The sequence below is a fragment of the Ailuropoda melanoleuca genome, chromosome 13 (assembly GCF_002007445.2).
Source record: "Ailuropoda melanoleuca isolate Jingjing chromosome 13, ASM200744v2, whole genome shotgun sequence".
NCBI classification, from domain to species: domain Eukaryota; kingdom Metazoa; phylum Chordata; class Mammalia; order Carnivora; family Ursidae; genus Ailuropoda; species Ailuropoda melanoleuca.
This window is the reverse complement of record NC_048230.1, coordinates 71,702,635-71,765,221: the sequence shown is the minus strand read 5'-3', so window position 1 is coordinate 71,765,221 and position 62,587 is coordinate 71,702,635. Positions and strand designations below refer to the sequence as shown.

General features: G+C 36.6%; 1 protein-coding gene across 2 annotated transcripts; it reads right to left on the bottom strand.

Moving 5' to 3' along the window:
* Nucleotides 1-25,737: 25,737 nt before the first annotated feature.
* SPDL1 (spindle apparatus coiled-coil protein 1) lies at nt 25,738-46,077 on the bottom strand. Of its 2 annotated transcripts, XM_011223746.3 has the most exons (12): nt 45,904-46,075; nt 41,102-41,285; nt 38,876-39,052; nt 36,492-36,686; nt 35,751-35,900; nt 35,553-35,651; nt 35,364-35,474; nt 33,029-33,169; nt 32,500-32,603; nt 31,711-31,898; nt 29,234-29,573; nt 25,738-26,655 (listed from the first exon to the last, which is right to left on the bottom strand). In XM_011223746.3, the coding sequence occupies exons 2-12, from the start codon at nt 41,258-41,260 to the stop codon at nt 26,508-26,510; spliced, it is 1,812 nt and encodes a 603-aa protein (XP_011222048.1). In that variant the 5' UTR covers nt 41,261-41,285; nt 45,904-46,075; the 3' UTR covers nt 25,738-26,507. The 2 variants fall into 2 exon arrangements, with proteins under 2 accessions (XP_011222048.1, XP_019654200.2); XM_019798641.2 differs by lacking the exon at nt 25,738-26,655 and having other exon boundaries at nt 28,616-29,573; nt 45,904-46,077.
* Between the last annotated feature and the right edge of the window lie 16,510 nt (nt 46,078-62,587).

Below are 62,587 nucleotides of genomic sequence, written 5' to 3'. Positions count from 1 at the left end.
TCCTAGTTCTTATGTTCCATAGATGAGAGAAATCATATGATAATTGTCTTTCTCTGCTTGACTTATTTCACTTAGCATTATCTCCTCCAGTGCCGTCCATGTTGCAGCAAATGTTGAGAATTCGTTCTTTCTGATAGCTGAGTAATATTCCATTGTATATATGGACCACAGCTTCTTAATCCAGTCATCTGTTGAAGGGCATCTCGGCTCCTTCCATGATTTGGCTATTGTGGACAATGCAGCTATGAACATTGGGGTGCATATGGCCCTTCTCTTTACTACGTCTGTATCTTTGGGGTAAACACCCAGTAGTGCAATGGCTGGGTCATAGGGTAGTTCAATTTTTAACTTTTTAAGGGACCTCCACACTGTTTTCCAGAGTGGCTGTACCAACTTGCATTCCCACCAACAATGTAGGAGGGATCCCCTTTCTCCACATCTTCTCCAGCAATTGTTGTTTCTTGCCTTGTCAATTTTTGCCATTCTAACTAGCATAAGGTGGTATCTTAGTGTGGTTTTGATTTGAATTTCCCTGATGGCTAATGATTTTGAACATTTTCTCATGTGTCTGTTAGCCATTTGTATGTCATCATTGGAAAAGTGTTTGTTCATATATTCTGCCCATTTTATTATTTGTTTATTTGTTTCTCGCGTATTGAGTTTGAGAAGTTCTTTGTAGATCTTGGATACCAGTCTTTTATCTGTAGCATCATTTGCAAATATATTCTCCCATTCTGTGGGCTGCCTCTTAGTTTTTTTGACTGTTTCCTTGGCTGTTCAGAAGCTTTTTATCTTGATGAAGTCCCACAAGTTCACTTTTTCTTTTGTTTCTCTTGCCTTTAGAGATGTGTCATGAAAAAGGTTCCTTTGGCCGATGTCGTAGAGGTTGCTACCTATGTTCTCCTCTAGGATTTTGATGGATTCCTGTCTCACATCGAGGTCTTTCATCCATTTGGAGTTTATCTTTGTGTATGGTGTGAGGGAGTGGTTAAGTTTCATTTTTTTGCATGTAGGTTCTTTCATTTCAGAAGTATAAATGGTAGATGTTCTTAAGGAAAGCAAATATTGCTAGAGCCAAGAGTATCTCCTAAACACCTCAATCTTGGAGAACTCGAGACCAGATTAAGGATATTCCTTAGTAGGAGAAAAGAGATTCCTCATAAACTTTTGTGTTCTGGCAATAAGCCTCCAACAATTTGGGTGTGACTCTTCCTTAAGAAGTCCAATATATATCTGTATACCATGTTGTAATTGTTGACCTACCTGTCTTCCACTCATCCTACAGGCTGAGAGCTCCTTTACTCCACAAGCATCTATTAAGAGCCCATAATGTGAGAAGTGCTATGACAGGCACTGAGGATATACCTTGGTGAACAACAAAGACGTAATTCCTGCTCTTCCAGATCTTGTAACCTAGCAGGGAAGGCAGAAAATCAGCAAATACACCATAAGGTTTAATAACAAAAATAAAATACAGAAAGGATACAAAGAATGTCTTGTGGGCTGGAAAAGGAGAAAGTCAGGGAAAAGCTCCCTGAGGAAGTAATATTTAAGGAGTGACACCTGGGAAGAGAGTGTTCCAGGGAGAAGTAACCACAAACATAAAAGTCTTAAAGGGAAACAAGCTTGGAGCAGTCAAAAAATTTAAAAAGGGCCAGAGTTATGGGACTGTAGTGACTGTGTGGTAGGAGATGAGTTTGAAAATTAGGAACGAACCAGATTATGGAGGACCTTGAAAGCCATGGTAAGAAGTTTGAAGTTTACTCTAAGTACACTGAAAATGAGAAAGAAATAAGCAGCCCCACATAGTCAGGAGTTGGACTGGCAATCACAGATAGACTATGCTGTTCTCCCCACTGAAGATGAGCAATTTCTTAGAATATTAACATAAGACAATCTATGGCCATGATGGATGAAAACAAAAATGATACTACTCTGTAATCGTGACTAAACACAGAAAAAATATGAATACTGTATAAACCACAAAATGACCGAACATTTCCCTAACACAGCTAATATGAGTGACTGATGCTTTCTTCTTTTTAACCAATTTCAGCTTTAGTTTTATTCTAATGTTCCATCCTTCTAGATGAGATTTATTAATATATCTAATAATAGAATTAATATTCCTTCCTTAAACACTACCCAACCTAAAATCACCAACACAAGCCCAAGCATTGCCAAATGTCACTGGAGGATTTTAACTAGGAGGTGATGTAACATTTTTTTATTATTATTATTCTCATTGGAAAAAAACAAACAAACAAAAACAAACAACAACTTCTATAGGTCAAGAATAGAAGCAACAAAATGAGTGTGAGGCTGTTTAAGCATTTAGGGGATAATGATGGTAGATTGGACCAAAGTGATACAACAAAACAGTCAAACTCAAGATATATTTCAGAGATGCTATCAGCAGAACTTGCCTATGAAGTGGATGGATATATAGATAAAACAGAAAGCTAAAGTTAGAGACCCAAAATAAAATTGGCTTAAATAAGATAAAAGCCTATTTCTTTTTCACATAAAATCCTGGTTGGCATTACAGCTCTATGAAATCATCAGGGGGACAGGCTCCTTCTTTTTTGCTGTTCCACAATCCTTCAGGTTTACAAACACTAAATGCAGGATCCAAGATGTTTCACCACTACATTCCCATTCCAGCCAACAGGAAGAGAGACGGTGAAGAAGAGGAAGGGATGGTTGAGAAGTAGCACTCATCACTTCTGCTCATATTCCTTTGGCCAGGACTTGGTCTTATGGCCATACCTAACTCAAGGAAGTTTGGAAAATATAGCCTTTATTCTGTGTGACCATATGTTCAACTAAATGGTCTGTTACTGTGCGAGAATAAGAAAACAGTCATTGAAACAGTGGAGAGGAAAGACAAACTCTGGTTGGAGTTAGTCAAGGAAAGAATATAAGATAAGAGGATAGAAGCAGTGAATATAAGCAACTTTTTTTTAAAGACTTTATTTAGAGAGAGAGAGAGAGTGCATGCATGAGTGGGGAGACGTGCTGTGGGAAAGGCAGAGAGAGCAGGAGAGAATTTCAAGCAGACTCTGTGCTGAGCACAGAGCCCAATGTGGGGCTCGGTCTCACAGCCCTGAGATCATTACCTGAGCTAAAATCAAGAGATGGATGCTTAACGGACTGAGCCATTCAGGCGCCCCTATAAGCAACTCTTTTAAAGAGTTTTATTAGAAATGAGAGCCAGATAAATGGGGTGGCAGCTGGAGAAGACCAAAGAATCAAGAAGTTAAGAGAGATGTGGTAACAATGGATACATGTCTTTCAAATCTCCTCCAGCGAAGAACATAATTGCCTATGGTCCCAGGTGCTATGTTCTGAAATTCTTTCTTCACTCATAATAAGATTATATATCCCATGGTCTGCTCACAGCCAGTGACTAGGGGTGGCAGGAAGACCAGGGTAGGCATGTTCCTGCATGACATAGAACTTCTCTGACCAGCAACTTTGGCCTGAGGACTCATCTTTGGCATTGCCAAAATTTTCTTGGAATTACAATGCAACCTTAGACCTTCATCTGTCTCTTCCCTCCTTCCTTCCTTCTTTCCCTCTCCTTCAGATCTCAAATCTGCATCACAATCTGATGATTCTCCCAATCTTTTTCCCATTTTCTCTCACCAGTGTCTGTGAGTGAAATATCCCAATACATTTTTTGTGCATCTAATTCTGTCTTGGAATCTGCTTCTTGGAAGACCTGAATTGATGCAAGAAGAGATACTGGAGCATACTTGTAGCCTGATGGGAATGATCCAGGGATGAGGGGGGAAAGGGAACATGCTTAAGGAAGAGGGAATCATTACAGATGACAAATCCCTGAGTATATGGGATGGGATGCAAGTTTTTAGATGGAGGTACCCAAAGTCACCCATTCTAAAAGGAAGGCAGGCAAAGCCAAGATGGTAGAAGAGTAGGGAACTTCATTTCATCTGGTCCCTTGAATTTAGCTAGATAACTATCAAATCATTATGAACACCTATGAATTCAATCTGAGATGTAGGGAAATAATTGCTGGAATTCTACAAATAGAAAAGTGACCACTTTTTGCAAGGTAGTAGGGACAGAGAAGTGAATCTGAGGGAATATATTGGAAGATAAATGGTGGGGGAAGGGAGCCTCCTTAAGCCAGCTATAGGGAGGTGATAGGAGTGCAAAATCAGAACTTTGAGAAGTCTGCTCCAGTGAGAAACATCCCTGCCTGAAAGGTGCTCAGGTGGCGAAGCAGGGCAAAATCCTAGGTGGGACACTGTGGTCTTAGGGGTTACAGAAAGACTGAGGGGGCCTGAGCTAGCAGAATTGCCAAGCAATGGAGCAGGGTAACTGGCTATGTGAGGGGGCTCTCAGCTTGGTTTGCCATAAACCCTGAACCTCAGCTGAACCTCCCTGCCATCAGTGACCTCTCTAGCAGGGGCCCTGAAAAGGGCAGAAACCTGGTGACCCTCCACCTTCCCCTGGAGGATTATCACAGGCATGCACTGCAGGAGTCCACAGAGTTTGGCACATGCAAAAATGAAAACTGCTTTTCTCTGAGAGTTTACTGAAGAGAGGGGGCGGCGATCTTTCAGCTCTGGGGCTGGAAATCAGGGCATGGCCATTTTTATTTTCATCCTCTGAAGACCCATGGAAAGCCTTCAGGGAACAAAAGCCACATGGAGCAACCAGAAGCAGGCTTACACTAAGCCCAGCCCCCTGGCAAGGCATGGTGCAACTCCGCCCAGGCAAAGACACCTGAGAATCAGTGCAGCTGGTCCCTCCCCCAGAAGACCAGCTTGAACAGCAGGCAAATCCCAAGTTTACACATCACACAGAACTACAAACTCCAGCATGAGAGGAAAATAGTATACAGAATTTGAGGTTTTTTCTCATGATTCTTTTACCTTTCAGCTTAAAATTTTCCTCTTCTTTTTTTCCTTTTCAACTAGTTTCTAATTTTATCAACTCTTTGTTTTTAAGTATTTTTTTAACTTCCATTTTTAAATTTACATTTTATAGACATATTCTTCATTTTTGGCTTCCTTTCACAGTATTCAATTTTATTTTTGTGTATATATAAATTTTGCTCCCTTTACAATTTTGGGATTTAGTGTCCTCTAACAAGCAGACCAATCTCTCACTGGGAGATTATATTGTCTCCCCCCACCCCCATTTTCTTTATCTTTTATTTTTTGGTTTCTGACCTCTTCGAATTTGTCTAATGAGTATTTCGTTTGGGTCGTGATTGATATTTTTATTTCATTCTCTCATTCATCATTATTCTCTGGGCAAAATGATTAGAAGCAGGAATTTATAACAAAAGAAAGAATCAGAGGTAATACTCTCTGCCACAGATTTAACTGATATGGATAGGAGTAAAATGTCGGAGCTGGAACTCAGGATAACAATTATAAAGTTACTAGCTGGGCTTGTAAAAAGGATAAAAGACACTAGAGAATCTCTTAGTGCAGAAATAAAATCTAATCAAGCCAAAATTAAAAATGCTTTAACTGTGATGCAGTCTAAAATAAATGCTCTAATAGCTAGGGTAAATGAGGCAAAAGAGAGAGTCAGTGACAGAGAAAACAAGATGCTGGAAAGGAAGGAAGCTGAGGAAAAGAAAGAAAAACAACTAATGAACCATGAGGGAAGGCTTCAAGAAATCAGCAATATCATAATGCAAAAACAATATTAGAATTATTGGGGTCCCAGAAGAAGAAAGAGATAGGAGGACAGAAGGTATCTTTGAACAAATCATAGCTGAGAACTTCCCTAATCTGGGGAAGGAAACAGGCATTCAAGTCCAAGAGGTAGAGAGAACCCCCATCAAAATCAATAAAATTAGATCAACACACTGATATATAAAAACGAAGCTTGCAAATTTCAGAGATAAAGAGAAAATCCTGAAAGAATCTCGAGACAAGAGGTTCTTAACTTACAAGGGTAGGAACATTAGACTGGTAGCAGACCTAGCCACAGAAACCTGGCAGGCCAGAAAGGACTGGCATGATATATTCGGGATACTAAATGAGAAATACATGCAGCCAAGAATACTTTATTCAGCAAGGCTGCCATTCAGAATGGAAGGAGAGATAAAGAGTGTTCAGGACAAACAGAAAATAAAATAATTTGTGATCACTAAACTAGCTGCGTTAGAAATATCAAAGGGGATCCTGTAAACAAAGAGACAGCCCACAAGTAACATAGACCAGAAAGAACCAGAGATAATCTATAGAAACAGGGACTTTACAGGTAATACAATCAATGGCACTAAATTCTTATCTTTCAATAGTTACTCTGAATGTAAAAGGGCTAAATGCGCCAATCAAAAGACACAGGGTATCAGACTGGATAAAAAAGCAAGACCCATCTATATGCTGTCTACAAGAGACTCCTTTTAGACCTAAAGACACCCCCAGATTGAAAGTGAGAGGATGAAGAACTATTTATTATGCTAGTGGATATCAAAAGAAAGCTGGGGTAGCAATCCTCATATCAGACAAATTAGATTTTAAACCAAAGACTGTAGTAAGGGATGAAGAGAGACACTATATCATACTTAAAGGGTCTACCCAACAAGTAGATCTAACAATTATAAATATTTATGCTCCTAATTTGGGAGCAGCCAATTATATACACCAATTAGTAACAAAATTAAGGAAACACATTGATATAATACAATAATAGTAAGGATCTTCAACACCCACAGCAAAGGAGAGCTCATCAAAGCAGATCAATAAAGAAACAAGGGCTTTGAATGACACGCTGGACCAGATGGACTTCACAGATATACACAGAGCATTCCATCCCAAAGCAACAGAATACATGTTCTTCTCGAGTGCACATGAAACATTCTCTAGAATAGATCACATACAGGGTCACAAATCAGGTTTCAAACAGCACGAAAAGATTGGGATTATTCCTGCCTATTTTCAGGCCACAACACATTGAAACTTGAACTCAATCACAAGAGGAAAGTTGGAAGGAACGCAAACACCTGGACGTTAAAAAGCATCCTACTGAAAGAAGGAATGGGTCAACCAGGAAATTAAAGAAGAATTAAAAAAAAATAGAATTATTTTTCTATTCAAGAAATGAGCAGAAGACATGAACAGATATTTCTCCAAAGAAGACATACAAATGGCCAACAGACACATGAAAAAATGCTCCACATCACTTGGCATCAGAGAAATACAAATCAAAACCAAAATGAGATGCCACCTTACACCAGTTAGAATGGCTAAAATTAACAAGACAGGAAACAGCAAATGTTGGCGAGGATGTGGAGAAAGGTACATTGTTGGTGAGAATGCAAGCTGGTACAGCCACTCTAGAAAACAGTATGGAGGGTCCTCAAGAAGTTAAAAATAGAGCTACCCTACAACCCAGCAATTGTGCTACTATTTACCCCAAAGGTACAAATGTAGTGTCCAAAGGGACACCTGCACCCCAATGTTTATAGCAGCAATGTCCACAATAGCAAGACGGTGGAAAGAGTCAAGATGTCTATCATCAGATGAATAGATAAAGAAGATGTGGTAATATATATAAAGGATGAATACCGACCATCTACATTGAGGTGGATGGAACTGGAGGACATTATGCTGAGCAAAGTAAGTCAGTCAGAGAAGGACAATTATCATGGTTTCACTCATATGTGGAATGTAAGAAACAGTTCAGAAGATCATAGGGTAAGGGAGGGAAAATTTGGAAGTCATCAGAGAGGGAGAAAAACCATGAGAGACTCTTAACTATAGGAAACAAACTGAGGGCTGCTGGAGGAGTTGGGTGGGAGGATGTGGTAATTGAGTGATGGGCACTAAGGAGGACACATGATGAGATGAGCACTGGTTGTTTACTCAGAGTAACTGATGGATTCTTGAACACTGCATTTGAAACCAATGATGTACTATATGTTAGCTAATTGAATTTAAATTAAAAAAAATAAAAAGGAGGACAGCAGAAGACATGGTGCAGATGTAGACTGATAAGTAAAGGTGACAGAAGGAAACAAAGGTTTTTCTTTTCTGAGAAGCATTTGTTTCAACATATGAGGAGAGGTGGGTGAGAGCTGAATTCTAGAGTCAGCCTAACTAGGTTCAAAGGAAAACTCCTTCCAGTACGAGCTGTGTTACTTTGTTCCTCAGTTCCCTCATCTCTAATATGGAGATATTTTGCAGCATCAACTTCAGAAAGGTGAGGGGACTAAATGAGTTCATACTTGAGAGCATGTAGAGCATTAATATTTATCACATAAACATGCAACAAACGTTACCTGTTATTTTCCCAGCAAAATATGAAGGTCATCAGCTGAGATTAAGGAAGGAAAGAAGGTACAGAAAGAGAAGTGAAAGTCATCTTGCAGAATTGGTATATGAGTGCTTACTGGTCATAAGATTAAAGTGATAGAGTCAAGATGACTGCATTTCTTCTGCCACATTTAGCTATTTGGGCACAGACATAAATTAAGCTTGTGATTCTCTACTCTGGGTGCTGTGAGAATCACCTGGAGAGCTTTTAAAATTTACTATGTCTCAGGTCCTCCTCTTCCCCCCCGATTCTGATTAAACTGGCCTGGGATGGGAGTCCAATAGACTTTCAAAGATTCTTATGTGCAGTCAGAGCAGAGAAGCACTGGAGTAAGGGAAGAGCTAACTCAGTTTTACTGAGTTGGGTTTAACTGAGGTTTAGGGGTCTGTCCAGAGGAATTCAGAGGAGGAGAGATCAAGGGAAGGATTAATTATGAATAATAGAATGTAAGTTAGTTAAGGGAAAAATTGAAGGCTTCCATGATGGACTAGAAAATTGGTAGAGCCAGGGCTTGCAGTTCCCACTGGAGTAGAATTGTTGATGTGGAAGGTACTCTAGAACAGAAATAGCTCATGATCATATATCTTTATCCCAAGTGCCAAATACATTGTAAGCCCTCAGATGTTTTACATAACACCACAAAAATTTAAGTAATTGAAGTACACCATGAGAATTATTCTTGTTCTTGTTCCTAAGAAGTTATGACTTGAATCCAATTGACATAAAAGGGTTTTGTTCTAAAAGGAGCTCAGTTAGAGAGAACAGAATCTACTATATCTAATTTAAGTAGGAAATAATGTATTACAGTGTAGTAAGTGGGTCACAGAATTGATGAGGGGGCTAAAGCAACAGACACTGCTTTTCCAGGAAAAACTAACAAAGCTACACAATGAAACTGGACTTAGTAATTTTTGCAACTGCCATGGTTGATATTCTCCTTTTATAGTAATTCAGCAGGATAAACGACAGGAAAACCATCATATAAGAGAGGTACCAAATATACACCAATGCAATCTGAAGTCATTTTACATGCCACTACTTAGGAGAAATAGAAAAGTACTAAGTATTGAAAACTATGTCCACAAAGTCAAGAAACATGAAATAAATCTATTTTTAAGGAGTTATTTGTAACTTTGTCAAATAATATGCTCAATTTATCTTTTTTTCCATCATCCTGATATCTTTTTAGGTGAAGGACCTCTAAATTTAAGACAAAGGGTTCCATTGTTAATCTTAAAAAATGTCCAATAAATATGACTTTCCCTGTTATTATACTTTTTTCCAGATTAGCAATTAAACCTATTGCTTTAAATTTAGAGTATTTCATTTGAAACTTTTTGAACATTATTATTTGAAAATGTAAGTAATATATAGTTTAAACAGGAGTTTAAACTATGTTTCCCAACTTTGTGGACAGCTTGCACAGTAAAAACAGCTCAAGCCAATTATCTTCTCTTTACTTTTTTTTTTTTTTTAAGATTTTATTTTATTTGAGAGAGAGCAAGAGAGCACGTGCGAGAGAGAGCATCAGCGCATGAGCAGGGGGATGTGCAGAAGGAGAACCTGGGATCATGATCTGAGCAGAAGGCAGACACTTAACTGACTGAGACACCCAGGTGCCCTCTTTACTTCTAATGCACAACTCCAAAATGAAGTTTGCTTGCTTGCTTTCTCTCTTGCTCTCTTCTCCTTCCTTCCTTCCTTCCTTCCTCCCTCCCTCCCTCCCTCCCTTTTCTTCCTTTCCTTCTTTCTAAAAAAAGAGAGGTTTTCACTAGAATCTAGAGGAAATGCAAATAACAGATTAGTCAGGGTTAAAGAAATTCATTGTAACAGGATAGGAAAAACATTGTTTCAAAGAGCCATCCCTTCATTTAGGAGAAATCACTTCTTTAGGTTTTAAATTTCACTGTTCTTCTTCTGTTTTGAATTATTCTTTGCCTGTGCTTCTTTCATAATTTCTTTTTTTCTTTGCCCTCTTTTTCCAAATAAGATCTCTCAAGGCTCATTAGAAATACCATTATTGAAAAAGCACATGAGATGTGGGGTAGAAATTTCTGGAGTTAAGGCTGGGGTCTAAAGAAAAATTACCTCGCCTTAACATTTACATCTGCATTCTTAAACACAATGGCACAATATGATCTCTGGAAGCATCAACAAGTACTTATAGAAAAAAGTAATTGATACACAAGGCTAGTATCGATTTCACAAGTCCCGATGTTCCTAATAGGTCAAAGTAAGTTAAAAACATTTCAGGTTTTCTCATCTGTATCTTGCATCTCATAAACTTCTTGTAGATTTTATTTTAATTAGCTGTATATTATTGTCTTAAAAATAACATGTAAATTTTAATATCCTATCTGGAAACAGAATAATGTATTTACAAAGATAAAAAAAATGTTATTTCTGTTAGGTGGAGATGGGGATCAAGATTTAATTTTTCTTCATACATTTTACAAATTGACCCAGGATTATTCTTCAAAAAGACTACCTTTTCCGCACTGCATCTGTAGTGTCATTTTTTTGGTCACAAATCAGGTGAGCAAATGTGTTTGGCTCTGTTTATGGATTCTCTATTCTCTTTCTTTGATCTGTTTTCTATGTTTGCATTTATATCACACTAAATTAATTATCATCTTGTAACAGATCTCCATATCTGTTAATGTAAGTCCTCCACTTGTTCTTTAAGATTTCCTTGGATATTCTTGGCCTTTTGCATTTCCATGTAATTTTTTTTTAATTAAAGATTTTATTTATTTGAGAGAGAGAGAGAGAGCACTGAAAGAGAGGGAGAGGGAGAAGTAGACTCCCCGCTGAGCAGGCAGCCCAATGTGATGTGGAGCTCAATCCCAAGACCCTGAGATCATGACCTGAGCCGAAGGCAGATACTCAACATCCTGAACCACCCAAGCACCCCAGCATTTCCATGTAATTTTAAAATCAACTTTAGAATTAACTTGTCATATTCCAGCAAAAACTAACAAACAAACCCCAAAAGCTTGCTGGGAATTTTATTGGAACTGCTTTGAATCTTTAGATCAATTTGGAGAGAAGTGATATTTTTACTTTGGTATATTCTACCACTTATTTAGCTCTTCATGCCTGTGATATTTTGTAATCTTCCGCGTAGTGGTCTCATACGTCTTTTGCTTACTTTATACCTAGGCATACTATATGTTTAATGCTCCTGTAAACAGCATAAAATTTAAAATTTCATTTCTATTTGTTTGTAGCTGGTATTTTTTTAAATTATTACTGTATTCGATAGATATCCTTAGTAAATACAGTTCTTAATTTTGTTTTATCTACAAAATGTGTTAGCTTTTCCACATATCCTGTCATATCATTTGTGAATAATGAAATTTAAGAACTTCTAATTTTGACACAATTTCAGACTTATAGAAAAGTTACGAGAATAGTAAAAAAAAAAATCTGTATTCTCTTTACCCAGATTCTCCAAATGTTACCATTTTACCACATTTGCTGAACTATGCCTCTTTCAATATATATACATATGTTTTTTCTGAGTCATTTGAGAATAAGGTGTGACATGATACCCCTTAACCCCCAAACACTTCACTGTGGATTTCTTAAAAACAAGGGCAGTACAATGATCAGATTTAGGAAATTAACATCGACACAATACCATCACCTAATCAAAGTCCTCATTCAAATTTTGCCAGTTGTCCCATGTTGTCCCAGAAAATTCCATATCATAAGTTGCAGTCATGAGTTATATGTCTCTTTAGTCTCCTTTATTCAGGATCAGTCCCACCACCTTTACTTGTCTTTCCTAATCTCTACATTTTGAAGACCACAGACCACTATTGAATGCCCCTCAGTTCAGTGTTCAGGATGTTTCCTCATGATTATATTCAAGTTATGCATTTTATTGGCGGGAATGCCAAAGACGTGATGTTATGTTTTCCTCACTACTTTGTATCAGGAGACACATGTTATCAATTTGTCCTGTTACTGGTGATGTTAACTTTGATCATTAATTATGGTCATGTCTGCCAGGTTTCCCCATGTGAATGTTAGGAGTTTTCCCATTGTAATTAATATGTATTTGTGGAGATTATGAGTCTATATAAATATTCTATAACTCATCATACTTTCAGCCCACTTGTTTTAGTATCTATAAAAATGATTCTTTCCTGAATCATAGACAAAAAAAATTAATTCTATCATTTTTTCTGCATTAAATGGAATTTTACTGTGACAAAGAGCTAATCTTTCATTGTTTATTCATTCATGTATTTACTTATTTATTTAAATGAATATGGGCTCATGGTTTGTGATTCTCCTCAATGACTTATAATCAATTACTATCATTTATTTAGATGCTCAAACTATCCTAGATTTGGCCAGTGGGAGCCATTCAAGTTGGGTTCCATGCCATTTTAACATACCCCCATCATTCTTTAAGTACTTTTTAATTTTCTGGGACAAGATATTCAGGGCTCATCTCATTCATTCTCAGCCTTAAACCAGAAAGTAGTCATTTCTCAAAGAAACGGTTCATTAAGTGGAGGATCATTTTAGCAGAGAATTGTATTAAGAAACAAAGATCTGGGTGCTAGATATACTGGATGTGCTCATTGTTATTGAGATGCTATTGTTTCTAAGGCTTCTCAGTAGATAGAAACACATATATATGTATTGTTTACATGTGTCTGTGTATGTACATATGTACATGATAAAAGTGTGTGTACACATACATGTGTATCTAAGCTTTTTTTTGTTACTGATACTTCCAATTCCGAGTCAACACCAAAGAGTTTGTTTTTAGCTTTCTTCTTCATTAATTTTTAGTCTTCCCACCAACAAGTGAGAAATCTGGCTCCCATTATTCACAATACATTTAGTTATTTGGTCAATCTTTCAGTCTTTTTGCAAGTTTCCCCAGTCATTTTTTGTCAGAATGATTACCCTTAGGAGATTCCTCAAGAAGGGTCAATGGGCACAAAAACTCATGAAATCTTACCATGTTTAAACGTTTTCCTAAAGCCCTGGCATCAAAAAAATAGCTCTAATACAAATAAAATCCTTGGTTCACACTTTTCCTTAAGGTTTTTTTTTTGTCTTGTTTTAAAGGTTGCATCATTATTGCCTTTCTCTGAATGTTGTTTTAGAGAAGTCTGATGTCAGACTAATTCTCTTGCCTCTGTAAGTTATTTGATTTTTTTTTTTCTGAAGTCAACAAGGATTTTTCTTTGTTTAAAAAAAATCTAATAGTTTTGAGTGTTCTGAACCAATTTTCCCAGTTTGGAGTGTGGTGGTATCATTTGCTTCTACTTCATAGAGCTCTTATTTGCGGGGGGCGGGAGGTCATGGGGGCTCATTAGTTCATAAAGTGGTCTTGTTTTCTGTTTCCTTCATATAATAGCTTTATATAGTTTTAGTCTGTTTTTGCCTATTTATGTCATGGAAATTCAGGGTGATTTTTACAAGGTTCCTAGTCAAAGGGTGCCCCCTCCTGTCAGTGGAGAGTTTTTAATAAGCAGTTTTTGCTGTCAGTGATGGAGAGTTGGGAGAGTTCTGTCTGAGTCCTGTTATTATGATTCCTCTGTCTTATAAGACCCCACATTCTCCCTTTTGCTTCTTTTCCCCGTATTTTCCAATGTACAAAGGAATCCTCAATAAGAAATTACTTAAAGGTTTCAATTTTTGAAATTAATAAAGTTGGGTGTTTTTTTTTTTAAATATTAGGTTTACATAAAAATAGAGCAGAAAATACAGAGGGTTCCCATAAACTTTTTCTCCCCCAACAGCAGTTCCCCCATTATTAAAACATTGCGTTAGTGTGGTACATTTCTTATAACTGATGAACCAATACTGATACACTATCATTAAGTAAAGTCTGTAGTTTATACTAGATTGTTATTTGCGTTATACAATTTTAAGAGTTTTGAGAAATGCATAATGTCATGTATCTGCCAGTACAATAGCATGTAAAATAGTTTCACTCTCCTAAAAATCCTTTGCTCTGCCTAGTCATCCTTCTCTCCATTCCCAATCTCCGCTTAAAACCCTGGCAATTACTGATCCTTTTCTTATATCTATAGTTTTACCTTTCCCAAAGTATCATGTAGTTGGAATCATACAGATACCTTCTCTGCCCTCTCCCTCTAGCTCACTCTGTCACCAGTATCTCCCTGGAAGGAGCTTGAACATGTTTTTGTCTTTTGTGGTTGCCACCCAAGAGCTGGGCTCCTGGAATGCCGGACTCTGATAGCCAAAGGGGCTTGCATTCATGAGTCCCACAGGACCGTGGCAAACAGAAGCACTTGTTAACAGGCACAGGAGTACTTGCCTGTGGCTTTATGCCTGGTTTCAGTGCAGAGGGAGCAAGCAAAAAACCCATCTACTTTTCCTATGGAAGGGCTCTAACTTACATGCCTTCTCAGCTGCTGCCTGAGGGTCTAGGTACTGGCTGCAATCCTCCCCTTTGGAACACTGACAGGTCTTGGCAAACCCTCAACTACTAGGAGCCACATGAAAAAAAGAAGGTAGCTTGGACAATTACAAAGGATTGAGAGACAACCAAGAGCTCAAACTGAGCTAATCAATAAGGTTAATCTCCTACATGAGATTAACCACTCCATAAAGACTAGAAATGGTGGCTATTTTATCTAATGCATGGAAACCAACACAGAGTCTGGGAACATATTCCAAACAAACAAGCAAAAGATAAAACTCTAGAAACATAGTTTAATGAAGAAGAGACAAGTGGATTACCTGATAAACAGTTCAAAACAACAGTCATAAAGATGGTCACAAAGGTGAGGAGAACGATGTATGAACAAGTGAAAATTTCAACAGAGATAGAAAATATGAGAAAGTGACAAACAGAAGTCACAGAACAGAAGACTATGACAAAAATTTTAGTAGAGGGGTTCAATAGTAAACTAGATCAAATGAAAGAAATGATCACCAAACTCAAAGACAGGGCACTGAAATTCATCCAATTAGAGGAGCAAAAGGAAAAAAAAAAAAAGAATGAAAAGAGTGAAGATAAATTAAGGAACTTATGGGACACCATTAAATAGACCAATATTCACTCAATAGGGGCCCCAGAAAGGTTGAGAGAAAGGGACAGGAAGCTTATTCAAAGAAATAATGGCTGAAAACTTCTTCAACATGGAAAAAGAAACAGAGATCCAGATCTAGGATGTAAAGACAATTCCAAAAATATAAATCCAAGGAGGCCCATGCCAACACACGTTATAATTTAATTGCCTCAAGTTAAAGACAAGGAGAGAATCTTAAAAGCTGCCACAGAAAAACAATTTGTTATATACAAAAGAAACCCCATAAGACTATCAGCAGATTTTTCAGCAGAAACTTTGCAGACCACAAGACGGTGGTATGATATATTGAAAGGGCTGAAAAAAACCAAAATGACAACCAAGAATACACTGCCCAGCTAACGGGACCTTCAGAATTGAAAGAAAGATAAAGAGGTTTCAATACAAGAAAAAGCTGAAGGAGTTCATCACCTCTAGACTGGCCTTACAAGAAATGTTAAAGGGAGTTTTTCAAGCTCAACCAAAAGGATGCTAATTAGTAATAGGAAAATATATGCAGGTATAAATCTCATTGGTAAAGATAAATACATAGCTTAATTCAGAATATTCTAATGTTATAATGGTGATGGGTAAATCACTTATAACTCTACCATGAAGATTAAAAGATAAAATTACATATCAAAAAACCATAAAACTACAATAATTTGTCAATGGATATACAAGGTAAAAAATGTAAATTGTGGCTTCAAATACATAAAATTCAGGGAGGAAAAGCGTAAAAATGTAGAGCATTAGAAGTTAAGTTATCAGCTTAAAATAGATTGTTATAAAACGTTGTATATAAGCCTAGTAACACATAAGAGAGAAAGAGAAAGGAATCTACACATACCACTACAGAAAATCATCAAATTACAAAGAAAGACATCAGAGAGGAACAAAACACCAAAGAAATTAGTCAGGAAACAATGAATAAAATGGAAATGATAAATCTACAGCTATCAATACTTATTTTAAATATAAATGGACTAAAATATCCAATCAAAAGACATGAAAGGATTTAAAAAAAAACAAGCAAGACCCACTATCTGCTGCCTACAAGAGACTTACTTTAAGTATACACATAGACTGAAAGTGAAGCAATAGGGGGGAAAAGGTCCAAGCAAATGGAAACCAAAAGAAAGCAGGATAGCTATACTTCTATCTGACAAAACAGACTTTTAGCCAAAGACTGAAATAAGAGACAATGAAGGTTATTATATCATAACAAAGGGATTAATCCAACAAGAGGATAAAACATTTATAAATATTTATGCACTCAACATGGGAGAACCTAGATATAGAAAGCAAATATTAACACACCCAAAAGGAGAAATAGACAGCAACATACAGTAACAGTAAAGAATTTTATCAACCCACTTAAAACAACAGATACATCATCCAGACAGAAAATGTAACTTAAGACCAGAGGGACTTAACAGACATTTAAAGAATATTCCATAAAACAGAAAAATATACATTCTTCTGAAGTACACATGGAATATTTTCCAGGAAGATTATAAGTTACATCACAAAACAAGTCTTAATAGATTGAAGAAGACTGAATCATATCAAGCATCTTTTCAAATGATATGATTCACAATGATATGGGATAAAAAATTAGTTGACAAAAAGAAAACTAGAAAATTCATAAATGTATGGAGATTAAACTATATGTTACTGAACAGCCAAAGGGTCCAGGAAGAAATCAAAAGAGACCTAAAAAAGTATCTTGAAAGAAATGAAAATGTAAATACAACATACAAAACATAAGTTTCAGCAAAATCAGTTCTAAGGGAACTTCATAGCAATAAATTAACATTAAGAAAAAGGAAAGATCACAGAAAAACATCCTTACACTGCAAGGAACTAGAAAAAAAAACAAAACACTAAACCTGAAGTTAGTAGAAAGAAGGAAATAACAAAAAATCATAGTAGAAATAAAGAAAAATAAAAAAGATCACTAAAACTATAAGCTGTTTTTTTTAAAAGATAAAATAGACAAAACTTTAGCTACTCTTACCAAGACAAAAGAGAGGATTCAAATAAATAAAACTAGAAATGAAATGGGGGCTCTTGTTTTAAAGGTTGCATCATTATTGTCTTTCTCTGAATATTGTTTTAGAGAAGTCTGATGGGTACAATTGATACCAGATAAATCCAAATAATCATCGAAAAATACTACGAAAAATATATACCAACAAACTGGAAAACGTAGATGAAATGAAAAAATTCCTGAAACATACAACCTATCAAGACTGAATCACAAAAAAAATATAAAATCTGAACAGATTACTAGGAAGGAGATAGAATCAGCAATGAAAAGCCTTCCAACAAAGAAAGTCTAAGACTAGACTGTTTCACTGCTGAATTCCATTAAATATTTAAAGAAAGATTAATACCAATCCCTCTCAAAACACTTCCAAAAACAAAGAAGAGGAGTAAACACTTTCAAACTCCTTTTATGAGGACAGTATTACCATGATAACAAAATTAGGGTCACTACAAGAAAAGGAAATTATAGGTCAATATCCTGGATGAATATAAATGCACAAATCCTCAATAAAATATTAACAAACTAAATTCAACAATGCATCAGAAAGATCATTACACCGTGATCTAGTAGGATTTATTGCAGGGATGTAAGGATGACTCAAAATATGTAAATCAATCAATGTGATATACCACATTAACAAAATGAAGGATAAAAGCCATATGATAATCCTAATAGATGCAGAAAAAGCATTTGACAAAATTTGACATCCATTCATGATAAAAACTCAGCAGATGGATGTAGAGAGAATATATCTTAGCATAATAAAGACCATATATGACAAGTCCACAGCTAACATCATACTGAACAGTTAAAGGCTAAAAGCTTTTCTTCTAAGATCAGGAACAAGACAAGGATGCCCAGTCTCACAATTTTTATTCAGTGTAGTACTGGAAGTCCTCGCCAGAGCAATTAGGCAAGAAAATAAAAATAAAGGCATTCAAATTGGAAAGAAAGAAGTAAAATTGTCTCTATTTGCAGACATGATATAAAGAAAAACCTAAGGACTCCACTAAAAGTTTGTTAGAACTAATCAGCAATTTCAGTAAAGTTGCAGGATACAAAATCAATATACAAAAGTCTGTTATGTTCCTATATGCTAATAAAGAACTACCAGAAAACTAAATTAAGAAAACAACTCCATTTACAATTGTATAGAAAAGAATAAAACACCTAGGAATAAATTTAATCAAGGGGTGAAAGAACTGCACACTGAAAACTGTAAGACATTGCGGAACACAAAGAAATAAAACGATATTCCATCTTCATGGAATAGAGGAATTAATAGTTAAAATGTCCACACTACCCAAAGCATTCTACAGATTCAACACAATCCCTATAAAAATTCCAGTGGTATTTTTCACAGAAATAGAACAATCTCAAAATTTGTATGGAACCACAAAAGAACCCAAATAGCCAAAACAATCTTATGAAAGAAGAACAAAGCTAGAGGCATGGTGCTCTGATTGCAAATTGCATTACAAAGCTACAGTAAACAAACCAGTATCATATTGACATAAAAACAGACACATAAATCAACAGAACAGAAAAGAGAAGCCAGAAATAAACCCACACATTTATGGTCAATTAATTTACAGAAAAGGGGCCAAGAATATACAATGCGGAAAGAATCATCTCTTCATAAATGACTTTATTTCTGTTGATCTATTTCTGGGCTTTCTATGCTGTTCCATTGATCTATTTTGTCTACTTGTTTACCAATATCACATTGTTTTGATTATTTTTGCTTTATATTAAGTCTTGAAGCTAGGTAGTATCAGCCATCCAACTTTGTTCTTTTTCTTCAATACTTTGTTGACTATTCTTGGTCTTGTGCATTTTCACCTAAAACTTATAACCAGTTTATCCATATTCAGAAGAAAACTGGCTGGCATTTTTTTCCTCCCTGTGGGAAAATTTTATTTATTTTTAAAAACAAAGCTGGGGGCATCACGTTGCCAGATTTCAAGCTATACTACAAAGCTGTGATCACAAAGACAGCATGGTACTGGCTTACAAAAACAGACACATAGACCAACAGAACAGAATAGAGAACCCAGAAATGGACCCTCGGCTCTTTGGGCAACTAATGTTTGACAAAGCAGGAAAAAACATCTGGTGGAAGAAAGACAGTCTCTTCAATAAATGGTGCTGGGAAAATTGGACAGCTACATGCAAAAGAATGAAACTTGACCACTCTCTCACACCACACACAAAGATAAACTCCAAATGGATGAAAGACCTCGATGTGAGATAGGAATCCATCAAAATCCTAGAGAAGAACATAGGCTGCAACCTCTTTGACATCGGCCACAGCAACTTTTTACATGACACATCTCCAAAGGCAAGAGAAACAAAAGAAAAAATGAACTTGTGGGACTTCATCAAGATAAAAAGCTTCTTCACAGTCAAGGAAAGGGTCAAAAACACTAAGAGGCAGCCTACGGAATGGGAGAAAATATTTGCAAATGACACTACAGATAAAAGATTAGTATCTAAGATCTACAAAGAACTTCTCAAACTCAATACACAGGAAACAATAATCAAATCAAAAAATGGGCAGAAGGTATGAACAGACACTTTTTCAATGAAGACATACAAATGGCTAATAGACACATGAAAAAATTTTCAAAATCATTAGCCATCAGGGAAATTCAAATCAAAACCACACTGAGATACCACCTTATGCCAGTTAGAATGGCAAAAATTGACAAGGCAGGAAACAACAAATGTTGGAGAGGATGTGGAGAAAGGGGAACCCTCTTACACTGTTGGTGGGAATGCAAGTTGGTACAGCCACTTTGGAAAACAGTGTGGAGGTCCCTTAAAAAGTTAAAAATTGAGCTACCCTATGACCCAGCCGTTGCACTACTGGGTATTTACCCCAAAGATACAGACGTAGTGAAGAGAAGGGCCATACGCACCCCAATGTTCATAGCAGCATTGTCCGCAATAGCTAAATTGTAGCAGGAGCCAAGATGCCCTTCAGCAGATGACTGGATTAAGAAGATGTGGTCCATATATACAATGGAACATTACTCAGCCATCAAAAAGAAGGATTTCACAACATTTGCAGCAACATGGACGGGACTGGAGGACATAATGCCTAAGTGAAATAAGTCAAGCAGAGAAAGACAATTATCATATGGCTTCACTCATTTATGGAACATAAGAAATAGGAAGATTGGTAGAAGAAAGGGAAGAATGAAGGGGGGTAAACAGAAGGGGGGATGAACCATGAGAGACTATGGACTCTGGGAAACAAACCAAGGGCTTCAGAGGAGAGGGGGGTGGGGGATTGGGATAGGCCGGTGATGGGTATTAAGGAGGGCAAGTATTGCATGGTGCACTGGGTGTTATACGCAAGTAATGAATCATGGAACTTTACATCAAAAACTAGGGATGTACCATATGGTGACTAACATAACATAATAAAAAATTATTATTGAGGCTAAAAAAATTTTTTAAATTTTTTGTTATGTTCAGTTAGCCAACATATTGTACATCATAAGCTTTTGTTGTAGTGTTCAACGATTCGTTAGTTCTGTATAACACCCAGTGCTCATCCCAACAGATAACCTGCTGGCATTTTGATTTGGATTACATTAAATCTGTATATCAAGTTGGAAAGAACTGATACGTTAATACTGAATTTTCCTACCAATGAACATAGATATCTATTTAATCTTTTTTATTCCTCTCATCAAAGTTTTATAGCTTTCCTTACATAGATCTTGTAAATATTGTTTGATTTATGACTAAATATTTCATTTTGGGGGGTCATAATGTAAATGGCATCATTTTAAATTTTAAACTCCCATTCTTTTTTTAATAATTTTTTATTAGGGGAGGAGCAGAGGGAGAGGGAGAAGCAGACTCCCTGCTGAGCAGGGAGCCCAATGCGGGGCTCAATCCCAGGACCCTGGGATCAGGACCTGAGCTGAAGCAGACCCTTAACCGACTGAGCCACCCAGGCACCCCTAAACTCCAATTCTTCATTGCTGGTGTATAGGACAGCAATTGACTTCTGTATATTAACTTGTATTTTACAATCTTGCTGTGATCATTTATTAGTTCCAACAGGATTTTTATTGTTGTGGATCATTTAGGATTTTCTAGATATGCAATAATGTCATCTGAGAACAAAAAAAAATATTTTATTTTTTCCTTCCAAAGCCATATACTTTTTATTTCCTTTTGTTGTCTTATTACATTAGCTAGAACTTCCAGAACATGTTGACTAGGAATGGTGAGAGGGGACATTCTGTATTATCCCTCATTTTAGAGGGAAAACATCTAGTTTCTCATCATTAAGTGTGATGTTAGCTGTAGGGTTTTTTGTAAATCTTGTTCATCAAGTTGAAAGTTCCACTCTATTGCTAGTTTGCTGAGAGTTTTGGATTTGGTCAAATGCTTTTTGTGTATCTACTGATATGATCATATGATTTTTCTTCTTTAGTCTGTTGATATAACTGACAGATTAGTTGAACCATCCTTCCATACCTGGAATAAATATCATTTGCATGGCACATAATTATTTTTGTACATTGCTGGATTCAATTTCCTTATATTTTGCTGAGAATTTTGCACTTATGTTATAAGAAATATGGGTCTGTAATATTCCTTTTTGGTAATTTCTTTGCCTGGTTTTTGTATTGGGGGGTAACGCTGACCTCATAGAATGAGTTGGGAAGTAATCCCTCTGCTTCTTTTTTGTATAAGAGATTGAAGAGAGTTAGTATAACACAAGCTCTAAATGCTTAAGAATCTGCTTATTTGTGCTATTTTTAAAATAATTGGATGTGTAAACATTTGAGGTTTGCACTGGTGGGGCTTTTGAGCTAATAGGTCTCATCCTATAGTAAAGAAATAAACAAACTAGGACCCAATTTGCACAGGCCATCTTTGGCTCATTCATATACTAATGTCTTTCATATTTTGGAAATTTGGGGGCCGTTATTTCATCAAATATCCTTTTGCACCTTTCTCTCTTTTCTCTCTTTCTAGGCTTCCTCTCACATAAATGTTGCTATACTTGATAGTGTCCTACAGGTCTCTTAGGCCCTGTTCGTTGCTCTTCATACTCTTCTCTTTCCGCTCTTCAGCCTGAATCATCTCAATTAGCCAATCTTCAAGTAAACTGATTCTTCTACTTGTCCAAATCTGCTGCTGAACCTCTCCAGTGAGTTTCTCATTTATTATTGTACTCTTCAACTCCAGCGTTTCTATCTAGTTCCTTTTTACAATTTTTTGACAGTTTCTCTTTGGCATTATTCTTAGAGTTTCCATTAGCAATTTAAGCATATTTAAAAATACTGATTAAAAATTTTTGTCTAATAAGTCCAATTTCTGGACTTCCTTACAGTTTATTATTTCCTCCCCATATATGGGCCATACTTCCTTGTTTCTTGCATGCCCTGAAATTTTTTGTCAAAAATTGGGCATTTCTAGTACTACAATGTGACAACTCTGGAAATTACGTATTCCCCCTCCCCAGAGTTTGTTGTAACTGCTTTAGTTGTTTCTGTGATTTTAAAATGACTTTTCTGCACCAATTTTGTAAAGTCTTGTGGTCTTTGTTGTGCGTGGCCACTGAAGTCTCTGCTCCATTAGCTTAGTGGTCAGCAAGTCATTCATCAGAAATTTCCTAAAATGTCAAAACTCAGCTGATTTTTCTTAATTGTTCACCTGATTGTTTTAAGCCCTTGATTAGTTTCCAGAGTCCAGTAAAGTTAATTCAATAATCCCTGTCAGTTTATTGGCTGATTTTGTGGACGGATTGGTTTTTGGTGCTTCCTATACACAATTTTTCTCTGGCATTACTCAGCATTCTACTTTTATCTAAGAAAGAAGGCGAAGATTCTACCAACCTACCTAACTATATCTCTTATGTTAAGGAAAAAAAAAAAGGAAATACAAATCATAAAATATAAGTGGCTCCTGGTGGGAATAGGAGGAAAGAGGAACAGAAGCTAGATTTCTTTACATACACCTTGTTTTGTAGATTTTACTTTGGATCCACATATTTACATAATTATTAAAAAATTAAAATATTACAAAAATGTTACCTAAACAAACTATTCCCAGAGTCATACACTTGCCCATGTCTAATTAACATTTATGTGGAGAAGCTGAGATTTCAATTCAGACAGTCTAACTACAAAAGCAACAACATTAACTATTATGCTAAACTATGTGGTATTAAGAGACATAACATAGGTAAAACACCTGGCAAATCAATAAAAAATTAGCTCCAAAGGGTCTATTAGAATAGAGTTATAAGTAAGTCTTACATTTTCCTTACAAAAAGTTTGACAAACAGACTTATTATTTTTGATTACATAAAGAAATGAATACAACCCTTATCCCATATATGGACACGCCATGGGTACTTCAATAAAATACTCAAAACTGAAATATCACCCACTCCTATTTTCTTTAACACCACCACTTACCCACTTACATCAGATGTATTCTTTACCCCAGAGTCTCACATCCTATTTTGCCAACACCTGTTGACAGCTTTGCTTCTCTAAACAGTATCTTGAATCCAACCACCAAACTTCATTCCCACTGCCACTGCCTCAGTTTGCACCTGTATTTCCTCCTGGAGTAATCAGTTTGCACCTGTATTTCCTACCTGGGGTAATCAAATGGTCAAACGTCTTTTCTGCCTCCATTCTTATCTTTTTCTACATCTAATTTTCCATTATGCTTCTAGAGTGTTTTTACTAAAAATAATCTCAACAATTTATTCAACCTTTTCGATTTATTCAGTAATTGCTTTGTTCTATCAATTATTCATTGGCTTCCTATCATCTACAGTGGTTTTCAAAATATATTCTTAAAACACTCAAGACAACAGGATTGCCTCAGTTTCTACGGATGATAAAGCAGAAGGTATGTAGATAAGTTTCTCTTGTCATCCCTATTCTTCAACCTGCAATCACAGTTGCTCAATTTATCTATAGGATTAGAGATGTTGTTTAATGACTTTATTCTTTGAACAGCTATTTCTTCTCCCTATAGTGCTATTCTCTCCATGCCTTAGGAAACCTCTGAAGACAATCTAAAAGATGACAAAAATATAAGAAGCCTACAGGCAGTTTCTTGTTTCCTTCTCTGTTCCTATAGTACTTTGTATACTCTGCTATTAACAACCTCTACCACATGTTTTTCATTACCTACTAACACCGGTGCCCTTGAACAAGTAACTTCTCTGACCTTGGTTTCCTCATCTGTAAAATGAGGATAACTAAGTATAATATCTAACTCACAGAGATGTTGGAGGGTTAAATGTGGTATTTTGTGAAAGGGCTTAGAAGAATACCTGGACATTGGATTTATTCGAATGTTAGATACAAGTGTTACTACTAGTAATAATAGCATTACCACTACTCATCTATGTAGGTCTATTAACCTGTGAACACTAAAGGGTTATCTTTATGTCCCAAGCACACAGCTCATAGTAAAAACTCAATATTAGAAGGAACTGATCTACGTTCTATAATATGCAACGAATACAGTCAATTATTTGTTATTATCCTCAGGTTAAAATTTTTATTTGCTGGTGCCTTCAGCTACTACTTTTTGCAAGAGATATTATTTAATGCGAAATTTCTAAATTCCTGAGAGTATGATTTTGCATAAAATTAAAAGTTTATTTAATTTCTTACAAGTGGGAGGCAATTTCCTTTTACCTATTTCAATAAACTTATCTAAACCACTACGATGGGCATTAAAGAGGGCATGTGATATGATGAGCACTGGGTGTTATACTCAACTAATGAATCATTGAACATTATATCAAAAACTAATGATGTACTATACCTTTGCTAACTGAATTTTTAAAAAAAAAATTTTATGTGTCAACTTGGTAGGGCCACAGAGCCTAGATATGTGGTCAAACATTATTTTGGGTATTTCTATGAGGCTGTTTTTGGATGAGATTAACATTTAAATCTGTGGACTTTGAGTAGTTCACACTCCATAATGTGAGTGGGTCTATGCGTGCAATTAGTGCAAGTCCTGTTTAGAACAAAAGACTAAGCTCCCCAGAGCAAGAGATAATTCTGCAGCAAACAGCCTTTGGACCTGAACTATATGTAACTCTGGCTCTTCCTTGGGTCTCCAGGCTGCCAGCCCACCTTGATGACTTTGAACTTGCCAGCCTCCATATTCACATAGCCAAGTTCTTAACCCAACTCTCTTTCCCTCCCTCTACCATCAACCCCTCTCTCTATATAAATACATCCACTTACAGTATATATGAAATTAAGTTGTAGACCAGGCTATAATCATTTAAAAGAAAAGTCTTTATTTGGAAAGTTTGGAATTAAAAATATATATTATATATGTATATGATTATATAAACTATATATGTATATATATAAAAATTATATGTGCCAGGGAATTAAGATTCTGTGAAGTTTCGCTTTATTTCTTTTATCCCCTTTTGATAACAATGTGTTATCTATACAGAGTAAAAAAAAATAGGAAGGGGATAAATTATTCCAGTTTTATTTTAAATTTCAAAATTATATTTTTCATATGCTTGAGACACAAAATTTAAATCATGTACATGGATACAAAGATGGACATGTCTACTTAAAACACTGACAAAACCCAGTTACAATTATAATATATATTTTTAAACCAAGTTTTCTGTTTTTATAATATAGTGAAAAACTAAGTTCATTTAAAGTACATAGGAAAATATAAGTTAATAGTTAATTTTGTGTTTTCAAATATGTGACTTTGAAGATATGTGTTAATAACACTTTAAAAAGTCCATATACAATGCAACAAATAGATTTATAACACTTTTCTTCAGTTATAAGTTTATTCACTGTAATTCATAGAAGCTCCAAGAAGAGTCATCATTTAAGGAACTCTCCTGGTTAGAATCACAACCAAATTTTGAACATTTGGTCAAAGGAACATGAAAATGCCAGGTCTTGGCAGAACAGGTAGAAAGAAATAATTTACAATGTTGTATATTTCAGATAAAGACAATCTTAACTAAGATCCAAATCAACTTTTTGGGCAAATGGTACCTTACTCTCATTAAAGAAAAGTCCTTACTGCTGAGGGCACTGGGTCTCTGGAGTTGATTTGGAAGACACATATAAAATAGGGTGTGATTTCTTACAAGTTTCCTTTTCCAATTTGCTTGCAGTTTCTTTCCCTTCTTTAACTTCTGTTTGAAGCCTTGATTCAGCAGCTAACCTACAGGCATTAAAGCATCCACTCTGAATTCAAATGCGGTTAAAAAAAATTAAAGAAGAAACAAACCTCTCATGTAATGGGCCTCTAATGGGATACGATCAATTTTTTTTTAAGTATATAAGGAAAAAATTATAGTTGACTCCAATACCATTAAGAACTAAGTCACTGCCTCTCTAAAAGAAACATTTTTATATCAACAGACTTAATTTTTTAAATGCCTAAAAAGATATTTTTAAGGTTGATAAAAGTCATGGCAAGGCCTAAATTAAAGAATTAAAATATAATGGAATGCCTATTGTGATAATACAACTAACAAAAAAATTTAAATGTTAGAGCACAATTTTAATGTTATCATGACAAACAAAAGGCAACGCAAGATAAAAATAACAGAATCCTGGGCTGCATGAATACATACCAATTTGTCTCAAAAAAAATCAAAACTTAAACTGCATTTCAGTTAAGAAATTAACTTCCAGTTTTAACTTTGTTAAAAATTAACTAGCAGAATAATAATTTAAGAAAAAATAAACAGTGGAGAAATATTTTAAAAGGTTTATAAGGATTTTATAGCAAGAGCATCAATTAAATTTATAAAGCATGCAATAGTGAAGTCCCCAGTAAACCCGTATTTATTGTTAAATATCATCATAGGATTGTGTGTTAATCATGCAGAGAGCAAAAGGTTGGAAAAGTCTTAAGTTAGCAGATGGACTCACACATACACAAAAACAAATGTTTTGTGGTATTTTATTTGTTTTTGTTTAATTTGCCAGACAAAATTCCAACATGCTACTTAATTTGAGTCAAACAAATAGCTAAATACATGTGTTTAAGTAACTTTTATCACGCAAAAGAAGGCAGAAAAAGAAATGAAGACAACACAGATAGCAAGGTCTGCACTGATTAATTCTGAACTTCGCCTCCAGAAATATACAATGGTCACGCACACTTGCACAATGAATTACATACATACAAGTATAACCTATTAAATTCATTTCAGAACTAGCCAAGTCCCTGTGTATGTGTGTGTGTGTGCCAGACAAAATTCATTTGAAGTTACTTTTTCCTTGAGTATTAAACTTCTATTTTATGAGACTTTTAATGTTATTATATAAAAATTCAAGGAATAGAGTAATAAATTACAGTTGACCCTTGAACAATGCAGGGGTAGGGGCATGGACTCTCGCACAGTCAAAAATCCTTGTATAACTTTTGACTCCCCCCAAACTTAACTACTAATAGTCTACTGTTGATTGGAAGCCTTACCCATAACATAAACGATCAATTAACACCTATTTTGTTTATATATTATATACTGTATTCTTATAGTAAAGCTACAGAAAATGTTTTAAGAGAAAATCATAAGGAAATACATTTACAACAATGTATTTAGTGAAAAAAGGCTGCATAGAGGTGGACCTGCACAGTTCAAACCTATGTTGTTCAAGGGTCAACTGTACTTCTATTAACAGTAACAGCAGCTCACATTGTTGAGGTGCTTTCACTGTAGATCACCACCTTTAACAGCACTGAAGACTTTAAATTAAAAAAATCAGATAAAACATACAAAATAGCCCCTTTAAAAAGGTGGGCTATGCCTAACTACATTAACTCAAATGTACACTAGTAAAATGTCTTATTCTGTACCCTCCCATCCACAACTCATGTAGCCCTGGCAGCACCTTAAAGAATTCCTTTCATAAGCAGACAATCCAAGCTCTTTTCACATCAGTATGCTTCATTTTTTAAAATGTCTAAAGATATTTGTTTTAAATGCATCTATTATTCCATTGCATATAGACATCCTTATCATCTTTTTATTACCTTCTCCATTTTCTTCATTCATTTCTCTTTGCCATACCCTTGGTCCTGCTGTACACACCCCAAGCTTGTGTCTTATTCCAGCCTAGCCTCAGCTACTGCTACCTACCTTTCTCTTTCACTCACTTTCTCTTATCTCTATAATTTTCTTAAAGACTCTTAAAATTTTAATTCCTATACACATACACATCTGACACTTCCTCTTTTAGTCACAAACTCAAATATGTAGAAACTAGAGGCTTTGAAGTTTTAATATAAAATGAAAATGAATTACCTTTCATATTTAAAAATGTCAAAATCAAAGCTCATTTTTAAAGACTTAGGATAAACATTTTCAAAAGTCGTAAAAAAATTTCACCGAACAGTTTTCTAGAAAGTTGAAATTTCTTAGACTACTAGAAAGCCCTTTTAGGAGGTAAGTTAATTTTTCTTTCATGGCCACTCTTGAACTAGGGAAAAAATAACCAACTGTACATTTATTCAAACCAACAAAACATTCAGAGATGTTCTCTGTTTCATGAAAGAGCAAAGTGTAACTTTCGAAAATAACTCCCTTATTCAGGAATCCTTTCCTTTTGCAATCATTTTAGTTTTTCTTAAAGTTTTAGAAAAGTTGAAGGTAGGCAGATGAAACTGTGGAATTATACTACATGCAATACTAAGAAAATAGATAAAGAAACAGATAGCACAGTTCATGCAGCGATAGAGAAGAGATGGAGAGGTCTGCTGGTTGCCCTGAAGCAAAGAGGACACTGACCTGGGAGAATTCGGTGTGTTTCCACTTCTTTCACTTAAGGCTTCAGAGTCAGTTGAAACTCCTACAAGTTTCACACATTTCTTTTCCTTCCTTGGCTGAATGTCCACGGGCAGACTTTTGTGAGGAGAGAGATTATTTCCTGGTGTATTTATAGAAACTGTCTTCTCTAACTGCAAGTTATCTTCAGAATTGCTGGGACAGCACTGGGCCTCCTCCTTCTGAGGTAGTAATCTATAAACTTCTTCCCCAATAGCACTTTTGGCACATACATCGTTAGGGGTGGTGATATCCACAGGCAGGACCTCCCTCCTCTTTTTGGGTACAGGCACTTCAGTTTTCTCTGAGAATAAAAAATATTACTAATATATTTAGTCAATAAGTCAAAACGAAGACACAGTAAACATAAAAAGACAGAACTAGTTATAGATATAGTTTTTTCCTTTCCTATTCTTCATTCTTTTGAAAACCCACTTATCTCCTTATAGAAATCTTTTGCCCTTTCTTTTTTCATGGACTTTACTAACTATATCCTTTAAATGTTATCTGGCTATAAATTTTTCCTTGGGAACTCAAAAGATTTAGTTCTCACAGTGGAAACTTCTATGTTCTGATACTGTAATAAAAGTTACATGGGGTTTTATTATAAGACTTCAGTTTGGAGGTAAGAAAGGATACAGAGGCTAAGAGTCAAGGAATCCAAGTACAAATCCCACACTAGCACTCTGCAGCTGGTTGACTTTGGGGAAGTACTTAACCTCTTGAGCTTTATTTTCTTTATCTGTAAAATGGGGATTAAAAATGTCCACTCCACTCAGTATTGTGTGTTGTAATGATTACATGCAAAGAACAAGTCAAATTCTCTATGGTAACTTGTGCCTATTAGCCCCACCCACAAAATATATTCAAAATCAGTACTTCTATGGATACTTCCCAAGTTCAAACCATAGTATGTCTCACTGCAGACTATGGCAATAGCCTTCTACCCTTACTGACTAACATAACATCATTCCATCTCCATGCAGGTCTATTTACAGTCACTAAATTAATTGTTCTAATACCTTTTCCCTATCCCCATACCAATGCATCTTTCATTTTCAAAATCAAAAAAGTAAAGTTGGAGAAACCATGGTTGGACATGGGGTTGGTGCTCCTACTCTACAATATTCTTTTTAAATCACTGTTTTCCCTTTCTCTTCTACTGCTCCCCACATCAACTAGATTGACTATACTTCCCTCTGTCTCTTTGCTGTGTTCAGTTCAGCAGACTTCCAAAATTCATAATGTGTAATTCTTAATTAGGAAAGCCTCTTAGAATCAGGGAAGAGAAAAAGGATGAAAGAGAAGCCTTTTTAAACTACAAAAAAACCTTACTATTGCTAACAACCTCCCCACTACTGTTAAGAATCCCTCAAGTCACTGAGATAATAATGAAGACAGTCTTAGACATGTGAACAGTGTAGGGGCAAAAACTGGCTGAAAATGTAAAACGTAAAACATGTAATAACACTTTTTTGGGCTCTAAGAACCATTGCATTCTTAGGCTTTTTTACTTTTGGACTTTTATTTTTTAATTTACAAACAGACAGTAAAGTCACTCCTTTTAGTGTATAACATGCAGAGCCCACGTGGTAAGGCTATTTTCCACCTCAGTGATTAGATTTGCTAGTTGTCTTCTAATATCTGTTCTACTGGTCTTCCTCAATAATAGAGCCTCCAAGAGTATACTCAATAATATTGTAATAACTTTGCATGGTGACAGATGGTAACTAGACTTATCATGGGGGGTCATTTTGTAATGCATAAATATCGAATCATTATGATATATACCCAAAACTAATAGAATATTAGATGTCTATTACACTTAAAAAAAGAAAATCCCAAGATGTAGTGGGGAACACGGCTCTTGAGAACAAGACTGCATTTCTCAGCTTTTCTTGTAGGTAGGTGAGGCTACATGACTCAATTTTGCTCAAGGATTATGCGGATGAACAACACAAATGAAGCCTAGATTGTGACACTCTGACCAGTCTTGGAATGCCTCTTCTAGACTTCTGTAAGGGGAGGAATTTATACCTATCTTTTTTAAGTCTCCATTATCTTAGGTTTTCTATAAACATTAACTAATCCAGTTCCCAAACATCAGTTGCTTCAACGAAATCAAACTCTTTGACATATTGCATAAGATATTGTAATTGTAAATGAAAAAGTCTCTAAGGTTTCCAAACCTTATCCAGGTTCTAATACACAGATATCTATCCAACAGAATACCTATTATATTCATACATACCCAGTATTCAGTTCTTTTGAATTTTCCTACACATTTTGTAGCAGTAAATTTGTTTTATTAGATAGAGATAAATAACCACAAATTAGTTTGTAATGGGATTTGCATAAAGCTGTAGTTAAGGAAAAAAACACTTGATATTTCTCAGGAGCTTCTCATAATTTAAAAGACAAAATATACAAGACATGCATACCTTCAGGTTCATACTTCAGTTTTAGTTCATCTAGTTTAGCTCTCAGTTTCATATTTTCACTTTGGGAGAGCTGGAGGCATCTTTCATTTGCAAAAAGTTTTCTCTCAATGTCCAAAGCCCGTTGGCTCTCAAATAATGCTTTCATTCGCTGTATGGACAATTCACCTTTAGTGCTTTCATTTTCTTTGCTATATAAATAAAAAAAGGAGAACCAAGGAATATTAAAATAACATGTAAAATACGTCTTTTATATACATATATGTAAAACATATATTGGTAGTGCAAATCTTTTATTATATATTTGAATTCTTAAATATACATGTATTTCCATGGGGTTTTAAGTAACAAAGAAACAATAAACAAAATAAGCTTTAACAACGCCACTTTCAAATAAAAAATGCCATGCATTCTTTGAAGGAAAGGAGGAAAATATGCTTTCCACATTAATCCATGTGTAAATAATTTCTTTTTAAGTTTCAAATTAGATATTTGTTCCTGAAAAATTTAGATTACAAGAACATTTTCTATGTCAAAGTTCTATTCACTTACCAATCTAAAATGCTAAACACAGGGAAATAAAAATAATTATTCATTGAAAGTATTTTTTCTTCAGTAACTAGCACTAACTATATCTTGACTATATCTTATTTGCTACACAAAGATATTTGTATTGCTTTTCTTTTCTGGAATTTCTTTTCGCAATTTGAAAACAAAAGTTTGTAGTCACTAACACTACTTATCATAAGCAAGTCAAGAGAATATCCATCTTTCTAAGTGCCCAGCACTTACTTTAAGTTGTCAAGCTTTATCTGAAGTAACTCTGTATAATAGGTGTTATCTTCCGGAGCACCAGAGTTGGCAGAAAGTTTAGATTCTGTACTTTCATATAAACTCTACAGAAAACAACAATTCTTATTACTTAAGATAAATAACAAATTAGGTTAATCCAGTTGTCCTTGAACAATACAGGTTTGAATGGCACAGGTCCACTCATATGTGAATGTTTCACAGTAGAGTTCTATAAATGTATTTTCTCGTCCTTATAATTTTCTTAATAACATTTTACCTTCTCTAACTTACTTTAAGAATACAGTATATAATATGTATAACATACAAAATATGTGTCAATCAACTGTTTCAGTTATCAGTGAGGCTTCCGGTAAAGAGTAAGCTACTCATAAAGTTTGGGGAGTCAAAAATTATGCAGATTTTTGACTGCACACAGTTGGGCATCCCGAACCTCCGTGCTGTTCAAGGGTCAACTGATTTAAGATATTCAAACCAAATCTGGTTGCATTATTGAAGGGGTTACATGTACCTTAAATTTCTCCAGATTTCTAATTTCACCTAAGAGATGTTTAATTTCACCGTTCTTCTGCTCCAGCATAGCAAGCAACCGTTCCTGCTGCTCAAATTCAGTTTGAGACCCTTTCATTTGTAGCAACGTGGCGATTTGTAACTAGAAAAAACAAAAAAAAAAACAAACACCCAACCCCCGCCCCCAGCAGAGAACTGAGTGGGGGAAAGGAAGGTTCTGATAACTATATTTTGGTACAACGCATATTCTGTACTATGTCACCTTGAATTCAGTTTGGAAACCAGACTAGGTACGTCTACTTTAATAATCTAATAATTTGAAAATATTTATATCAATAAGTTTAGTTACAGATATAATCTGTATTAATTTGAGTTCTTAGGAGTAATATATGATGTCTATAATAATTATTTGTACTTCTGTAAACATAAAATTGAACTGAATGGCTATGATCCAGAAGCATCACTTAACTGGTAAATAAACCTGTCCAAATGCTGTAATGCTGTACTTTACTCATCAGATGCACTGTCATTAAGGGTCTGATGGGGTTTCTCAAAAATTTTAACTTTAATAGTATCAAGTGGAGGAATTATTAAGCTACTCACATTTATAACAGCGAGATTTACAAATGACAAGGATGGAAAACAAAAAGGCATCTAAGGAAACTGAGGGAATCTTCAATATAAATATAAATACATTTATTTTTTAGTAGCAGCAATCAACTTACCTAATTATGACTTCACCTAAACCTGGAGTTGCATACTAACTGAAGGGAAATGAACTGGAATCTAAAACTACCATTGTTTTCTGCCTTTAGAAATTTATGGAGTTCTAAAAAGTACCGATAATTTAAATATAGTTTTGAGTAAAGCAAGCAATGATATACAGTTGCAGTTATGGTTATGAAGACAGAAAGATGACTTTTAACATTTTTAAGGACCCACTTTTTGTTCCTGCTTCAGACTGGAGTGTGAGAAGATTCAGAATGCTACTTATTTCTAAAGATAACTTGGAATATCATGGGAACATTGGGAAATTAATAATAGTAGTCCAAAAAATACTGAAAGAAAACAAAAAGCAAATGTGAGAAGATTTTTTTAAAAAATCATTCTTGGATAGGGAAGAGTCTTGGGTAAACCAAGCAGTCCCATTGAAATCCTTAAAAACCACAGCTGTTTGTTATGACAGCACTTCCTTATATGCCAACCACCATTTAAGCATTTTACTATGCTTTCATTTAATTCCAGGACATTTTAAAAAGCGAGTTCTATCATATCTACTTTATAGATAAGGCGATTGATGATGCTCTGAAAAGTAAAAAAATACTTGTTCAAGGTCACACAGCTAGCAAGTGACAGAACTAGTATTCAACCCCAAGTTGATCTAATGCCAAAGTTTAATTACTAACTTTTCCTATTTGTTTTAAATCTCACCATCCTGTATAAAAGGCAGAAAGCCTTCTAGACTTCCAGTTACCAGTTAGGCGTAACAGTTCAGGGATCAGAATTCTAAAAGCTGGTACAATACTACAATCTTTATAACTCCCATATGATTTTCTGTTACTGCCTGTTTGACTAAAATGATGACCAAAAGAACCCTTAAAATTAAAATTAAAATTAAAAGGGCCTACTAAATGTTGCTGGACGGGTGGTGGGTCAGGGGATGGGGTAATTGGGTGATGGACATTAAGAAGGGCACTTGAAGTATTGAGTACTGGGTGTTTTACGCAACTGATGAAATCACTGAATTCTACCTCTGAAAGTAATAATCCAGTATATGTTAATTAAATCAAAAAAAAATTTTTTAAAAATTAAATGGGCCTATATGCTTGACCTGAGGAACTACAAGAAAAGGATATCCAAATTTCACTCTATAATAAGCCTTTGCAGAAGAACTGAAGAATGATGAGAGAGCTAGTTTTCATTGAAGTAGGAACCTTAGGCCTGTGTTAAGAAACGCCAGGCCAATAGCTGGGAAAAAAAACTTTTGAAATTTTTTTTCTCCACTACACAAAGATTTATATATTTCTGGAAAGCTATTGAGTAACCATGAAAAAAAAAAATCAATCACAAAGTTTTTGAGTAACCATTAAATAAAATCAATCAACGGATGCTAACTATACTACTACTCTACTAAATATCTACAAAAGGATTAATTTTTTGAAATAAAGTGTAGTAAATTTTTTAGTCAATCTAAAGATATTTTTTCTAAAATAATGCAGTTCTAGAAATAACTAAGTACACTCTTTGAAGGAAAAGATGCTTTCCTTGATATATCTGTACACGTAATGCGGATACAAAATCGGTTTAATAAACCTTCAATGGTGATAATGCTATACCTTCATTCTTTGCATCTGTTCTCTGTTAAATGCATTTTGCTTTTTTAGTGACTGATACTTGACTTTCATACTGATAAACTGACGTTCCATTGCTGCCCTTCGATCTTCCACCTAGAAAATATTAACATGTTTAATTACACTTGTATTAAGTGACATGCCAATTTAATCAATAGAGTATTTGTTAGGTACCTCTGCAAACAAAGAGTTGCCTTTACTATTGGGGTCCAAGGCTTGCTGAAGTGCCTGGTCTAATTGCATCTGAAGATCTTGATTTGCTACACGAGCTTTCTAAATTTGAAAGAGAACAATTTAGCTAATAGAGGTTAGATTAGCAAGGAAACAACTTATTATAAATTGAAAAAGATAATGTTACTCTAATCATAGTACCTCTAAGGCATTATAGTAGGAAACTGCTTCTTTCTCTCGCTCCTCTTTTTCTTCTTTAAGTCGGTCTACCTGGCGCATTAAATTAGTACTAAGAAGTTCTAGTTGTTCTTGTCTGTACTGTAGTTCATTCACTTCTTCTTTGAGGGTGGTCTATTCAATAGGAATTGAAAAAGAGGAAGTTCTCCTGAATAATCTTTCATTTAACAGCTGCTCAGTTTATCTATCAGAAGTGGTTTACGCCCAAAACTAAAACTAAAGAGTTAGTCAACAGTTTTAAGGTGTATCATAAAAGAATAAAAATTACTAAATTTTTCAGCAGGGAACCAAATGAAGGGCTATCTTTCTTTCCTATAAATTTAAGCCTTTAATTTTTAATTAACCTCGGCCTGCAATGAAAACAAAATCTACATTCATATGCATATCAATTTCCACTAAACCAACGTTTTCTATAGGGCTTTTATGACACAAAGTAGGATCAGAGTTAATGACTCTAAGTTCTTCCAGAGGTTTTATTACTCTAAAGGTAATCCACTTTACATAACCACATAATCTAAAGCTTTACTATAAATGAATAATCCACCTAAAAACTCTATAAAATATTTTTTAATTAGTAACATCAGAGTTAAGACAAAAAATACCTCAGCCTTCAAATTACCTAAGGATTATAACAAAAACATGTTAAAAAATATACAAGGAAAAAAGAAAAAAACAACCTAAGAACATACATGCCATAAAAATTACCTTCATACTTTCCATTTCAGTCAGCTCAATTTGAAGAGCCAGCATCTCTGAAGACATGCTTTCGTGCACACGCTCAGACATTACTCGCATTTCCTCTGATTTACATGAGAGGAGTTCCTTCTGATGATCTACTTTGTGCTTCAACTGCTTTTCACTAAGCCTAGCTTCATCTAATTCGGCTTTCAGTTTTTCTAACTAAAGTAGAAAGAAAAATTCACAATCTTAAAAAATCAAAAGGTAACTGAAGGTCATCAGAATGTACAGTTACAGTATAAATTATTCTGATAATTGCAGAATAACTATTTTATAAGACAGTCAAGCTGAACAAAACTAATTACACTTTGATATAGTTCTCTATCTTGGAAAACTAAAAATATATAGTTTAAAGGGAACAAATTTAACAGCAGAATGATGAAGTTTTAGGATCAAGCCTAGATTCAGCCTGTTTCATTCCTCCTAGGTAAAAACTGTTAATGATTGTATCTACCATACTGGGTTACTGTGTGGCTCTCAACTGAGATCAGGGGAGTAAAACATTCAGCACTATGCCTAACATTCACTAAATGATTTCTGTTATCAATAAAAAAACTTCTGCTTGATGTCCAGGGTTATAATTATCACCTATATCAAATTATTTTGAATTAGGTGTCAATATTCTATATCCTGATATCTGTTTTCTATTTAAAAAGTAAGAGCCTCTTGACCTGTTTTTTCCTTTTCTATTTTCATAATGTGGAAAAAAAAATTTCAGCTGAATGATCTACGCTGAAATGTGGCAATCTTTCTGAAAAACATGACTGACTGACCGAAATTTACTGCATGATGAGACTATTAAGGTTTCCTATTTGGCCAAGGCTAAGTATCTTATAACAGTGATATGCACTGTCCTACAAACATATAAATAGTTTATACAAGTAATCAAAGTATGTCTGGACTCTTGGCCACTTTGGCTTCTATGTGAAGAGTGAATGGTATGAATAGCAATGATGGAAGCAGGTTGCCTGGATAGAAGGCTACAAGAGTAGTCTAGGGGAGAGAGAATGGTGATCTGGACTACAATGGTAGCAGCAGAGATGGATGTTTTGTAGACCAAGTTCTTAGAACCAGTTGATGGAGTAATTGTGAGAAATAAGTCAGGGGCGCCTGGGTGGCTCAGTTGGTTAAGCCTTTGCCTTCGGCTCAGGTCATGATCCCAGGGTCATGGGATCGAGCCCCACATTGGGCTCCCTGCTCAGCGGGAGAGTCTGCTTCTCCCTTTCTGCTGCCCCTAACTGCCGCTTGTGCTCACTCTCTCAAAGAAAGAAAGAAAGAAGTAAAAGATATCAAATATAACTCCAAAATTTTGTGTATGAACGCAAGATGATTCTAAGTATTACATGAAAGCACATTTTGATAGACATGTTCATCTGACTACAATTTAGGAAAAAATACAACCAGCTCAAATATATAATTTCATTGATATCATTACTTAAAATGAGTAAAAAGAGAGTCAATTTAAAGAAATTAGTTAAAAGTAAAGTTGGTACAGATATGGAAAAATCTCAAAAGATGCTACACAAAACATGGAAAATTACACAACAGGCCAAAAGTCAGGTACGGTTTTGTAGAGAAGGGTCTGGAAAGTATGTACTCTATACAAAGAAGAGCCATGATAAAGGTTCTGGATTCCTTTGAAGTAACCTGAAGGAAATGGATAATTGGGGGTAACCGAAAAAGAACGGACAACTTGTTTTTAATGCATAAAATGAAGCCAGTGTAACATGTTGTTAGTCTAAGTATAGTGACATGGGCTTTGGAATCAGACAGCTTCAGTCAAATCTTGGCTGATTTCTGTGATTTTTGTCCAATTTACTCAATCTGTTTAAACATTGGTTTTCTCATCTGTTATCCACAGACAATAATGATACTTTCCTTACTGAGTTGTAAGAGGCAGATCATGTCATTGGCTTATCCTCAATAACCAAACTAGAAAGTATCAATTCTAATGTACATTAATTTACAATAAACTACTGGTTTCTTCTGTAGGATTACGAAGTGTACTACTCCTTTCAGTGAAAGCTAGGAAACTGGTCTTTCTGAAAGGGGACTGTCCTACTATGCACTAGAGGCAAAAAGGTCATGCTTTTCACTAAACTAAAACTCCATAACAAATATCCAGTTACTGAAATTAAGTAATTGTATTTAATCTGTAGAATGTTAATACAGGTCCCTTAGGTAAATTCTTGTTTCTCAGTGTTCCCACTCGCAATATTATGATGATGGAGCCTTGATCTCAGCTATTTTCCATAGATGGCATTAAGAAAATCTTCATCACTTAAAATTTACATATTGCTAACTCCATAAGCATGAAACATTTTTGTTTTGATATACATAGGTATCCAAACCTTATTTTTTAGTTCATTTACTTCTTGTCCATGGCTTCTGCTCAGTTGTTCTTTTAATTGCTCCAGGTGTGTTTTTTGTTGTTGTTTAATAGCTTCACATTCAGAGCTCAAACTTTCTAACATTCGACTCTTAAGCTCAACTTCTCTCTGAAGAGTATATTTTTCTTGTTCATAATTCTGAAAACAGATTTAAATATAATTCAATTACATAAAAATAACTTAAAGTCATTACATATAAACAGTTCTCACCTTCAACTGTTTCATTCCTGTTTCACATATTTGCTGCTTTCTAAGTAACAACCACGTTAGACCTGGAATAACTCTATAGCTAATCAGTCTTAAGAAAAGCAAGGAGGGTTGTAGTACATGATACTGATGTGGTAATTGCTTCTATGCCCTGTCAAGGAAGTAAGGGGTGTTCCGTGCTATGTCAACATGTGAAGTAATCTCTGCTAGGGAAAAAACAAAAACAAAAACAAAAAAATATTTAATAGCACTTCAGTTTTCCCAGTGAGAATTACTTGGCTTGATGATATTTATGGCTCTGAAAATACAATAGTGGACAAGGCACAAAGTGAAATACTAAATTATCCTTTATTGTCAGAATGTAGTCATCTGATAAATGTTTATGAATGACTACTTGAATGATACAGTGTTGAGATGGAAGATTTAAGAGGGCTTTTTCTTCTGATAGGGACTTTTTTTTTTTTTTAAGATTTTTATTTATTCATTTGAGAGTGGGAGAGAGAGCACAAGCAGGGGAAGGAGCAAAGGGAGAGGGAGAAGCAGACTCCCCGCTAAGCAAGGAGCCCCATGTGGGACTCGATCCTAGTACCCCAAGATCATGACCTGAGCCTAAGGCAGACACTTAACCAACTGAGCTACACAGGCACCCCTCTGACAAGGAAATTCAAGATTAAAAAAGCATTAATTCAACTCATTCAATAAGTTTTTAAAAATAAGATAAAACTAGATTAAGTAAGAGATAAATAAGAAAAAAAGCAAGTTTTTTTTTTGCCATACTTAAATTTTGACATCAAAGTTTAAACATATTACTGAGCATTTACCACATAAAACAGATTAATTCATTCTTTCAATAAATGTGTGCCAGACATTACACATATAGGAGTGAACAAGAGAGACAAAATTCCCTCTCATGGAGCTTACAATCTGGAGTTAATTACCTGAATCCCTGTATGATAGCAACTTTACAAAATACTCACGCAAGGTCTCTCAGCTGAGGTGACACCTAAAGGTAGGGGACTCAATCCATGACAGTGAGGGGATATGCAATGCAGATGAAGGCAACAGCTCATGTAAAGCCTGTAAAGCAGGACTATTATAGCTAAGCACAAAGGAAAGTAGTTTAAAATGAGGTCAAAAGGTTGACATGGGTCAGATCACATAGGAATCTGCAAAGCCAAGAAAGGAGTTTGAATTTTGTTGTTAATATAATCGAAAGTCATAGTTGTGTTTTTAGCAGGACTGTGACATGATCTTTCGTTTATTTTTCAATGGCCAAGTGGCTGCAGTGTGAAGAATTAACAGTATGAAAAGCAATGAGGGAAGCAGGCAACCTGGTTAGAAGGCTACAGTAGTAATTTAAGGGACAGATGATGGTGGTCTGAATTAGAGTGTCAGTAGCACAGATGGATGTTTTGTAGGCCAGGTTCCTAGAACTTGATGGATTAAACATGAGAAATAAGGGCCAAAAAGAAACAGAGTAAAATTCCCTGAAATTTGGCTCAAGTTATTATATATTTACTAAGTAAGCTAAATTGCAAGAGACTGTTGTTAGCAGGCAGGGAATCAACTATTCTGTCTGTTTATGTTACGTTTGAGATGTCCATTAGTAGGCAATTGAATACAGAAGTTTAGACTTTAGGGGTAAACTAAGGACTTGGTGTAGTGTCATAAGGCATTTAGATGTTACCTAAAGATATGAAACAAGTGAGGTCACCAAGAAAGAGTGCAGACAAAACAAAATCTAAAATCCAATATGTGCTAAAGAAAACAGTAACTTGATTTTTCAAATTCAGAACACACAGGGTCAGAAAGAATATTAGGAATTCATTCACTTCAGTCCCCTTTGTTAGAGATGGGGGTGAACAGGAACTAGAACTACAATCTTCAAAAAGGAATAAAATTAATAATAATAATTGCTAGACAATACAAATGTTCAATAGTTAAGCACAACCTTATAAACTGAGGAGTCCAGGGTCCTACCTCAGTCATGGTCATCATTTCATTACGACATTTATCCAACTGATTCTGCAACTCATTTTGGCTCTCCACTAGTTGTAAACCATACTGTGCAGCTTTCAGTCGTTCTTCTTCGACCTCTTTGAGCTTGCATCGAAGGTCTGCAATTATATCTGCCTCCATGTTTTTTTTTTCCGTTTTTAGTCTACTATAGAAAGAGGAAATGAAAGTATTTAAGCTTAAACAAAATACTCTGTACAATGATAACAATAAAAGATATATGTGTATATATATATATATATCTTTCCTCCAATACTATAAAAAACATAGCATCGAAGATTTTATTACTGGCTTTTAAGTGGTCAAATTTGCATTCTTGTTGTAAAAGCGAGGTCTGGTAATTCTTTTACCTGATTTGAGACCAAATCAAACAGAAAAAAAAAATTGAACACATTTAACTTTGTTCCTAAGATATGCAGTTATCGGAGCGCCTGGGTGGCACAGCGGTTAAGCGTCTGCCTTCGGCTCAGGGCGTGATCCCGGCGTTGTGGGATCGAGCCCCATCAGGCTCCTCCGCTATGAGCCTGCTTCTTCCTCTCCCACTTCCCCTGCTTTGTGTTCCCTCTCTCGCTGGCTGTCTCTATCTCTGTCGAATAAATAAATAAAATCTTAAAAAAAAAAAAAAAAGACATGCAGTTATCAAGAAATCGTTCACTTGTGTGGTAAGTTTCCTTAAATGCTGAGGTAGGGTGGGTCTCATATTTATATCACTGTACAGGTAATCAAATTAAGAGCACAATGAAAGAAATCAAGAATTTATAGTAACATGACTGCTACTGGAAATATAAAAAGGCAGCTTTGAATAAGGTTTATAAGGCAAGGACTATGGTCCACAATTTTTCACAACAGCATTAAATTCTTGAACACATTAAATTTGCTACATTAAATTTGCTATACTGAGAACAGGCTCACTAGTATTTTCCATTTTTCATAAGAAGACATGCAAAACAGAATCATGTTCAGAGTAATTAAAAACATTTCTTTCTTTCTAGATTTTCAATTAAGGACTTAAACATTATATATAAACATTCCACATAATTCAACCTTCCTCGTCATCCTTTCCAAATTGGTCCATCTCTTAGGCCAGATTTAAACTCAGCTTTGCATTCAAAGAGCAACAGGCTGTTACCAAGGTTGTTTCCCCACTTTCTAGACAATGTAGTCGTCATTCAACAATTATTCCTTAAAGCCTTATGTGCTGAACTCCATTCTGGGCATTTCAGATTCATCAGAAGCCAAATGAGACAAAATAAAATGAAGTCCTCTTCTTTCATGAAACTTACCTTCCAGTGGGAAACAACAAGCAATAATAGTTATCATAATTAAATCCATTAGGAAATGAAAAAAGAAAAAAAAAAACAGGATAAGGGAGCTTGGAAGAAGTGAGGGTATTGCAACTAGGATGAACTCTAAAGTTAAGTGTTGGTGGGGGGAAGCCTTCAAGGTGACGTCTGAAAAAGCCTTGCAGAGGAGAAGAGAATTAGCTATGTATCTATTTCAGGAAAGAAAAAGGAGTAGAGGAAGAGGGGTAGCACTAAAGTGGAAGGACACCCAAGGAATGAACAAAATAGAGTTTAAGTCATAGGAGATAATAGGGGAGAACAGGCAAATAAGGCCATCGCAAGGACTTTGGCTTCTACTCTGGGTAAAATTGGGGGTCATTGTAAAGTCTGGCGTAGAGATCTGATACTTCAAAAGGATCATTTTGGCTGCTACATTGAATAGTTTGGAGGGGAGCAAGTGGGAAGCAGAAAGACCAGGTGAAGATGATTGCTTACACGAGGGTGATTGTATACGAGGTGGGAAAAAATGATCAGACTGTGTATAGTTTGAAGGTGAAGTCAACATGATTTTCTGAAAAATTAAATGTGGGGTGTATGAGTAAGAGAGAAATCGAAAACGACTCGAAGGCTTCTGACCTGAGCAACTAGTAGAGCAAATTTGCATCAGCTGAAGGGTCAAAAATTATGAGCAAAAATTGTTTTGAAAGAAAATCAGGGGCTTATATTTTGGACATGAAATGTATCAAGTAACCAGTTGGCTCTATGAGAAGGATCTGGGCTGGAAATAAAAACCTAGGAGTTATTAACATAAATCCTTGAGCCTTGGTGTCACCAGAGTACGAGCATAATTAAAGAGAAGAGGACCAAGGATTGAGCCATTAAGAGGTGGGAAAGAAGACAGTAAAATATACCTCAGTGAGGTAGGAGGAAAACCAAGAGCATGTATTATCCTGGAAGTCAACTGAAATCAGTTGGAGAGAATGGTGGGTAAACGGGAAACAGTTTTGCTGCAAAGCAGAAAAAAACGGAGCAGTAGCTAAAGGGGAAGTAGGATTAAGTTTGTCTTTTTTAAGATACAATATTTTAAGAAAAAACAGCATGCTTGTATGTCATGGGATAGATTCAGGAGAGAAGAAAAACAGATGATATAGAAGGCATGGAGAACTGCTAAAGTAATGAAAAAGAATGAGGTCTAATGTATAAGAACTGATTTTAGACAGGAACATGAATATTTCATCTAAAGTAAGGGAAAGCAAAGTATATGGGTACAGACACTGATAAGTAGGTAGATTAGTGGTGGGAGTTTGTGTAAGTGCCCTTCTAACTGCTCCAATTCATCAGTGAATTAGGAAGCAAGGCCATTAAAAACGAAGATGAAGGAGGAGATATATGGTTTCAGAAGAGGTGGTAAAAAAAAGGTATCCTGTTGTCCAAGGCTGGCAATAACTGTTCGAAAACACAGGAACTTTCCGGGGTGCCTGGGTGGAGCAGTCAGTTAAGGGTCTGACTCTTGGTTTCAGCTCAGGTCGTAATCTCAAGGTCATGAGACTGAGCCCTGTGTGGGGCTCCTTACTCAGTGAGGAGTCTGCCTCAGACTCTCTCTCTCTCCTTCTGCCCCACCCCATTGCTCACTCTCTAATAAATAAAATCTTTAATAAATAAAGTACAAGACCTTTCCAAAGCCTGTAGGTGACGGGGCTAGGCACTAGTTATTGCACTGTTTATTATGTTTGTTGAGGATTTACCATTTGCCAGGCAGAGTGCTTCAAAGGAATTATCTCATTTAATTCTCTTGATGAGCTTAAGTTAAACATTATTGTCATCAACATTTACCAAAGAAAAAAGGGAACTAGCCTCAAGACATCCCAGCCAGCAATGTCCAAGGAAGTAAAAAAAACTAGCTCTCATTCTTTCAAGATTTGCTAGAATTCCTATTATGTGTCAGGTACTGTGCTATTGCTGAGGACACAATGGTGACCCCAAAACTAGATAATGTCCCTGCCTTCTTGAATCTTACTATCCATTAGTGGAAAGGCATTAAATCAAATAACTGTCAAGTTTTATAAGTGTGATAAGTGGAAGAGGGAGCCTATAAGATGGGGGCGCTGTCCTAAATTGGGAAGTGAGGTGGGAGGAGGGAGTACAGACAAGAAAGATATCTCTGAGGAAATGACTTTTTTGCAAAGGTCTAATGGATGAGTAAGAGTTAAGGGGGGCTGGGGGAATGGGATAGACTGGTGATGGGTAGTAAGGAGGGCACGTATTGCATGGTGCACTGGGTGTTATACGCAACTAATGAACCATTGAACTTTACATCGGAAACCGGGGAGGTACTGTATGGTGACTAACATAATATAATAAAAAAACATTAAAATAAAATTTAAAAAAAGAAATTACAAATTTAGAAAAAAAAAAAAAAGAGTTAACCTGTCAATCTGCAGAGGTAGCCGGGTTGAATAACTATACCTAACACATGCCAGACCTTGTACTTGGTGCTTTGCATGTATTATCTAATTCAACAACCCCATGAAATATTAAGGTATTTCCGCCATTTACGCATATGCAAACTGAGACACAGAAAGGTTAGGTATCTTGCCCGGGGTTACCAGCTAGTAAGTGGCTGAGATGGGAAATACGGTCTAGCTCCAAAACCTGGTACTCCTAACCATTTTTCTGTTCAGCCTCTCAATAACATAACATACACAAAGCATTTAGGACAGGGAGCTCAGGGATTCAGGCTGCCTTAGTTCGTATTCCACAACACACTGGCAGCACAAGCTTGGACAACTTATTTAAGGTCTTGTGTTCTCATCCCTAAGATAAAGACAATAGCATCTACCTAACGGGTTTTGAGGTTAAACCAAGTAAGGGATGATAAGCAATTAGAATCTGACACGCAGCTGTCTGCGACAGCGCTGTCCAACGGGAAAAGAATACGAGTTGTGATATGTGATTTTTAATTTTCTAGGAGCCACGTTAAGAAAAGTAAATACAGGTGAAATTCATTTTAGCAATATTTTATTCAACCCATCCACTAGCATTTCAACATGTAACCTTTATAATTACTAACGGGCTGTTACTCTTTTTGTGTAGTCTTCGCAATTCGGCGTGCATTTTACATTTACAGCATTTCTCAATTCGGACTGTCACATGTGGCTAGTGGCTACCATACTGGACTGCACAGACATGGTTGTTATCATCCGGAGGCCCAGGCAGGCGACCCGGCCTTCCTTACTGATGCACACTACCAGGCGGGGGAGGGGTGGACGCACACAGCCCAACGGAAGATTGAGTCCAGCTTGGAACCTGGTTGAGAAGAACTCCGGCTTCCGCTGAAGAAGCTGTCCCGGCTAAGGGCCTCCGCCGTGACCCAGACCCCCGGTTTCCTGAGGCCCTGCTTTCCCCACTCCCCAGAGAGAATCCCTTCGGCCGCTCCCACCGCTCCTCTCCACACGCACCTCCCTCCAGCCCCGTTGCCCCTACCTCTCTTCACCCCTTTCCCCTGCTGCTGCAGCCGGCGGCTCGTGACGAGGGCTCACGGCGCCCAGGTTCGCGACGGTAATACCACCTCACGACTAGCTACGCCAGCCCATTCACTCAGTTAGCTTTTCGGTAAGCGCCAGGGCGTTTTGAATGCTGTTCCCGCGACAACTCACACGTCTCGCGAGATGTTCCGCCCAAGCCGCGAGCAAAGGAAAAACAGGGAGGAACCCCCGATCAAGCGCCCCGCCCTTTGTACCGCGTCTGCGCAGAAGCACGTGGCGTGCCGGGGACTTAGTGTTGGCGCAGACGTAGCTCTCTGGGTGGTCGCCTTCACTCAGGCTTGGTTTTGTACTTGTCTTCCCCACGTCTACTTTTAGTTGCCGTGCCGTTTGTTTCTGTTTTGTTCTAGCGACAGTACCTTCTGGAGAGACAGTGTCACTAAAAGGCGTGGCGGTGGGGAATTCTGAGGTGTGCGGGCCTCCCTCATCCTACCCGCAGATTGGCTGGCGCCCCTGAGGGCTGTGCCCTCTCGTATCTTACAGGGTTCCAGGAATCTGAATCAGTGTGACAGTGCCTAAACTCATCATAGGACAGTATCACACAGAACAGGGTAACAGTTATCATTACAATGGCACTAACATTTGAGGTTTCACCGTGTGCCGGTACAGTGCTAAATTTTACACGGATTATCTCAGTTAAATCCACAAACAACCTGATGAGGTAGGTATTATTATCTCTTTCTACTGAGGAAGGCAGCCCGAGGAAGAAAAGTATAATGGCCAAGTGGTAGAACTAGAATTTGAACTAATGCAATCTATTGCTAGAGGCCAGGCTTTTGCGTGTGTTTAGCGAATTTATGTTTTGTAAGCATGATGCCTATTCGCTATTTGAAAATTTAAGCAATCAAAAATAACACTAGCCAACATTTAATGAGCACTTCTGAGTCCTAGTAGCTGTTATATGGTAAGTCATGTGCTTTGAAACCATCTTTGTTGTCACTTGAGCCCTTGACCATAGCTCCTCTCTTTTTCATAATCAGTTTTTTTCTTCCCTGGTGGATCTTACCTATCAGCAAATAAACATGCTGTAATAACTGACATCTCAAAAAATAATTCTAATCTTTCTTGACTCCAGTCAGCTACCACCCCATTTATTTGCTTCCCTTAATAACACAGTTACCGGGGGAAAAAATAAATGAGACAGGTTATCTTCATTTTCTTACCTTTCATTCTAACATTTTTTCCCACTTCAGGTTTTTGGTCCACACAAGTCCAGTAAAATGGCTTTTCTCAACATCACCAGTGACTTCTATCTTACAAAATCCTCACTTCTCTTGTGTTATGACAGAGTTGATCACTCTCATTGAGTCTGGGCTTAGGTCTTGCGGTGCAACACCTTCCTTGCTTTCCTCTTTTTAGTTTCCTTTGTGAACTTCTAGTTCTGATTGAGCTAGGCCAGACGAGGACTGATCTAGGTTTGAAGACTGGCAACAATGATACCTTCAAGTTGCCTAGCAGATGCACTTACGGTCTGAATGAGCAAGATGCTTGTTCATTTGTCATCACCCCCATGTTCTTGAGTAAATGAAATTCCATTTTCCCTACAATTTAACAAAGATTCCTCAACTGAATTCCTCAAAGTAAGACACCATTCTAACCTAGGTCAACCATGTCTGACTGAAATCAGGTAATCTAAAATATATCTGAACTTCATTTTTCTTTTTTGTTACATGAGAAAGTAGATATACATTTCACTGATGTTTCTTCCAAATCTAATTTTTAATATTTTAAACTTAACTGAGTGGCCATAATGTGATAAGCACAGTGGAAGGAATTCAGAGATGTGGTAATCTCCGCCAGTGTCTGGGAGATGTTCACAAAATAGTAGGGGACTAAAAAAAACACAAATATAAATAATTACAGGGCTGTATATAAATGCCACATGAATGGTATATACCCTACACTAAAGGGTGCAAAGGGAGAGGTCAATTTTGTGTGGCTGTTTCATTAATGTGTCACTGTGCGGGTGGCACTTAAGCGGGGCCTTGAAGAATGGCTGAGCTAAGGAGGAGTGCATTCAAGGGGAGGGGACAACATTAGCAAAATCATACAAGCTACCTGTATCATGATTATGGTCATTCCTTAGGAACAGTCTGTTGTACGGTGCTACCACTACTACCACTGGACACTAGATGTCACAAATGAAATGAATTCTAGATGGTTCCTGCTTGTTTGGATAACTTACTTAAGATTTATAGTTCCCAATATAGATGCTCGTACCCAGATGAGGTCCACATACTGTGCACTAAATGCCATGGGTCAGGAAGAAAAAAAGCATATATCTATTATTTTCAGTTTATATAATGTGAGATGGGATTTTTGTTTCCTGACACTGAGTAGTGGATTCACCAAGCATAGGAAGGGAATTTAGATGCTGGGAAAGAACAACCCTCCTTCTCAGTACAATTCCTGATATTATAGCTGTTCAAAATTAGGAGAGACTGCTATAGTGAACTGGCCATCATTCCTTCACTATGACTGTTCCAGTGGAAATGAGAGGATTGTTTATCAGAAATGGTGTAGAAGGAGTGTTGCATTGTACTGAGAGCTGTGTGTATTTTGATATGAACTTACTGAATGATTAAATTTGTTTTTGGTATTATAGGGGAATAGTCTTTGTCCTCAAGGGACTTAGGATTTAGTGAAAGAGACATTTACCAAACAATAAACCCTTATTCAGAGTATGGTTTAGACTTTCTTGTTCCTTCGTATTATTAAGTAAAGTTCCAAGATAGTTTTTGGGGGATCAAGCAAGAACAAGCCCAAGACTCTGTGACACAGTTTGCAAATAGGAACTGGATTGATCCACAAAGTTCCATAATTTATAGGACGGGGCAAGAAATGAAGTTTTGGAAGTTTTACTCAAGGTTGTGGTAATTGAGACCTGGAGAATGGCTGAAATCAAGAAACAGTCTTAGAGAGAAGAGAGGGCTGTGTGCAGGACTTTGGTTATTGTCCTAACCCACAGAACAGGAGAAGAATAAGGATACAACAATGAGAAAAAAAATCAGAAGAACCATCTGAGAAGTGATCAGGAAATTTAACTGTCACATTGTGTTAATTAGATATCAATATGAATGATTGTATCAGGCCAACAGATTTGACTGTTTAGTACTAAGAATGACAGTGGCAGTCTTTCTTGGCCCTATTTATAACCAGCTTCGGTTTTTCATGAGCCCTTCATATTCCCACTAAATAGATGCAGTCCTCACTTGGAGCAAAGTTGCATCATCCCAATATTGTCGACATTTATTGGTTAACTTCCCAGAATAAGTTCCATTCTCCTTTTCCTGTCCAAAGCATTCTGATTATTCTCTAATAATTCATTTGCAACCGTGTGGATTGTTTAAAATTAATCCTGTCCATTTGCAACCATGTGGATTTTTTAAAATTAATCCTGCCCTTCAGCTATAAGGTATCCCATCACTCTAGTTATAGTAATTTGTTCAGAGATGGGCATGCAACTGAATCCAAGCCAGTGAAACAAAATGAGATATTTACTGAGACTCCTGGAAAAATGGAGTTTGTTAACCCCCTCTGTATTTAAACTTCGTAGCCCAGAGCTGCCAGCTGCCATCCTGGTTCCGTGAAACTTAAGTTGGCTTGGAATAGACTAAAAGGCAGAGCTGATAATAAGAGAAGCTGAGAAACAGTTCAGGTCATACTGTTTGTGCCCCTACATCAAACTCCTGTTAAAGCAAGAAATATCCCTAAACAATAGATTTTGCTCAAATGGCTTGAATTTTTGTCTTCTGTTACTTGTAACATGAAGGGTTTTAACCAATACGCTCAATAATACTTAGGTCTGAACTTGAGTGGACTAATTAACCTGTGAAGTTCCCTGTCTACATGTAGGATGCTATGAGACCAAAACTGTAAGTTGCCAATGTCCAGAGATAGGATTTAGTGATGGCTCCTCTGAGAAAAATGCACTGGTTGACTAAAAGGAAGACTTATCCTAAATGAAGGGACTTAGCGTATAGTAGAGTAAAAGAAGGATCCAAACAGTTTGTATGTAATCCCTTTCTTGGCACCGCTTCACATTACCATTATGTCCCTGTTAAGCTGGCTTCTTCAGGTGAGTTTAGCACCTAAGACAGTTAGAATTAGACTGAAGGTTTGTATCAGTTGTAATTTTTCCTTGCCAAAAATAGTACCCCGTCTAAAGATATATATGTATATAAAAAAATACCTGTCCTAATTTTTGCAACTATTCACAAGACTGTAGTTGCTGGTTTATGACAACCTATCTTCCAGTGCCCTTTACATATTTCTTTCATTTTCTGTCAGTATCTCAACTACTTGGGGCTCTTTATCCAATACAATGACCCAAATATGCACTGCTGAATAAAACATTCACTAGTTATGATTTATATTACTCACTATTCTGTTGGCCCAGGTTTATTTGGTCAGACTCAAAGTGAGATAGGATACAACTTAAGGTCTTTCTCTGAGAGCTTGAAACTGTCACACTACTTTTCTCTCTCTTGTTTGTGTGTGTGTGTGTGTGTGTGTGTGTGTGTGTGTGTGAATTCAGTGGGAAGAATGGTAACTGTCTTGATACTGTAATATTTAGCTTAATATATTTTAGGCCTAGAAAAAACAACTTGGGAGTGTACACAGTAAGAGGAGAAACTGATGAGTAAGCACCCCCAAGTAAGCCGCTGAATGCACCTGTTCAATAATGTTTGTTCATGAACTACCTCTTGCCTATTGCCACTAGGTGACAGTCTTTACAAATATTTAATCTGAAAGAGTGTCTTTCTGTTACAGAAATTAGATTCTGTTGGGAGAGATGGGTACCTTGCTAGTTTCATCTAGAAGGTTAAGCAAGTGCATATATTTGTTATAACCTACACTTTTGGTCATTTGGGGTCATAGTTATTCCTCATCTGGAACACTCTTCTCCTACTACTACTTAGTTTATTCCTTTCCATACCCTGAATTGCTTCCCCTAAATTTGTAAGTTAAATCCCTAAGCCCCAATGTGACTGTATTTGCAGATAGGGCGTTAGGAGGTAATTACGGTTAAATATGGTCATAAGAGTAGGGCCCTAACCTGATAAGATTGGTGGCCTTGTAAGAAGAGGAAGAGAAAGATTTCTCTCTCTCTTTCTCTCTCTCTCTGATTCTCTCTCTCTCTCTCTCTCTCCCCATGCATCACAGAAGAAAGGCCATATGAGAAGGTGGCATCTACAAATCAGGAAGAGAGCTCTCCCCAAGAACTGAATGGGCCAGCACCTTGACCTTGACTTTCAGCCTTCAGAACTGTGAGAAATAAATTCTCTGTTGTTTAAGCATTTTGTTATTGTAGCCTAGAGCAGACTCTCCATAGCTGGAGAAGTCCTGTGACTAATGGTTAAGTATACAATACATGTTCTGGAGTCACCATCTGGGTTCAGTTGTAGGCTCTGTTACTCCCTAGCTGTGTTACCTTTAACAAACTACTTATCCCCTCTAAGGCTCAGTTTCCTCAAGTACAAAATGAGATAATCAAAGTACCTAATTTGATAGGTCATTGTGTAGTTTAAATGAACTAATACTTTTTAAATACTTAGCATCATGTCAGTAATGTCAACTGTTATTAAAGCATTGTCTCAGCTCAAATGTCACTCCATCTGAGCTAGAAAAAGATTCCCCTCTTCTGAATCCTTATCCTAGGATACGTCTTTTATGTATAGTCCATAGCACCCTGTGCTTATCCTTTGGAACACTTAAAATCATTTGCAATAATTTGTGTGATTTATGTCTGCCTCCCTTTCTAAACTATAAGCTATTTGAGGCTAGAAAGGCCTATATGTGTTCTACTCACTGGTTTCTCTTGGCAAGTGTCACAGTGCATGGGACAGATAGGTGTTAAAGTTGAGTTTGATTAATGAATGATAAATGAAATTCATTAATTTAAATGAGGAATCTATAAACTCTCTTTGAAAGAACCAAGTCAAGTAACTTGTAAAAGAATTAGTATTCTTGATTCTGAATGAAAAATGCAGAAAATATATTGTTTGTGTGAAACAAACTATGTGTCCCAGAGATGGTACACCAAATAATCTCTGAAGTTTTAATGATTTCATTCACTTATGATAATATGTGTCCCTCACTTGAACCAATATTTCTTCATTGAGAATTTATGTATTGACATAATTTCTTTAATGCAAGCATTTTAAATTATACTAAGGAATCTGGTATAGAAAATACTCCTGTTTGAGAGGCCTATAAAGCAAAGAATTCTTAGCTAAAGGAAATGTTCATTTTTGTGTAAATACAGAGTTGTATTAAATTCTTTTAAAGGAAGATCCACCCTTGATGAACTTAAAGTTTTAAGACTCATGTTTTCCTAATATTTTATCATGCCATGGATGGATTTATCTATTTCCTGGGAAATAACACATGTTGTCCTATTAATTTTCCAAAAATAGAAAAATATTAAAAAGGGTGTATAATTTCAGTAATTCTTAAAATCCTTTGGTTATGAAATGGTCAGCTAAGTAAGTAAGGTGGCCCAAACGTATAATAATGAGAAGTGCAAGAGAAGTATTAGTTATTCATGTTTAAAAAGATAATTTTATGTTTCCAAAGTTTTCTCAAAATATGGGGCATAAGTATTTTGTAGGCTTTACGTATCTTAGATGGATAGTAAAAGCTCCCTGTTTCCTATCATGGTGATAAAACTTTAGGCAGCCTTGATACGGGATGTGATCCTTTTTTCAATCATTGCCTTGCCATTTTTATTTGCCTCTGCATTATCAGGCAGGATGCTTAGACCCTGGATTCATCACAAATGAACCCCATCAACTCCCCCATGACATAGCACATGCTGGCAGTATTTGTCTACTTTTGATAAATTGGTCAGTCTTGTGAAATACTTGTCTAAGCCGAAGTTCTGGAACTTGTCAGGTGTCCTCTCTGACACTCATGTCTTCCTTTGGCTCTCAGATTTCCCAACCAGCTGGGGTAAAGCCCACATCCTCCCACAAAGCATGTTTCTACGGAAATTCAGATCTATTGACTTTTGGCACGAAAAAGTAATGTTCTTGCACTTTCTGTCAGATCAGTACTGAATAATCTCTTGGGGGTGAGTAACCTTTTAAATGTTGGAGGAGTAACAATTCCAGGGATCAGTGTGCATTTAGCCATTTGTAAGAAAAATCAGAAGGAATACAATGTCCTTTTGATACATTTGAACGTGGCAAGGCCTAAATCTCTATGCACAAAAAAAGTATGTCTTCTGAATTACATAGGCATGTAATCATTATTATTATATATGACTGAAGGTTGGAGTTACAAAAGGGTCTTGGGTAACCGTTATCCTCCTACATATAAAACTCCTGGCAAAGGGATTAATAGGTGTCCTATAAACAGAGGCAGAGTTAAGTTCTTAAGAACAGAATCCCATTCATAGGATTTAAATCTCCCAGCCAAATGGAAAAATAGATTTAAAGAGTAACATCTAGTCTATTCTTAAATATAGTTGGAAGGTCTGATTTCATTTCTACTCCCACAAAAATAAGTAGTGCTACTCTCATTCTAAGAAATAGATATACATATGTACACTTCAAAGAGTGGTTTCCAAACTTTGTTCTACATTAGAAACACCTTATATAGAACACTAATGAGGAGCTTTTACAACTCTTGATGCTCAGGCTGTACCCAACACTAATTAAATAGTAATGTCTAGGGGTGAGTGCCAGGCATCAGTGGTTTTTAAAGATGCCAGGGAGAAAACAATGTGCAGTGAAGTTTGGGAATCTGGGTTAACACAGTCATGTACTCTCTCCTGCACTCCAGCTTTTCTTCATTGCCTCTTTAGCTCAATGGTTCTCACCCTGATTGCTCATTAGAATCACAGGGCATCTTAAAAAAACCCATTCTGATATATTTGTTCTAGGGCAGGTATAAGAATCAGAAATGTTGGGCACCTGGGTGGCTCAGAAGATTGGGCATCTGCCTTCAGCTCTGGTCTTGATCCTGGGGTCCGGGGATCTAATCCCACATCAGGCTCCCTGCTCTGCGGGGAGCCTGCTTCCCCCTCTGTCTCTGACTCCCCCCCACCATGAATAAATAAAGAATCTCTTAAAAAAAAAAAAAGAGAGAGAGAGAGAGAGTTGGAAATGTTTAACTGTTCCCCAAGTGACTCTAATGTGTAGCTGTGGTGGAATCACTGGGCTAGCTGATTATAGAAAGAGGTAGGATAAGGCGGGTCCTTTAGTCTTTTTCTGGCAGTTAAGAGCTTTATACATTTTAAAATTATTGTTCACTAGCTTTTTTTAATGAATTTTTTTCTTCAATTCACTAGGCTGTTAAGTCCAACCATTTTCCTGAACCCATTGGTGGTAGGATTGCCCAACAAAATATAGGACAGCCAGCTAAATTTGATTTCAGCTAAACAATGAATAATTTTTAATACAAGTATGTTTATGTATAATAATAAAAAAAAGACTGTTCATCCGAAATTCAAATTCAACAGGTATCCTGTATTTTTATTTGCTACTTCTGACAATGCTAAGTGGTGGGAAGGCATAGCTCATTCATAGGAAAATCAGCAGCTGAATTAAGGTAGAGTTCCTTCTTTTTAATCTTCAGGGTTTATGATCTGTTTTTTGTTTTTGTTTTGTTTTCAGTTCTTACCACTTCTAGCTGTAGAGGTGGTAGATTAAAAGGCAAGGCGAAGTTTGGAAATTAAAAACTGCTTAAAATAGGGTGCCTGGGTGGCTCAGTTGGTTAGCGTCTGCCTTCGGCTCAGGTCATGATCCCAGGATCCTGGGTTCGAGCCCCACGTGGGGCTCCCCGCTCAGCAGAAAGCCTATTTCTCCCTCTCCCTCTGCCTGCCACTCCCCCTGCTGTGTTCTTTCTCTGTTAAATAAATAAATAAAATCTTAAGAAAAAAAAACTGCATAAAATCCTGCAGTGAGCCAAGAAGACCCACATTTTCTTTTTGCTTAGGATATCATTGGGTGACCATCAGGGGAGCAGCATAGGAGATGAGGGGGTTACTGTGCAAGAAAAGAGAACATGCGGGGGGGAGATCTGAATCTTCAGTATAAGCTTAATTTCAGGAGTGTGTGTGTGCTCTCAAGAGGATTGCCATTTTGAGCTTTTTCTATGATTTTCAAATATTTCAGAATTGCTTTTTTAAAAATTATTATTTCTTCTTAATCTATCTGAATATCAGATCCTTGCTGCTTCGGCTGGAGTTAAGATAGTTTCCAGGTGAAACTGTTCTCATAGCTTACTGAGTCTGAACTAATGGAAACTTCAGATAGTCCCTAGCAATCTTTAAGAAACCCCTCATCTCAAGAGGCTTCCCAAACAGTCTGGATGCCTTACAGCCCCATCCTCTAAGAACTGTTCAACATAAGCTGATTCCTGAAATTTCCTTCCTCCCCACCCTCACAAATAGGCCGTGAACTGTAAATAACAGTCATAGGTAGATGTATTTCTTGGCCAGTAGCAGGCTCTATACAAAAGGAAAAGGAGCAAAATTTCACAGTAATTCCCAGAAAGCAGGTGTTGTAATGATTTAATCAAATTGGAGCCTGACATTTTGATGAACAACTCTTGGGCACCCCTCATAACTTCCTCCATGGAAGAGATAGGCAAACAGGTAATATGTCAAATCCCCATTTGCCAGTCCAAGTTTACTAATAGAAGGAGGTGAAACAGGTGAAGCACATTAACTTTTAACCTGTTAACGTTGATTTTTTTTTCACTAAACGTTAGATGTTTAAAAGGGAAATGCACCCTGGCAGAAAGGAGACAAGACAGAGGGTGATAGCAAGGGGCTGAAAGCTGGCTTGCATCATGAAACATATTCGCAAGCCAGCTGGGCCCATTTTGTGCAGATGTTTTTATAGGAACAAGAAGGAGGGGCCAGTGTTCTAATATTCGGCACATTAATGAAGCAGTGGAATATCTCTGTGATGCTGCTCCTTTCTGTGGCTGGAGGTGGGGGTAGACGATCAGAGGCTTTGGAATAAATTTGTTGTTCAGACTGAGTTCAAAGAAATTGCATACACTGACAGTAAGGCCTTTTTCCAAGTTCACTTAAAAAGGGCTAATTTATTTTTTAGGATGATGACTCTGAAAACCTAAGAGCTGCATGTTTATTTGCCTGTGGATGAAACAATTAAATCATCATCAGATATGTTCCTCATAGGTGAACAAACATGTACCTAGTTGGAGATAATAGTTTCAAAACTGATTTCCTGCATCTAAATGTTGAGCATGTGTTAGGGCAATGTAGATTAAGTCTTCCTCTTCCCCAGATGGTTAGTTTGGTCTTCCACTTTTTGCCTGGATGCTTCAGTAGCATGCGTGCACTTCAGAAAATGGAGGAAGTCCATTTTTCTATGTCAGTTGGTGGTTTGCATATTGGTGGCCCACTGTTTGGTGGACACAGTGCAGGAAAAAGGAAAAAAAAAAAACCCTTTGAGCCAAAATGAGAAACCTAGGAACTTACACACACACACACACACACACACTCACACTTATACGCACACACAAAATTTGGATTTCCAGCTTCTCTTGAAAAATCAGATGATTTGGTTATGCTGTGCCCCCATTCCTCATGCCAATATCTTCGTATTTTCTGGACACACATTTTCCAGTTTACGTGCCTGTCATTTTATCTTTGGGCTTATTCATTCAGTGAAATAGGTCAGATATAAGGAGACATTTATATTACCTTTATGTACGGTTCCTATATGCATTTGAATTTGCCATCCATGATATGAAACTAGACTGTATTATCGCTCTAGTGTCCTTCAAGCTGATTCTGTGATTCTTCTCTTTTTATATAAATTGAGTTTTTAATATTGTTGGAGATTATCTAATACTTTGCTTCAGTGAAGAACTTGACCGTATTGTAGCTCTAAAAGTCATTTCTGTCCTATTTCAATTTGGTCTGCTTAAAGCGTCACTGAATTTATGAAGAGCAGAATAACTCTTCAGTTGATTTTCTTCTTTGGCTGTGTTTTTATTGATGGGAATTAAAGTGATCATCTGGGGGCGCCTGGGTGGCACAGCGGTTAAGCGTCTGCCTTCGGCTCAGGGTGTGATCCCGGCATTATGGGATCGAGCCCCACATCAGGCTCCTCTGCTATGAGCCTGCTTCTCCCTCTCCCACTCCCCCTGCTTGTGTTCCCTCTCTCGCTGGCTGTCTCTATCTCTGTCAAATAAATAAATAAAATCTTTTAAAAAAATAAATAAAGTGATCATCTGGATAAGCTTATTTATAAATGAAAACCAGAAATTAGTAATTCGAATATTCAGAAGGGATTGCCTGTGCAAGTAAAATCTAACAAAGAAATGCTCAACTGCTGACTCAGCCTAGTATCAGAGAGCTTAACACATGACATGAAAGGACCTTGGGGATAAAATCTGACACTTTGGTTTACTGATAAAACTGAATTTAAGAGAAGTAAAGCCATTAATTCTTAATCACACTCTAGGTTTGTGTCAGAGCTGGGGCCTAAACCATCTCTTTTGACTTTAACCAAGGCCAGTGTTATTTCTCTTATCCTTAATTGCTTCTAATTATATAGGTACAGTTTCAGGTTTACTTCTCAAATTTTCATTGTTATTTATTCCAATAACATTATTTACAATACTAATTATTATAACTTTGTCATAGCTATGCATTTTATAGTTATTAGAATTATTTATGATGAAATTATAGATCATTTCATAGGTACTTTTCTTGAAAATATGAAGATGACCCTTATTAATGAAAAATTTGTAATTCATATTTTGATTTTTAAAAAAGCCTTTCAAACAATAGGAAATGCTAACAATGGTTGTCTTTGCCTAATTTTAGATGGCTTCCTCTACTTCTTTCCTATTATTTTCTGTTTGTCCAAATTTTCCATAATGAATCTATATCATTTTTAGAATTGTTAGAATTTTAGAACACTTATATAAAAGAAACAAAGGTGAATCCAGCCTAATAAAGACACTTATGTGAAATTAAAATGTTCTCACACCTCATTCATTCCTATGAGTGGGATGTAAAGACCATTTCCTGTGACTCAAATATGCACACACACAGAAAGGATTTGACACTTTCCCACAGTGAAAGAAAAATGTCTGGTGGCCATGATTGTAAGGGGCATGTGCTGTGAGCTGTGACCTAGAGCAAATTCCAGGCTGAGTAACGTGACTTTAAAATTGAAAATCCAGCAGTTCTAACTCTCTCAGTTATGATCCCTTTACAGTAATCTGGCTAATTGATTAGCTCAGTCTTCTAGTATGGAGTTTTTTTAAAAAATTTGGAAATTCTGAAAGGTAAGGAGAGTTAAAATTTTGATTTACCCTTTGTCTAGTGTTAGGAAATTTAAGGGAAAGCTCACACCCGATATCTTTCCCAAAGGCTACTGCAACAGCTGCATGATTACCAGGGGAAGAGTTTACTTGGATGGAGAGAGAAAATGCTTCTTTATAAATAATCTGTTTTTACGAGTCCTGTTTCTGGGAAACCTGATACATACAATGCACCTATGAGTATTGGAGGTCAATTTCTGACTGTGTTTTTATTAAATATTTGACTTTTTATGTTTTTTTGTAATCACTAAGTTTGAGATCTGGGTGATTAAGGAGTTTGTAAGGAGCTTGCCTTTGTCTCTCTTATCCAGTCTCCCGGTCTTTCTTTCTCTCTCTGTTTCTCCCTCCCTGCCTCCCTCTCTCCCTCATTCCCTCTTCTTTCCCCTCTCTTTCCTTCTACCTCTCTCTCTGTATTTTCAAAATACTAAGTTTTAAAATAAGGATCACTCTACTTTTTCATGCTTCTTAATTTCGATTTCTTAAGCTGATGAAGCAACGGAGAATATTGTATAGCTCAGTACTGATTGACCAATTACTGTCCTCAGTCCTTTAATGTCCCTTCTGCAAAGCTGGGATGCCGGCGAGAATAGTTTTGACAAATAGATCCAATGTTTTGTGTCTGTTAGAAGGGCACCATTTTACTTACTTTCCCTTTATCATGGGAAAGGACACAAGCCCATCTTACAAAAGGATATGTTAAGACCCCAGAGAATCTCAATAAAATATTGGATCAAGTTTTTCTATCAGCAGTTAACTCTTAGCAGAACTACTCCCTTTTTAAAATGTTGATATGTTTCTAAATAAGTCATAACCTCTTAATATCTAAATCAGCACTAACACACACACACACACACACACACACACACACACACCCCTAATCTGCAGTCTGCATCTATAAACCTTCCTGGTATAGCTGGGATGTAGCACTGCTGCTGCTTATAGAGTTGGGCAGAAGAGCTGTTTGGCAAGGCCTAGTGATACTTCATAAGACATAGGCATGAATTTTCTTCCCTCCTGTTTCCCTGCTAAGTATGTCGGTAAATTTCATGTTGTCTCTCAGAGTCAGGATTGATGAGCTCTGGCTTCAGGCTGGGATGGCCAAGGCCCTGACACACATGCAGGAGAGTACTTAGAATGTAAATGACAAAAGGCACCTTAATTTAAAAGGAAGAATAATTGAAAAATCCCAGGCTGTTCCATTCAGTTCTTCCCAGGTGATTCCTGGAAACAAACTTTAATAGTCAAAACTCCCTCTCACTCATGAGTTCCTGCTTCTCACCCTACAATGACATAGGTATAAAATAAAACACATTTGCAGTTGCAGATGTTGGTAAAGAAAATCCCAAAGAGGAACCTTAACACAAGTTTTGGTTTCTTTTGAAAGTCTTTTAACATAACTTTTGAAAAATAGTTGTTGGTTTAAAATGGTACTTAAGTTGGAGATTGAGTAAATTTTTCATATTGCCTTACAGTTTATGAAGCATTTGCAGGTAGATTACATTATTTAGCAGAAGAAAGTAAGAGAGTTTTCCCAGTAGGAAATGGGTTGTATAATTTAGTCAGATCCCTGAGTGAATGTGACATATTAATATACAGCAAAACGGGCAAACTTGGGAGGGAGACGCTTGGACGGGAAGTGGACTGAACATGACTAGGGAAGCACCCAGCTCTGAAAGCCCCAACTGGCCACTGTAGAATGGGTAAGTCCTGCTATTGGAGACAGACTAATCTTGGTTCCAATCTGCTTTACTTCTTTATAGAGAGTAGTCTAAGAGTGGAGGCTTTGGAGCCACAATTCTTTGATCCAAATCCTGTATTCACTGCTTCTTCTGTGACCCTGTTCACCCTCCTGATATTTCTGTATTCTCATCACAGAATGGAGACAAAAATAGCACCTAGTACATAATGTTGTGAGGATTAAATGAGATATGATATGCATTGTGATTGGAAAGATGCTGGCACATTGTATATCTTTAGTAAGTATGAGCCACTATTAATAAATGTGTTACCTTAGCAAAGGCCAGTCACATGACTGGTCCCTATCTCAATATCCCCATATATAAAAGGGGAGAAGATAATTATTGTAAGGATTAATTGAGAGTATGTACTTTGTTAATTTAATTTAACCTTTTTATTAAAAATATTGCAAACATACACAAAAATAAGAGACTAATGTGACCTTTGTTCCTGGTTCTGCATATAAGGAGCTTGGAAGTTGCCTCTCGGTTCTAACAGGCAAAAAGCCAAACAAACTAGAAAAATAACAACTTTTCTAGGATGTGTAAGAGAGGAGAGGATGCAGGACAAACCACTGCCCTCAAAATCGGAGAAACAGAGAGTTGAATACAGAGAGGCGTAACTTCTTGGAACAGAGACTTAAGTGGGTACCATTGGAGCAACAAGTGCCACGTAGGAAAACCCAAACCATAATTGCCAAATTGCTGGAGGCTCAGTGCAGACAAGTCTCAGAGTTAAAAACTCCAGGGGGATCCAGGCATAAGGGGACCCCCCCCTAATATTGTGAGATTTACCTACAGGGGCTTGACCAGGTTCGCACAGTAAATATGGGAGAATCACAGCGTGCTTCCAGCAACGAGAGGGGAAGATGAACTATTTTGAAATATGCCAGAGCACTCTGTTCTTAACAAGACCTGCATCAGGAGCAGCTAACCAGAGCCTAACCTGGCAAGGTATTATCATGGCTTAACTGACCCAGGGAAGGGAAAAAACCAATTTCGTCTGGCTTCAGCCACTCTGTCCCAACTAATGGGGGAGGAAAAAAAAAAAAAAAACTGAGAAATACTTGTGAAGTTCACAGTCCACAGATATAGGCTCACTGAAAGACAGAAACCTGACCATAGGACTATAGTACATTCTCTCCCCAGCTACTACCACATTACTAAAGGCCTGTTTACAACAATACCTTTAACCTGGAATGTCGTATTTGGCTATCAAGGAAAAAATTACAAGGCATACCATTAAATAAATAAATAAATAAATGTATGTGTGTGTGTGTGTGTGTATATATATATATATATATATCCCACACAGTTTGAAGAGACAGAGCAAGACATGGCAGAGATGTTGGAATTATCAGACTGAGAATTTAGAACAACTATGATTAATATGTTAAGGGCTTTCATGGATAAAGTAGGCAGCTTGCAAGAACAGATGGGCAACATAAGCAGAAAGATGGAAAGCCAAAGAAAGAACCAAAAGAAATGCTAGGGAGACTAGTGTAAGTAACCACATGTACTCATCATCAAGCTTTAACAATGATCACTTTTTGCCATTTTTGTTTCAACTATTACTCCATCCGTTTTTTTCTGGGACTTTTTGAGTAAATTACAGATGTTACATTATTTTAACCATAAATTCTTCAGCATGCAGATATAGTAGATTGTTTGCAAGATGGCCAGAATGATTCTTCTGTGTACAATGTGACTTTGCAACATGAGTTTCTGTCTCCTCCAATTAGGAAGTGGAGTGTGTTTCCAGTCTTGTGACATGCCTTGACTAATGAATCTGGCAAAAGTAATATTGTGGGATTCCAGACCTCCAAAAATTGTCCATTTGAGTCCAGTCCAACTGCTGACCTCACAGAATCATGAGTTAATAACACTACCAAGTTTTGGGTGGTTTATTATGCAGCAATAGATACCTAATGCTGTGATGTGTTTTAAAAGTGCCTAACACAGGTCTTCATATAACAAACATGAAGCTTTTACCATCCTGTTCAGAAGACTGAACTCACAAGGTTTGAGACATTTTACAGCTCCAAGGGACATTGTCAGCATGCTAGGGTTAGTGTGGAAAGAGTGTTCCATGTCATGAATCCTAACTAAGAGAGCCTTCTGTAGCTGAATTAGATATTTCAGTTTAAGGTCCACGGGATGCTGATCCTTGACCCAAGCTTTAATGGGTCACAGTCTCCTTTGAGGATCTGATGCAGTCTATAGACCTTCCTCCTAGAAAAGAATACCTGTGTACACAGATCACCTTGTATGCACATGTGGATGTGTGTGCGTGCATGTAAGTTTGCTTACATCACGGGGTCTCCTGATTCAGTCATCTTGCATAAACACTGAATCCTGTGGCTGTGTACTCGATGCTAAATGCAGACAACTGTTTATGACTATTTTCTAGCCGTTTGTTTCCATTGTGATTACTGTTGCAGCTACTAATGAATGAGGAGGAACTGTTGGTATGGGTATGGCTGGATTTCAGATTTGGAGACCAAAATCTTTTTTTTTTCAGTCTTCTATGTATTGTATTTTGTTTTTTTATTATTTTCAGTTAGCTAACAT

Bases quoted from the DNA above. Each gene is read 5' to 3' on its own strand.
- SPDL1 (XM_019798641.2), bottom strand. From the start codon at position 41,260: ATGGAGGCAGATATAATTGCAGACCTTCGATGCAAGCTCAAAGAGGTC. The intron at 35,475-35,552 runs GTACCTAACAAA...AATATTTTCTAG, and splicing joins GCAACTCTTTGTTTGCAGAG to GTGGAAGATCGAAGGGCAGC. The intron at 32,604-33,028 runs GTACATGTAACC...TGTTTTCTGTAG, and splicing joins GAAATCTGGAGAAATTTAAG to AGTTTATATGAAAGTACAGA.